The sequence below is a fragment of the Polypterus senegalus genome, chromosome 5 (assembly GCF_016835505.1).
Source record: "Polypterus senegalus isolate Bchr_013 chromosome 5, ASM1683550v1, whole genome shotgun sequence".
Lineage (NCBI taxonomy): Eukaryota > Metazoa > Chordata > Cladistia > Polypteriformes > Polypteridae > Polypterus > Polypterus senegalus.
Genome location: NC_053158.1, coordinates 87,466,434 through 87,538,522, shown reverse-complemented (window position 1 = coordinate 87,538,522; position 72,089 = coordinate 87,466,434).

Below are 72,089 nucleotides of genomic sequence, written 5' to 3'. Positions count from 1 at the left end.
CTGAGGAACTTTGCCCAGAAAAGTCGAAACAATTTAAAAATGTAGTTTTGGGTGCAAATACCATTGCCCGCCATGTTGCAGACATGGGTGAAAACATTGTGACTCAAATTGCAAGCAAGTTTCGCCATTTTTCAATTGCAATGGATGAATCGCTGGACAGCTGTTCCACCTTTCAACTGCTTGTGTTCATTAGAGGTGTGGATGAAGACATGAACATAACACAGGAGCTGGTTACCCTACATAGCATGTATGGCACTGTTACCGGAGAGGATATATTCAATGAATTGAAAAAAACATTTGCTGATTATAACTTGGACTGGACTAACCTCAGTTGCCTGACTGTTGATGGAGGAAAGAACATGAGTGGCATAAAGAAAGGCTTGGTTGGACAAGTGAAGCAGATGTGTAATGAGAAAAACATTCCACAACCAATGTTCCTGCACTGTATTACTCACCAGCAAGCTTTGTGTGCTAAATATGTAAACATTAGCAGTGTACTGAATCCTGTGGTGAATATGGTGAATTTAATAAGGTCACATGGGTTCAACCATAGACAGTTCAGAGACATGTTGAAAGATACTGACACAGAATCGCAAGATTTACCATATTACACAGCAGTAAGATGGCTAAGTTGTGTGAAAGTTATGAGCAGAGTATTTGAATTAAGAAAGGAAATAGGTGACTTCCTGGAAAGTAAAGGCAAGCCACAGCCATTACTATCTGATGAAGAGTGGGTATGGAAATTGGCCTTTGTTGCAGACATAACTAGTCATTTAAATTTTCTGAACCTAAAACTACAAGGAGAGAAAAATCTAGTTTCTGATCTACACACCCACCTAAAGGCCTTCAGATCTAAACTTTTCTTGTTTTTGGAACAAGTACAGGCCAACAACTTGACGCACTTTCAGCAGTGAAAGGTCTTCATGGCTGAAGCAACAGCTGAGTTCCCCACGTCACTTGCATGCGAGATCATCAGAGACCTCCAGCTGCAGTTTCAGGACCGGTTTTCTGACTTGGAGAGAAGTGAGACTGTTTCAAAACCCATTTGAAGCAGATGTGGCCAGTTGCCCAGATGAACTGCAGCTGGAGGTCATTGAGTTGCAAGTAAATGACTTCCTTAGGGACAAGTTCAAAGAAGGACTGGTGGGTTTTTACCAGTTTTTGGCCAAGGAAGACTTTCCTAATGTCAAAACTTTTGCATCAAGGTACCTTTCAATCTTTGGAACAACATAGTTGTGTGAACAAACATTTTCAAGAATGAAATATGTGAAGAACAATTTGAGAACAAACTTGTCTGATGATAATCTCAGGTCACTGTTGATGTTAGGGACATCAAATCTAAAGCCAGAAATGTCTGCTATTTTGGCATCCAGGAAACAATTTCACCATTCCCACTAATACAGGTGTTCATGTGTAAGGTATCAAAGTGTTATTAAATAATAACTGAATAAAATAATATTAAATAAATAATTAAAAACAACATCTATGTTTTGATTCTTTTTTATTTGGACCTCGAGTGTGTAGTCGCCCCCCAAACTGCTGTTTGATAGTTAATGCGGCCCTCGGGCTGAAAAGTTTGTAGACCCCTGTTTTAGAAGAATACCAGTCTGTAGAAAGTGGAGCTGAAGCAGAGAAGTCTAATCAGGTAATTATGAATGTATGCCTTTTATAAATGTTCTTGGCTTTCAGAGTCGTATTGCTTTTTTTTTTCTTGGTTTTCACAGGTGTATTGCCTTTTCTTGACTTTCACACCTATTTAACTTTTTTCTTTAAAGGAGGTGCCAAAAAGAGAAACTCGCCAATTCTCAACTGAATCACCTGCTGGATGCAGCACGACTTTTGACAAGAAAAAGACGGACACACCTGATGTAGCTGGCACGACCTTGGACATGGTGAGTCTGGACTTTAAGAAAATTTCTGTTAAGTCTATTTGCATGGCGGTACAAAATAGGTTCCGATTTTATTTTATTTTAACTTGACAGATTGCATGCGGGGAGCCCAAGTATTATGTAAAAGAAGTGCTTTCAGCAACTTTGAAAGGTCTTATCGACAAAAAGAAAGATGATTTAAAACCAGATGTTAAAGATTTAATTTGTGACATTGAAAGCCTTGCTGAAAGAATGCCTGGCTTAGTGAAGTGTTTCCTTTTTTCGGACAAAAGGGCCGATTTAAAAATCCTAATGGCTATTTCACGTGTGACTAGATGTATCTATAGATCAATAGGGAATACTGTTCCTATAATGACACGTGGTACATTTTTGTGTCTTTTAAGATGTGTGGCTTATATCTGCTCCAACAGTACTGACGATTCTGTTGAGAAAGCTATCCAGTTGGCTTCTGAAATAATGTCCAGAATTCTATGTTGTACTTATACCCCGTCAGGAATATGTATGTTTCGTGTGGGAATATAACTTTTCTTTTTTTTCCCATATTAGACTGACTTTAAGATGGCCGGTGAGATCTTTAAACACATTGTAAAAGCTTGTTCAACTTCAAATCTGAAGTCTCAAAACCTGTGTGTAATTTCCCAAACACTTGTCAGCCATCACAGTCACAGAGCTGGATTGATTTTAATAAAGCATTGTGTAAAGTCTGTTGTAGCTTACGTGGTCAGGAGCTGTGTAAGAGATGTATTAACGGGGTCTTGTTTAGCATGCCGTTTGGGTGACAAATCTCAGGATGGGCACAGTTGTCTTTTACTAGAATCTGAATCTGAGGAAATGCACCCTTGTGTTTCCAGCATCTGTCAACAGATCAGTATTAAAAGATTATTACAAACAGTGTTTTCTATGGTTAAACCCTTGTTTAATTAATTAAGAATTGTGAAACCAACAAAAATTCATATTCTCAACTGTCTGAAGCAGTTTGTTGCTGAAGTAAACACTTTTCAGCTTATACAAGAGATGCACCGTGCAACAAAACCCAAGATTCAGACAGCAGCTTTTGAACTTGTCTCTAATCACCATTACAGTTATTTTTTAAAGCCAAAATCGATTTACAGAAATCTAAGCAAATTGCATTATCCATGCTAAACAAGACCTGTTTGTGTTATATTTTCTGTCGACTGTGTATTTTGTTTTTTTTTTGTTGTCAGAGGAACCAAGACTCAGCAACTAGAACAAAGAAAACCAGGTCCCTGCCCAGCGTGACACGTAATACATCCTAAAGAAGGTTTTCTCCTTATATTATATCTGCCAAAAAAACATTCATTATGACTATAATTGGTCGCTCAGTCGTCTGGGCTTATACAGTATGTTTAGCTCTGTTGAACATTTAGGGGAAAAATGTGCTGAATGTCAAGAGAACAAATGGATACCAGATGGACACATTTGTAGTATTTGGTTCTCTAAACCATTTATTGCATATAAACATAGTTTTTTTATGCTCAAAAGGGCTTGAAGAGATAGATTTGTGTCCTATGTGCATGTTTTGTTAAAATGTATAATCTCCCTTGTTTTCGTAAAGCTATCAAGAATAATGTGGATGATATTATAGCTGATATTTGAGCAGGGAGTGATACCCATTGATGTATACGCACAACTGATTCAGCCTGTGAAGACCAGCTTTATGTGGTCGGCTCTGTTCCAAACAGAGAAAATAGGCTTGCATAATTTAGTGAAATACAGATATATAAATTATGTGCTGGCTTAAACATTTTATTTTAGGTGTATTACCGACTCACTGATGAGTTTGGACCTGGTTTGCATTTTCATTTGCATACTCATATATGTATACATTTTCTTGTGTTTTTGTTTCTTTTCAAGTGAATTGCTAATATGTATACAAATAAGCTTGTGTGATTATTTTACGGCTGTTTCTCCTGCTTTTATTTATACTTTAAACAATTTTAATGTAAAGCAAACAATTTGTAACTCAAAGTGAAGATCAGATCTTATTTTGCTATGTTTGGAGTTTTGCTTCAATAAAACTTGTTGTTTTTAAGACACTTTTGGCATTTTTTTGAATCTATACTAATAAAAGGCAAAGCCCTCACTGACTGACTGACTGACTGACTAACTGACTGACTGACTCACTCACTCACTCACTCACTGACTCATCACTAATTCTCCAACTTCCCGTGTAGATAGAAGGCTGAAATTGGGCAGGCTCATTCCTAACAGCTTACTTACAAAAGTTGGGCAGGTTTCATTTCGAAATTCTACACGTAATGGTCATAACTGGAAGTTATTTTTCTACATATACTGTAATGGAGTTGAGCTCGAAAGCCGCGGGGGGCGGAGTTTTGTGTGACATCATCACGCCTCCCGCGTAATCACGTGAACTGACTGTCAACGCAGTACGTAGAAAACCAGGAAGAGCTCCAAAAAGCGCTGAAGAAAACATGCATTATATAATTCAGAAGGCAGTGAAACAATAAGAAGCAAGCGAGTGACATATACAACCATATTCATGAGTGCTGCTACTTCGGAAACAAAGCACGGTGTAAACCTAAAGTTTAAATTAAGTTCATAGACAGGCTGCCGCTGGCGTTTGTTATGCCCACGGGTAATGCGGGATACAAGTTTAATGAGAGGACGCAGGATATAAACGAGAGTTTTGATCACTTTGTAACTAAGTTAAAATTGCACGTGAAGGGCTGTGCTTATACAAATTCCGAGAGACTGTGTTTGTGGAGGATTGACAGTTAAGGCGGTTGGGAGAGTCACGTCATCATCTCCCCTCCCATTCACCTCATTTCGCTCTGAGCTGCGTTCCGCAGCTAACGCAGTGTTACGACTTTGTGACGCTGCCACCAAATACTCACAGAAAAATCCACAAGTTAATACACACGCTGTGTGTAGAGTTTCTCCACACTGAATCCTCCAGGCACTACTTACAAAGGGTTACATTGACAATCGTGTTATTTTTAAAATGTTTCCTTTTCTTAGCACAAGCACAGCTGAGAAGCTTCAATGCATGTGCTCCATAACGCATTAAAAAATCACGCATTTAATCACAAGCAAAGGGGAACTTCTGTCAATGCATGATTTCCTGGTACACTGATTACATTGATCAGCGCTTCCCGATTCATTTTACCCTCGCACCCCATTGGTTTGAGAAGAAGTATGAAAAAATATGAGGTTAACACAGAAAAACAGATCACCAATTGAAGCTTTATGAATAATCGATTCACCATCAATAATTGTTTTGGTAAAGCCATACTCAGTGTATTCATTAGATGAACAGTAAAAAAGTAAGAGCGAGGGGAGGGTGACTTATTGAGGCACGCAGGCAAAACCACAATAGCACGCGGGCTCGATGTAGTGCGCGTCAACTCGATCTGAATTGCGAGATCACATTCGAAAAAATATATCTTTTCAAGTTCTATTTAGTCCATATGTGTCAAACTCAAGGCCCTCGGGCCACATCCGGCCCGGCGTGTAATTATATCCGGCCTGCGAGATCATTTTATATATTATTGTTATTAATGGCCTGGGGATATGAAGCGCTGGTAACACAATAAACTACAGATCCCATAATGCAGCGCTTCAGCTGCCTTGCTGAACACTTACCGCGTTAATCAAGTCTAGCTTATGATGCTGCAAGTTATTGCGAAGCTAGCCCATACGATGCCAAAGACAAAATTGATTCTGAAAATAGAGCCTTTAAAAACCGATGGGAGGCTGAGTATATGTTTACTGACATTGCCGGTAAACCCGTGTGTCTCATTTGTGGAGCTAATGTGGCTGTAATTACAGAATTTAATCTAAGACGGCACTATGAGACAAAACATCAGGATAACCTGAAAGACCTGAATGCAATGCAGAAGATACAGAAAGCAGAAGAGTTAAAGAAGAATCTGACACTTCAGCAGATGTTTTTACCCGTGCACAATCGCAAAGTGATTTCAAGTGAAGCTGCTTTTATGGGAGACACAAATGCACCAGTGCCACTTGCCCCACTTTCCCTGTTGCCAAGTAATGTTGAACCAAGTCAGCACAACGGTGTTCCCAAATACACACTTTGCTGATAAACTGAGCGCACTGCGCACTGAGTTCACACGGCACTTTGGTGACTTTGAAGAACAAAAAAAGAATTTTACGTTGTTTCGCAGCCAATTTGCCGTCGATGTGGAAACTGCACCTGTGCAGATTCAGATGGAGGTGATGGAGCTGCAGTGTAATGGCACACTGAAGGCAAAGTACGATACTGCAGGGCCCTCACAGTTTATTCACTCCATTCCCGCAGAAATGCTCCAGCTCCGTCTACATGCGGCTCGAACCTTGTGCATGTTTGGTAGCACATATCTGTGTGAGAAGCTCTTCTCAGTGATGAAGACTAACAAAACAGCACACAGGAGTCGCCTCACACCAAACATAAACGAACTTGTTGCCAAAAAAAGATGCCAGGCGTCCAGCTCTGATAAAATGACATAAGAGCAAAGACAACTGAATGATTTGATTTGTTATTGCTGAAAAGAACACATTTTATTTATATTTCCAGGTTTTGTTATGCAGCATGTTCATATTTGAATTTGTATAATTTTGACAGGATATATTTTTATGGAGAGCAAAATCTTTTGGGATATTTAAAATTTAAGTTTATTTTTTATATAAAATTACATAAGAGTAAAGAAATTTGAATGTTTGTTCTTTTAACGTTTACTTTATTTCTAACTTGTATAATTTAGACAGGATATATTTTTATGGAGAGCAAAATATTATAAGTTATTTAAGGTTTGAGTTGATTTATTCTGGAATAATATTCCTGTCTGTTTTTATTCATATTTATGTTCAAAAAAGTTAAGTTTTAAAAGTTTAGTTTTAGTGTGTTCAATAAATGTTTATCCTGTTCGGCCTGCGACCTAAAGTGTGTTTTGGATTTTGGCCCCCTGTGCAATTGATTTTGACACCCCTGATTTAGTCGACACAAACATCTTTGGTTGGAATGTAAGGCGAATTTACTCTTTACATTTGTATGGTGAAGAAAAATTTATGCAATGATGCCTACATTTAACTTCCATTCCTACCAAAGATATTTCTGTCGACTAAATAAAAATTCCTTCTATTTAAAATTTAAATAGAACTTGAACAGATACGATAGTTCATAATATCCAGGCAGACTTGTACGTAAAGGCGGGAGTCATCCGTTTTAACAAACAGCGTATTGCACTGATATGAAATAGCCTGCCCATTTAATTATTTAGGAATGGATAAATAAATTAAGATTTTGTACAAATAATGTTTTTAATTTTTCTTCCTTGATGGATTCTGCCACCCCCAGCAACAGTTGCTCGCACCCCAAAGAGTGTATATATATATATATATACTGTATATATATATTTGTGTGTATATATGTGTGTGTATGTATATATGTGTGTATGTATATATATGTACAATATATATATGTGGATGTATGTGTATATATGTATATATATATATGTATGTATATATGTGTGTGTGTATATATACAGTATATGTGTATATGTATATATATGTGTATATATATATGCTTATATGTGTGTGTGTATATATATATATATATATGACAGCAACACTCATCACTCACAACAGTGACAAAACAATTACATTGACAATCATGTTACTTTATTATTAAAATGTTTCCTTTTCTTTTTCATTACTTCTTTAACACACTTCTTCTCCGCTGCGAAGCGCGGGTATTTTGCTAGTCTACCATAAACATCCTATATTTATTTTGTTGATTCAATGGCTCTCTTTGTGATTTTTGTTTATTCATTAATGAACTAAATGTCATTTGTTTCACAACATCGTAGCTAACGTGTTACAATTTTTTTGTAAAAAAGAAATAGCAGTTTTTTTTAATACGTTCATAAACTAAGTTAATTAACTTATCATAATCGAAGGTAAAGTATAAACCAAATATAGCTATGCTGTGTAACTTAATATATTTATTTATATAGGTAAAATATTTAACGTTTAATTGATTGTAAAACAATTTAAACTGGAAGAGGCTAATTGGAGATTCGGTCTTGTATGTCTGTTATCATCCACTTGATGCTCGGAATGTTTGGACAATCATTGAAAATTGCTGGAATCAATTTGGACACAGCCTGTTTATCACATGGACAACTTTATGTGGCATGTTCAAGGGTGAAAACGGAAAGACTAAAAATGCTGTTTATAACAAGGTATTTCAGTACACAGCATAAGCACATTAGTAAGCCTTCATTGTTTGTTAATTTATTTAGATTTTTAAAGATGTGTTTTTTTAATTATATTTTTCTCAAACAATTAAAAAAAAAACTTTATCTTCTTCCCGGGCAATGTTGGGTACTTCAGCTAGTCTACTATATAATAAAACACTAAGATCTGTGTTCCCAGTCCCTCAGATCAATCTGATCAGTCACTTAGGCTTTGGTGTGATTTGTCGGTTTGGCTTTTTTAGACGTAGCTGAAGAGGAAGTGCGAATGTGACATGCATTAGATGGAATAAAGGCATATAAACAATGCTGAGAGAGTCGGCTTCAAAGATGGTAAGTATAAAACTGGACAGAAGGTGCAAAACGTGTCTCGAAAATAAGAAGCGGGCTTGACTGGAACATGCTCGACAGAGGAAGAAATGGTGAAGAGACATTCATACACATGCAGATGTGGAGGAAATAAGCTGAAAGTACACAAAGAGCAAGAGGTAGCAAATATTTTTACATTATTCTGTTATCTGTCTTCGATATGTACCTTGGCTAGTTAAAAATAAAACACATGGAATTTAAGGGGCCTTCTGCCATGAACAGAATGATGGAGGGATGGTCTAAACAAACTGCATAATCATAAAAAGTAAAACTTCATTTAAGCTCACATCCAGTAAAAGAGGAGAAGAGAATTGTAATGAAGAAGACCCAAAGAGGAAAAGTTTTAAGATTATTAAGATGTGAATCAAAAAAAATGAAACATATACTAAACTTTGGTTCCTTTTAGTTTCCCATGCTCTTAGATAATCTTCACCATGCCCTCTTCTAAAGGTTGTCTCTAATCTACTTATTTAAAAAAATGAAGGAGGAAAATTACGCACAGTGCATGGTCCTTACATGATTTTAATGCTCATGTACTTTAAAGATTAAGGTTAACCTTCTTTTACAGCATCACGCTTTCTGACAGCAACCCACTTGACAGAATCAAGTGTGATGAATTAAATTTTAATCGGTTCTACACAAATCATTTAACTATCTCCCTTGAGACTTTCAAACATTAGTGCTTCATTTTTTATGCTTTTACTAGAACAATTGGCTGTTTTTGGTCAAGGGGCTCTTGAATGTTCTCCAGCTGTTACTACTAGCATGTGGAATGTTAGCATTATTATAATGCTTGGGTAAAGCTTTCTGCCCATATTTTAAACTTTCAGCAGTATTCAAATATGCAAAGGATAGTATGAACTAACAATTTGTTACATATATTCTTCGTTATTATTTTCTAATAATATGTTAAAAACAATATTCACAATAACTAATTAAATAAACAGAGAAGGTAATCTGCATTCACACAGAAAAATAAGCAACACATTTCACCACAAATGTGAAAAGTAATTTGACTAAATTGAAGAAACTGTCATTTTCAAAGGATTAATTAATTTTTTGATGCCACTTATTCTAATACTGGGTCACAAGAAGTCAATGCCTATCTACGCAACATGAGGAGTAATGAATTTGGATTTGGAGGATCTTATAAATGATTTTGCACTGGCTTGACTTTCTATTTTGCTTTCTTCTATATCTTTAATTTTTAGTTCTGACATTGCATGTTTTCAGTCTGGAAGTCAGATCACCCTCTATGCCATGGTTGCTTTAAATTCTTTGGTTTGACCTGGTCTGAATTCTATCATTTTTTCTGAGTGAAAAGGCTACTTTATTCTCCATTATTCATTTATATGATCATATGAGTTTTTATATCTGGATAGGACCTCAGTCCCTTCTTGGGAATAGAAATGATTGGGTGCCCTAGACCCTTCAACTGACTCACCAAGGAGTCCCCATATGGCAAAATGTATTATCATTATTTAAGCACAAAGTTTAAATTATAAGATCAAAAGGTGAAAATTAATAAACACAAATCCTTTATTTCCATTTTATGAAAACACATTATATAAATAAATACATTTGGATTGAAAGTAATATATATATTTAGAGAAAGAGAGACTTCAGAGGGCACTACCAAACCTCCAAACCCCAGACACAAGCACAACAAGACAGTCCTGGGTGCAAATAAACATTTTTATTCACGAAATACTTCTTTCACAGTCCACCATAATCTCTCTATGCCTCCCAACTATGACTTGACTGGAGGAGTCTGGATGGCTTCCTTGTATGTTGGAGACCGGGATTACTTATGGTGCCAGGGAAAAGCCCGATGGAAGCACTTCTGGGTCAAGTGGAAGCTCCCCCAAAAAAGGGAGTGCTTCTCCCTGCATTGCCCAAGACCCACAACAGGGTTGTCCCACCTTCAGGACTACAAATCCCATGGACCCCTGCGGGTGTCCATATTGGGCTTATGCCAGCAAAGCATTGCCATCTCTTACGCTGGGGGTGGACCTGCTCCTAACAAACAACCTTTCCCATGTCAATCCCCTGTCACTCTTTTACCCCAACTGGAATAATAATCTCAGCCTGGTTACTCCCCCTCTCAGTTTGTCCTTCCTTTATGGCCTCCTGGTTGAGCAAGGATCCACCTTCCATCCCAGTTGGGCTGCTAGTCCATCCACCATGGCACTATATACAGTATAATAGAATCAATTTTAAAATTAAAAGCTTATTAAAATGCAAAATAACTGTAAGATGTACATAATAAAAATAAATACAAATTGCACATTATGGTATTTAAAAAATAAATAACTGCATATAAAAGAAATAAAAATGCAAAAAAATAGCTAGTAAAGGTGTTACTGTAACTTTTTAAAATTGCAGTTTGTGAGACTTAAGAACTGCGTTTCTGATAAAAATGAGAGAAACACTGGAGGACCACAAGGAATGCTTTACTTAGCATTGTCCTAATTCTTCTGTTCCTCCTGTTCTTGTTTTTTTTTCTGCTTTCTCTGTCAAGACATGTTAATCTTCTATATAAGGGGTCGCCAACTCGGTTCTGGAGGACCACCGTGGCTGCAGGTTTTCATTCTAACCCTTTTCATAATAAGTGACCTGGTTTTGCTGCTAATTAATTAAAAAAATCATGTTTTGCTGCTAATTAACTAACAAAGTGGAAAATCCCCCAAAACAATACCTAAGCCAGAATTTGAAAATTAGACATTTTAATTATATTTGTTTATATGCTTATATAAAATTAACCATTGAATAACATCGCTGTAGCATAACATTTGATAACTTTTAACCTTTGATAACTTTTATAATTAGAAATCCTGTTAATTTCTACTTTAATCATAATTAATTACAGTGGCACAATGGTTAACATTCCTATTTCACAGATTCAGTAGCCTGGGTTCAAATGCCACACTCACTCTTCAGGTAAAATTTGTATTTTCACATGGATTTAGGTAGACAGATAGAATATTATTCGATTTGGGGATTCATCCCACATCCCCAAAGACATGCACTGCTGCCTAAATGTTGTGCCAGCATGGGGCTATTTATGTATAGACCCTACAATGGACTTGGCCCCTTCACTGGGTTGGTTCCTGTCTTGTACCCAATACTGCCTGGATAGGCTCTAACCACCAGTGACCCTAAATTGAAGAATCCTTTGTTATTTTGAAATCTCTTTATGAAGAGCTAATTTAGCTTAGGCTTATCTGTTTCCTCCTTGTCATTTTGATACTTTGATAGATCATTCATAGCGTATGTTTATATTACAAAAAAAAATTGATTCATGTGAGTAAATTGTAGTGAATTCTGTTCCTAGAGATGAATTGTTTTATTCTGTAGGGGTCTGTTCTTTGTAATTGCATGAAGGTCCACTTAAGAAAGTGCTACCATACTTCACCCTTAGGCCATATTTCTCTTTATTTTGCTACTGCCTCAGGAAGCTAAAAATGAATGCTATAAAAAAAAAACCTACACCTATCCAACTAATGAAGCACTCTGAATAACACTGCTAGTAAGTTAAATGGGATTTCACGAGTGCTATTTAAACCATAAGCACATGGCTGTCAGGAACGCATTGGGGTTTACCTCTGCATTCTGACTCAGGCACTTGTGATGTAGCAGTCATGTGACTGAGGGGCTGGGGACATAAAAAGGGGAGACTAAGATGAGTGGGTGCTCTACTATTTGTAGTTATGCTTTGCTATAACATTCAAGATCTCCACTTGTTCCAGTGATCTCATTTAGATTGCTGATGTTTTGACCTTTTCTTTGTTCTTTGTAATTTCAGGTTTACCTTGCTTGGACTTCTGATAGTGACCTTTTTTGCTCATTTTTGTAGTTTGCCTTTTAGTTTATGATTTTGGAAAACATTTGCTTTTGTATTTGTTATTTTAGTGTATCAACTCCTGCTTAAATTCTGGACTTAGTTTAATGGATTACCACCTGAATGAAGTAAATTACAGTATTTACCTTAACACATCTGCTTCTTGAAGTGCTTGCCAAAATCTGCATTCTTATTAGTGTGCAAGTATTCTCTTTTGTTTGTGATGTAAAGTGGCATACCCGACCATGGCGAGGAGTGTTTTGTTGGCAAAACTTTGCACTGTCAAGATAAATGGAGACTCTGTATGTGAGTGCCAAAAGTAGGGCTTGGAAAAGAAACATAAAAGAAGAAAATGACAAGAACAAATGATTGCAGCTGCCAAGGTCACTGACTGTCAGGCTATGCTAAGTAAGCAAGATGTGGCCAATCAGACTTGGCCACAGGGCATTAAACTACATAGGGAAGGTGAAGGTGAAATGCAATATGTGGGGTCTTGGTGTTTTTATTGCCATTTCAGACGCTCACAGAGATAATAATAAACCACGGCACAATAAATCTATTACAGACTTGCTAAAACCGTGAATTTAAAACAAGGTGACATGTCAAATCTAGACATAAGGTCTTGGTCACATGCCTTTTTTTATGAGAATTGAGAAAGTGACCCTCCTGATGAGCTGAACAAGCATGTTTTTTAATCTTTCTATCCAGGCATCCCTATTTGTATGTGCTACAAAAGAAAATAGTTAAGAATAGTCAGCAGGATCTTATTCTTCAGCTTTAATAAATATTTATTTCTATATACTGTGAGCACAAGGACAGTAACTAGGTGCTTTATAGTGCAAGTAACATTTTAAAATATGCTGTATTTACATGCTACATGCACACTTAACATTTCGCCAACACAGGGAGCTCAAATATCCTAATGATATATGGAATATATGCAAACTTTATACAATCACCAAGCTGTCTGGAAATCAAACTATAGCACAAACACACAGTGCTCTTCAACCTTTGGCAAAATGTGGAAAGATTTGTACTACACCTATCAAAAAATAGCAAAGGAGAAAACATTAAACAAAAGCATGTTTTTATAAACAGTCCTTTGTTCAGGAATTGTTCAGGAATTCAGCTTTTCTTCCATAGTGCAAAGATGTGTAGTCACCAGTGAAGGACTGGTAACACTTACAGTATCTAACCATATGTGTTACTATTGTAATAAAATTAGCATCAACAATTGGTCATAGCTTTGCATTTGATGTTATAGGGACTTTCCAAGTTCCAAAACATTACAAAAGAGTGTGGATGATGTTCATTTTTATTCATTAAGTAGCTGTTTAAGCCCGTGCTGTAAAAACCCCGGGCCATCTAGAAACTATTGAAATCGTCAGGAAAACAAATTGAAGCTGAGTTGGCGGTTTCATTTTTGGGACGTGCTCGCCCCCTTGTCTATCAGCGGCTAAGTGAGTTTCTGTTTCCTCAGAGGTTTCATTTTGCCGATGTGATTGCCTTGCTTGTGTATTAACGGCTAAGCGAGTTTGTCTTTCCTCTGTGGTTTCACTTTGGAGACAGGGTTGCCTTCTTTCAGCTTCATGCTGTAGCCTAGTACTTCTTTCTTCTTCTGACTTGTTAACTTGGGGCCGCCTTGCTGGCTCTTTGAGCTTAATGCTGTAGCCTTGTACTTCTGGGCCGGATAGACAGACACACACACTTCCACGCGTAGACGTTTATATATAAGATATGGTTTTGTTGTTTGTTTGATTTAATAAAGTCCATGTCAGTTGCCTTTTGTTTTCTAAATAAATAGTAATTCTTTAAAGCTTTCTTTTTTGGAAGAGTTACATAATTATTAATTTATAGTAAGTGGCTGCTTCAGAAAATACAGAGCAGATTCTGATGTCACAGACTTCTAAAGCAGTGATGCAGCAACATTTATTTATTATGTGTTCTGCCATTTCTAAAATTCCTATAATGCATTATTAAAAAAAAAATTTAGCTATGAAGAATCCCAAACTAAATAGCAGAGTAACATAGGGTTTTATATTAAGTCCATGCAAATGGAAATAAATAGAATAGCAATGGTCCCTTAAAAATAAATACTTGCTAAGAAACCTGTTAATCAAGTAATTAAATGCTGTCTTGGTTTCTCCCAATCCCCCGCAATGAATTAAACCCATTTTACTAGTTTTTCTTATAGCTTATCATGAAACCCGTGTTAAAAAAGAAACAAAATGAAATCTTTGGTATAGTGTTTCACATAACAACAAACTAAATTAATGGATTCAAATTCATTAAAAGATGTAAAGTACAGTCTCCCTTCTTGCTTGAAAATTTGATCTGAAGGTAAACAGTTAGTCACTGGATATAACTTTTAATTTTAGTTTAAAGTCAAAACATCAAAAGTGCTATTAATTTGCTTAAAGTTTAAAAATGGTCATAAAGTAAGTGTCTACGAATAAATAATACACTAATTCACTACTTCAGAAAAAGATTAAAGAGATAATTTGTTTTTAGAAATGAAGTAGCACATATAAAAGACACATTTACCTGTTATAGTTGAATAAATAAGTATCCTTTTACATTCTAAAAGATAAGAATCAGAACAAAGCACAGGATAATACAGAATGTGTTAAGAATTATTTGATAACCCAGTTTCAGGCTGATGGATGCTCTAATCAACAGCTATTTTATATAATAAATTGGCATTAAGGTTATCATTACTGCCAAAAATGCAAAGGCAATGAGTCATCTGGATTTTAGTAGTGACAGGGATTAAATGTATCAACAGTCCATATAGCTAAAAAAAAAACCCTAGCAGGACATAACACAAACGTTTACTGTAAAGTATGCTAAGTGAATATGCCTTATAAGAGGGAGAGTTTGCAAAGTTTTGCTTCCATCACCTGATTGTATGGACTACGTACCGTTGTAAAAATGATTAACTCAAAATCAGCATAAACACCACAATGCTGAAAATATATATTAAAAAAAAATAAGCACAGTGTCCAAAAGCGTAAGTCATTGGCAAAAGCACAACTAATAAGTAACTCTAATTTACATAGCCACACCTATCTTTCATTAAATGTCAGAATATTGCAGATATGTAGTCAGGACTACCAAGGGAAAACTACAGTGAACTGAAATGGTTTGGATGCAGATTAAACTTGTGCTCATTCTTAAGCCCAACAGCAGCAAAGTACACTAATTATAAACTCAGATGAACACATTGGTTGACACTTGAGGTGACAAAACTAGTGAACTTACTTAAACATCCTCTTCCTGTGTTAAAACAACATAACATCTGTTAACGTTAAATTATAGATAAAATTGCATTAAAGTTATACCAAACTTACTAACAATGAACTTTATCAATACATCTATACTAATAAAAGGCAAAGCCCTCACTGACTGACTCACTCACTGACTCACTCCTCACTAATTCTACAACTTCCCATGTAGGTAGAAGGCTGAAATTTGGCAGGCTCATTCCTTACAGCTTACTTACAAAAGTTATGCAGGTTTAATTTCAAAATTCTATGTGTAACGGTCATAACTGGAACCTACTTATGTACATATATACGGCAATATCCTGCAGCTCGGTTGCCGTGTGAGGCGGAGTTGCGTCCCTAATTGTCACGCCTCCATTGTAATTGAGTGCCTGCACATATAAGGCCGTCAGTCAACAGCAATCCAATAGACACACTGCCGCTAAATATTCGCGGGTGAAGGGCTGTGCTTATGCAAACGAAGATGAGATGGTCAGGGATAGACTAGTGTTTGGCACAAACTCAGCGAAAGTGAGAGAGAAACGTTTAAGTGCCGGGTCTAAGCTAACATTTAATAATGCCGTGGACATTGCAAGATCGCACAAGATAGCACAAGCACAGCTGAGAACCTTTGATGCATGTACTCCGAGCGGCTCACGTGAACTGACTGTGAACGCAGTACGCAGAGAACAAGCGAGACCTCCAAAGAGCGCTTCTGCCTTAAGTGAAAGTAAGCACTCTTAATTTTTTCCTCCTTTCCCTGAGCTATAGCCCAGACAACTGCAAACACGGGATCCCTTTTTTAGACCGTGGTAAACTAATATTAAGGCGTTTCGCACTTTCTTTTGCACGTATACGATTATGAGGTTGTGGAAGACACGCACAGGAGTGGAGGACCGACAGTGCCATCACGCCCGGTTAATGGCAGGGCCATCTCTCCAGTCTACACGAGACCCACCGTGACGGTCCCCAAAAGGTGCTCATATCGTCAGTGAAGACGTCTCTCTACACTATACAAAAGAAAAAGGCAAGTTTCCTTTCTTTACACCTTTTTTCCTTTTATCCCAAACCAAAGCCTTTCTTTCTTAACACTGCAGAGGACACAAAACTAATTTTCTTTAATTGTTGGTGTGACAGATAGGGGGCGCTATCGCTCCCTTGAACCCCTGTCCACGACTCCAGACACCAGGTAAAAGTCCAATACTTGACTTTATTTAATCACCACAGTGCACAAAGCACCCTCTCCTCCACTATTCTCATAAACAAACCAATAATACACAATAATAACAATCCTCCTACTCCTAGACGCATTGCCACCCTTCCACCCAGCTCAGCTCGCCATCTGGGAGCTCCCATAGTCCTTTTAAATACCCTGACCTGGTTCTTTTCTTCACCCCAGAAGCCCGTCGCTCTTCCTTTGACGAACTTCCGGGTTAAAGGGCACAAAGAAGCCTTCGGTCCTCCCTGCAGCTCCCTCTTGCGGCCCCTGTGGTAACCAACAACAACATTTATTTATATAGCACATTTTCATACAAAAAAAGGTAGCTCAAAGTGCTTTACAAAATGAAGAATAGAAAAATATAAGACACAGTAAGAAAATAAAATAAGTCAACATTAATTAACATAGAATAAGTAAGGTCCGATGGCCAGGGTGGACAGAAAAAACAAAAAAAAAACTCCAGACGGCTGGAGAAAAAAAATAAAATCTGCAGGGATTCCAGACCATGAGACCGCCCAGTCCACTCTGCAGGGGTCCAGCAGGGTCTTGTATAAAAACTACATGTCCCATGACTCCCTGCTGGTCTTCGGGGCACCTCCATACTGCCGGGAGGGCTCTATCTGGTGGCCTGGGGGTATTGGCCGGGATGACAAGCCGGCCACATCTCACACTGGTAATGCCAGTAAGGCACATTACCAGAGGCAGAAATTTGGACGTTCACATAGAAAATGTAATTTCTATACCACAGCGCCTTTCAAAAGGGATCTACTACCGAGAGATGATCCATATACATTTTAGCTGCTGTTAGTACTACTTACTTGTTGTGTTATACCATCTTTCAAATGTAGATTACCCAAAACCACTCCAATAGTGCTCAATGTATCTTTACTTCTTAAAATGTTAATGTTTTACTGTTTAATAACTTAGACTACATTTTATTTTTTTCCCTTGCACTCAGTGAGCGAAGCCAATGGGTAATTAGCTATATACACAGTGGTGTGAAAAACTATTTGCCCCCTTCCTGATTTCTTATTCTTTTGCATGTTTGTCACACAAAATGTTTCTGATCATCAAACTTATTTAACCATTAGTCAAATATAACGCAAGTAAACACAAAATGCAGTTTTTAAATGATGGTTTTTATTATTTAGGGAGAAAAAAAATCCAAACCTACATGTCCCTGTGTGAAAAAGTAATTTCCCCCTACACCTAATAACTGGTTGGGCCACCCTTAGCAGCAATAACTGCAATCAAGCGTTTGCGATAACTTGCAATGAGTCTTTTACAGCGCTCTGGAGGAATTTTGGCCCATTCATCTTTGCAGAATTGTTTTAATTCAGATTTATTTGAGGGTTTTCTAGCATGAACCACCTTTTTAAGGTCATGCCATAGCATCTCAATTGGATTCAGGTCAGGACTTTGACTAGGCCACTCCAAAGTCTTCATTTTGTTTTTCTTCAGCCATTCAGAGGTGGATTTGCTGGTGTGTTTTGGGTCATTGTCCTGTTGCAGCACCCAAGATCGCTTCAGCTTGAGTTGACGAACAGATGGCCAGACATTCTCCTTCAGGATATTTTGGTAGACAGTAGAATTCATGGTTCCATCTATCACAGCAAGCGTTCCAGGTCCTAAAGCAGCAAAACAACCCCAGACCATCACACTACCACCACCATATTTTACTTTGGCATGATGTTCTTTTTCTGAAATGCTGTGTTCCTTTTACGCCAGATGTAACGGGACATTTTCCTTCCAAAAAGTTCAACTTTTATTTCATCAGTCCACACGGTATTTTTCCAAAAGTCTTGGCAGTCATTGAGATGTTTCTTAGCAAAATTGAGACGAGCCCTAATGTTCTTTTTGTTTAACAGTGGTTTGCGTCTTGGAAATCTGCCATGCAGCCCGTTTTTGCCCAGTGTCTTTCTTATGGTGGAATCATGAACACTGACCTTAATTGAGGCAAGTGAGGCCTGCAGTTCTTTAGACGTTGTCCTGGGGTCTTTTGTGACCTCTCGGATGAGTCGTCTCTGCGCTCTTGGGGTAATTTTGGTCGGCCGGCCACTCCTGGGAAGGTTCACCACTGTTCCATGTTTTTGCCATTTATGGATAATGGCTCTCACTGTGGTTCGCTGGAGTCCCAAAGCTTTAGAAATGGCTTTATAACCTTTACCAGACTGATAGATCTCAATTACTTCTGTTCTCATTTGTTCCTGAATTTCTTTGGATCTTGGCATGATGTCTAGCTTTTGAGGTGCTTTTGGTCTACTTCTCTGTGTCAGGCAGCTCCTATTTAAGTGATTTCTTGATTGAAACAGGTGTGGCAGTAATCAGGCCTGGGGGTGGCTACGGAAATTGAACTCAGGTGTTATACACCACAGTTAGGTTATTTTTTAACAAGGGGGCAATTACTTTTTCACACAGGGCCATGTAGGTTTGGATTTTTTCTCCCTAAATAATAAAAACCATCATTTAAAAACTGCATTTTGTGTTTACTTGTGTTATATTTGACTAACGGTTAAATGTGTTTGATGATCAGAAACATTTTGTGTGACAAACATGCAAAAAAATAAGAAATCAGGAAGGGGGCAAATAGTTTTTCACACCACTGTATATATATATATATATATATATACACACACACACACATATATAGACACATACATATATATATATACTAGCAAAATACGGCAAAGTACTGCCTTAAACTATTTATTAAGAAGAAAATTAAACCTTTTTAAACTGAGGGAAAATGTACCAATAATTATTTGTTAAGGATCTCCTTGTAAACCACATTGTCAGTTCGGCCCTCCGATTGTAATATGACCAAGCTATGCGCTGAGCTTACTCTTGAGCATGTAACTTACAGTTGGCCACGTGGACAGTAATCTTGTCTTAAATCTCACAGCTTGGATTGCTGCTGTCATAATCGGTTTGAGTTTCATGGTTTGTTCCAATTACGACAGTATTTGCAGGACTTGTGTTGAAGTGACATTCGGCATCTGTCAAGCGTTGTAAGCATACAACCGGTTTCATCTATAACTTCACATCCAGCTTTTGAGAGTTTAAACATTCATAAACATCAAAGTGTCCACTACTGAAATCGTCACCTGTCAATCTAAGATGTTTAAGAGGCATTGGTGGTTGTTGAAAGGTGTAAAATATTTGGTCATTTTGGTACACTTGAAAGCAACAACCAAACAATTCAGCGGCAGTCATCAACTCACATGCAGATGCATAGGTGAAGGGCTTAAGTATTTCACTCTTCTAGTGCTCCTGTGTGGTATAATTATCTCCTGTACCGTCATCAGTCCACACCTTGAACCTGTCACAGTCATTCAATACATAAGACACAATGTTCCTCCGGATATAAAGAGTAAGCCTGATATGCAATATGTAACAAAGAGAATGGAAAAGGTAGGTGCCATCTCTGGGAATGGAAACCACTCGGTAAATGACAGTTCTTTGATCGATGGTGATCACCTCGATAGACATGTTAATGGGGGTACGGTTGGAATAATAAAGGAAATGGGTACCTGAACAATGTAAAGTAAGTCTAAAATACCTACACAATAACTATAATCGTAATAAATGAACAATAAAACAGCGGAGAAGCCGTGGATTAAATAAAAAGGCTGTAGTTATCAGCAGGGAGACGTGAATCCCGTGGCGAAGCAAGGAAGGGAATGTAAAAACTGGAGCGACGGACGGCCTTATATAGGCAGGCAGCCAACAACGTGGGAGGCGTTGAGATGGGGGACCCAACGGCGCCTCACACGGTGACCGAGCTGCAGGCTATGGACGTATATATGTACGTAAGTAGGATTCAGTTAGCGTTGGGAACCCGCGTACCAAATTTCTTGAAGATGGGCCCATAAGTAACAAAGACCGTTGAAAACTTCAATATGGCGGCCGACAGTGGCATCATACTACCAAAATAAGTACCAAATTTCAGCCTTCTACCTACACGGGAAGTTGGAGAATTAGTGACGTTGGAAAGTTCAATATGGTGGGTGGCAGTGGCATCATACCACCGAAATAAGTACGTACATTGGTTTCGGTTAGCGCAGAGAGGCCGCCTACCAAATTTCGTGAAGATGGGGCCATAAATAAGAAAGTTCAACATGGCGGACGTTGTTGACCGTTATGACCGTTACGTGTAGAATTTCGAAATGAAACCTGCCCAACTTTTGTAAGTAAGCTGTAAGGAATGAGCCTGCCAAATTTCAGCCTTCTACCTACACGGGAAGTTGGAGAATTAGTGATGAGTCAGTGAGTCAGTCAGTGAGTCAGTCAGTGAGGGCTTTGCCTTTTATTAGTATAGATATATATATATATATATATACTATATATATATAATGTAGATAGGTATATACTGTATATATGTAGATATGCATGTAGATATATGTAGATATATATGTAGATATGTATATATATGTGTGTATATATATATATATATATATATATATATATATATATAGATATGTATGTATATATATGTATATATATGTAGATATGTATATATATGTATATATGTGTGTGTGTATGTATGTTGTAACAGATTCAGAGCCAAACAGAAAAAAGGTTTGGGGTTTTCCGGCCCCGTATATTTGTCTACAATCCACAGCTCAAGTCAAAAAAAACGGGTCAAACAGAAAGAACAATACATTCATCTGCGCGACGCCATACTAGGCATCGGCAGCCATTTTATATGGGAGGAGCCGGAAGTGGAGGAATGCTGGGAAGGAGGCGTGAGGGATGACGGGACTGCTGATGTCAGGGAAGATGGCGGAGGAAGGGCGAAAGTGGACGTACTGCGGTACAGTGCCATATGGCGGAGCGTCTTTACTTCTGGAAAACAAAGGAGAAAGGTTAGTACCCCGCCATTCCCCTCCGGCGAACGTCTTTCGATGTGTTTTAAGGTCCATCCGCGGCCTCCTACTCGTGCATGCGTGACAATGTGTATATGTATATATACATATATGTAGATATGTATGTATATGTATATATGTATATGTACAGTATATGTGTATATGTATATATATGTTTATGTGTGTGTGTGTATATATATATATATATATATATATATATATATATATATATATATGACAGCAACACTCATAACAGTGACAAAAAACAATTACATTGACAATCATGTTATGTTATTTTTAAAATGTTTCCTTTTCTTTTTCATAACTTCTTTAACACACTACTTCTCTGCTGCGAAGCGCGGGTATTTTGCTAGTATATTATAAAAGTACAATTGTAATAGTTTATTAGTAGATGTCAATTTTAGAGATATTCTGTGGAGTAAAGAGAACAGAATTTTAGGAAAGTCACATAAATTTAGTGTGAGCTTTTAATGTGTTCTAGAATATCTGAATGTCACCTGAAAAGAATTGTTACATATTTAATTGTAATGGGTCTCCATATTTGTAGTTATCAGGGAAAAGCAAGAATGACAAAATTAGGGTGCAAAGAATAATATTTGTAGGCAAAATCAAATATACATTGTGAGGTTTCTAAACTCATTTGGGACTCCCCCCAATGGAATGACATTCCGAAGAGTGTCCCAAAGTATGATTGCCGCATCTGTGGAAGACAGCTTATCCGTCGTCGGGGTAACCTGCAGTGACTCATCGCGAAAGCAAAACCGAGCTGACTGCAGTCACGCTATAAGTGCCTGTTATCGATGGGTGATGCAAGGAACATTATAAATGCAGGGAACAATATTACTTGGTCACTAACCTGGCCCCAACAATACCTGACGGCTGAGTCTGTGTATACTACAAGGAATATCCATGCTGTTCCTGTTTCAAGCTGAATAAAGCTGGTTTTGCAAAAGTACTGAGAGTCAGCCTTGTGTTTTGTGGTGAAACAGAATCTTAAAGGTAATTCATTTTAAGTAACAGTTCTTCGAAACACTGTCCCTCCTCTGGCGTTTGACTTTTGACTAATTATAATTGTGTTGAAACACAGAGCACAGTTGAGTGAAGAAGCAATGGCTGGAGCCTCAGAAGAATTTTGAAGTAGTCTTTGTCTCCCTTTAACCCACTCAAACAACAATTTCTCTTCACATCTCAGACAAGCCGAAGGAACAATTGAAATGTACAGGTCGACACTTTAAGATTCAAGAGTAGCAGACAATGCTGTAGTGCCTGCTACTTACATGGACTGCAAATTCCAGTAACCCCAGGAATACTGTGTCATTGTGCAGCTTCAGCGGTTGCCGTGAGGGCTGCTGGATGAAAAATGAGGGCTGTATTTTTAAAAGTGAGTCATAACAAGCTGACATTACGCTGAACTGCTGTTTTGTCTAAAGGGAAGTATTAGAAAAAAATTTCAGCGCATTGGCACACAATAAACTGTATTTTGTATCATGAAAGTGCACCTGCACACACCAAATTATTGGTCAAAATGTATTTGCCAAATTTTTTCTCCCAGTGACTTATTTTGGTTCCCAAAATTAAAATTGAGATTGATGGGAAGAAGATTTCATGTTTGAATGCAGGGAAGAAAACACCAGAGGCTCTAGACATGGTAATAATAGATGAGTACAGAAAACATTAACAGGAATAGGAGAAACACTGGAACGTTGTATTAAATCTCAAATAGACTATTGCGAAGGTGACTTAAAGTGAATTTCTGTATGTTTAATAATGAAGGTTTTTATTTAATTGTGTTTTAAATAAGTCTGGAAAATGTTGTTTCTTCTTAAAAATAAAAATATTGTCCTGAAATGATTTTACCTTTTGATACGATTCCAGCTTTTTGCCTTCTGTGAGGTATTCTTTTCTATTATGTTGAAGGTGCATTTTTAATTCTCCAAGATTGAACCTAATCAAATACTATCTTAGAATATTAAAAGCATTCTTCCTCTAAAGTACCCTTTAATTAATTGTTCCTACTCTAGTCTGAGGAACTTTATACCTGATGCTGTTGAACAAACTATAAAATGTTACAAAAAACATTCACTCTTAAGATTTCACAATTTAAAGAGGCAAATGCTCATAACATTTTTAGTTTGTTTACCTTTTTCATTCATTTTCATGTTGCTTGAATTTTGGGAACATGCTCTGGTTACAACGCACTACTGCACCCATGATACGATGAATACCCTGGGACCTGAGTGCAGCGGGTGATACCTCAGCACCACACTGGAACAGTGTGAGGTTTATTTATGGTGGCTGGAGTGCCAATCCTGCCACCAACCTCTGAGTTTTCCCTGCAAGTTGGAGGACCTGCTTGCAGGACTGAATGCAGATTAACATCATACCAAGAACAAATCAATTGCATCTTAAGAGCCTTGCTTAAGGGCCCAATGGAGTAGAGTCACTTCTGGTGTTTATGGGATTTGTGCCGCTGCAGATCCCTAGCGTCAGAGCCACCACGCCACCTTATCTTTATACTAAAATGGTTCAATAATAGATATAAATTCTCTTGCCTGTGGTTTAATACTTATTCAGTACCTTGCATGTCTTTTACAAAAATCTGGAATAAAAAAAGTTTGTACTGAATTTTTAGGAGGGTAATTAAAGTAAATTAACAGGGGCACCCTGCACAGTGTATTCCATAGAGATTAAACAATTATCAGCTTGTCAGTGTTATTGTACTATAGAACAAAGAACAATAGTTTAATTCAGCTATCCCTTAAGTGTTGAAAAGAAACCAAGCACTAAGCAAGCCTGCGTTTGAGCAGGTAATTGTACACAAGCAATTGCAGAAAATGTTGATATGTGTACATTAAAGTTTCAATGCAAAGGTGATAGGCTTTTTGGAGCAGAGATACATATTTCAGAAATAAAGTGCATAATAAAATGTAGCAAGTCCTTATAAACATAGCTGACAAAGTTCTCAATTCATCCTGCTTGAGATTACTTTCTGTTTTTATTGTTGACTTTGACACTGTTTTTATTTTGTCTGTTTCCAGGACAATCAGAGGTAATATTTCTAATAAATGATCTAAAGAGACAGATTTCTGTAAATCATAAAATACACTTTGCTTTGATATAAGAAAAAAAAGGTGTACAGGTTCCACTGGCAGAATCATTTTAAGCACAGAATGATGCTGTATTTCTAGAAGATGCACATTGCAAAAAGGGACACAAAAATAAAAAAAATAATTTTACTCTTTGATCAGTGTGGCAACTTATATTTCGACAAGTGAATAATCCAATAAAACGTAATTCTTTTACTAGTGCAAATATGTTAATGTTATCATATTGCATGCAGTAGGTGAAGTATGATCTAGCATAAATGTACTTATAGGCTCTTTAGTAAATCAAGGAGGATGTGTTTCAAAACATTAATATAAATGCAAAATGAACTTGGCTTGCAAAAATTTTATTATGCGTAAAGAACGAGAAGCAGGTGGGTCATTGGATTGGAGCAAATTTTTTCTCTTTCACCTTGTAACAATTCATCTCGCACGGTAACATGAGTCGAATGCTACCGTTAATCTGTCCTAGGTAATGGCAGATGATAAAAGGATTGGCCAATATCACACCCCAGTCAATTTCCCGCATACCCTTTATTCTACAAGGTTCAGTCCCTTAATGCCGATACATTTATAGCCCACAAAAAACCAATAGTCAATATTTATCATCACATAACGAATATATTACATAAAATGAAAAAAGAATACAATCCCTTACACATGCAAACCCCTCCACCCTAAATAACCCTTATATTGTAGTGCCACAAATATATACATATATATATATATATATATATATATATATATATATATATATATATATATATACACATTAACAATATTCCTTCCCCTAATTCCCCTTCCAAAGATGGTAAATAAATTCACAGTTGTCCACAATTCTGCCCCGCTGATGCCAGCAGGCAAAACGAGGAGTTCTGACAATTGAGGACATACAGTCAGTCTTGCGCCATGATACAATATTATAAGTCCTTTGAAATAGCTCACCCGAGTCCGTAGGAATTAGCGGAACATTCGATTCCCCGAACAAAATAATCACTTCCACCTTCTGACAGGACTGTAGGAGCTCCTGTACTTCTTACATGGCCCGTGCAGTAGCTGATCTGTTTTTTTACTCACCGATTCTCCTTTTTTCCTTTTTCCTCCTCTTCTCCATTCTCTCTTTAAAACGGCACGCTTTATGCAAATGAATCCCCAAAAGAAAACAGTAAAACCTCTGGGGCACTGCTGTCAATCTCCGGATGTAAGAATCATCCCCACAACACCCGATTGACAGCAGAAAACACATTATATTTATGTGGCAACGCTACAACCTAGTATTCACTTACTGGGAAAATGAGGTTGGAGCACGTAAAAGGAATAACATTTGAAAATGAAGTGAGACGTGGAGTCGGGGTAAGGGCTCCACCTCCGAGGAAACAGAAAACTCGCTTAGCCACTAATAACACAAGCGAGGCCAGCACGTCAGCAAAATGAAACCTCAGAAGAAAGACAAAGTCGCTTAGTCACTAACATCTGCAAAACAGTATCCCTTTTACTTATCCTCCCACCACTAATGCACAAGCGATGCGAGCACGTCAGCAAATTAAAGCCTCCTAGGAGAGAGACTTCCTTTCAATTGCCTGCTATCTCTAAATTTCAGTCTTTGTACTGACGATTTCAATAGTTTCTAGGACCTTGGGCTTTTTACAGCACTGGCGTACACAGCTAGTATATGTATATATTGTATATATTATATATTATAAGCAGCCCGGACACATACAGATGGACATTGTTGGTTCACCCACAACACGTTTATTTACAAAGTCCATTATTTACTGTACAGTGAAGCACACGACCTCAAAAACTCCCCCAAAAGTCCAGGCCTTACAAATGCCTCACTCTTCAGGCCGCCTCCTTTTCTCCTCCAAGACCTTGTCTTCCTTCGCTCCCGACTCCAGCCCCCGAATGGAGCGAGGCGGCCCCTTTTATTCCCACCTGGACGTGCTCCAGGTGCCTCCTGATTATCTTCCACCGGCACTCTCCAGTGTGGTAGAAATACCAGCTGCGCACCCGGAAGTGTCCCTGGTCTTCTTCCCCCCAGCACTTCCGGGTGTGGCAGAAGTGCTGAGGGCTAGGGCTCCAAAGGCATTGGGGCACCCCCTGGCAGTGACCACAGGCCCCTATAGGGTTGAGCTTCCAAGCTCAGTTTGAGTGGTCCCCAAAGCCACCAAGGTGGTCGCCCACACGTGGTCTGGGGGAGGCATAAGCCCTCCTCCGGTCCTCTGGGGCGTCCCGGCTGGATACCACCCCCAGCCACCCGTGAAAATATATATATATATATATATATATATATATATATATATACTTTGCATTATTTGATAGTAAACTATGTAACATTCTATGATCTTCTCGCAACTGAAACGGCTTGTGGTGGTTGTTTGCAGACTGGCAGACCAACTACATGCGTTACCTGGTAGGTAACCACCCATACAATCAAATCAGGACTCAGACTACAAATGCTATGAATGTAATTACTCCGATCTCCAGGCTGTCGAATAAACGAACCACACGCCGTGACGCAGCGTAAGAGGCTTTCTCACTGACGCTGAAATCCGAGGTTTGATCCCTGTGAGGGGTGCAGTAGAGTATGTACGCCTGATGAGCCCAAAAAAGGGCAAAATATGTGTCACATACTTTTTGCATTATTTGACAGTAAACTATGTAATATATATATATATATATATATATATATATATATATATGTGGCAGGCGGCTGGCGTCTATGCCCAGCCAGGACGCCCTGCACACTATATTCAGGGGGAGCAGCCCTGGACATTGCAATACCTCCCCCAGGACGCTAGATGGCCGCCCCACCCCCTGGGCTGGAGTAGTACCTTGGTTTCCCACAGGGCTCCCTGGGAATTGCAGTTGGGAGCAGCCCTGTTGAGTCCCACAGGTACCGCCAGGGGGTGCTGTGTTTGGGACTCCTTAGCCTGTGTGGGCAACAGATTCATCACACCTGGAAGTGCCGCTGGAACTCGGTGATCAAACACCTGGAGCACTAGTGCTTGGGACTGTGTTGTGGCTGGGGGGATTACGTACCCTCCAGCTGAAGATAAATAAAAGTCTTTGTATTTTACACGTGCCTCCAGTGTCCAATCTGTGCGGGTCAGGCGCTATATAGCGTCTTCTTACTATATATATATATATATATATATATATAAAGTATATATAACTATTTTTGATGTCAGCATGTAAAGATCAGAAGTCTAACAAACTCACATCTTGGACCATTTGTGACTTATAAACTTAGATAGCTGTAGGTATTTTATTATCATTACAATAACATATTTAGCATGGTCTATTAGTACCATTAGTATATGTCATGGAGGAAGTCTAAAGTGAACCTTGTAGGATTGTCCTGTAACCACAGGGGTAGATCACATCAATAATAAGAAATAAGGGCAATTACTTGTCTGCAGAAACATACTATAAGTGAAATATTCCAAAGATCAGTGTTTCAGAATTAAAAAGATACACTTCTATGACTAACTTTTGTACTGGCCATTGTAATAAAATAAAATGCAAACAGATCATGAAGAGTTGTGGCACTGAGGTGATTCCCACATATTGTAGAAGGTCGACAAAAAAAGAAGCGTTCGTCTTTGCAGATGTGGAGTCAAAACTTGACTGATTCAAAATGGCGGAGGTGGTTGTTTTAAGGGTGCCTGAAGGAAAGAGGTGGACTTAGTAGTCAGGAAACTGGAATGTGATCAGAGACCAGTTCTTCAATTGTCTTTTATGCAGAGGGAGGAAGACAAGAGGCATTAGGTGACAGCACCAACTCCTGGTTGAGCGTGTTATTACAATTAAATAAACTCTCAGGTCATATCCCAAACGCACTTGTGTGACACAATTTACAGTACAATTCCAAGTTATTTGTCTTCAGAATTCTTATGTATTTGTATACATGTATTTAACACTAGAATTACCAGAGCCTACGAAAAAACTCGCTTTTTAAAATCGTTCACAGCTCTCCACCAGCGTTTTTTGTCATCTAAATGTGCTGATAAAAATCAGGCTGCAAGCAGCCGGCTATTCCATCTCCCCACCGACTTAGAACGTGCACATACTTCTCCCAGCTCATGCCTTGATTGATATTCTGGGAATGAAGTGGAGTTTTAGACTGGAAATAATAGATCATTGTTTGGAACACACACATTTCATGTCTGTTCCGTTTCTACAGTAATCTGTGTAAACACATTATTAAAACAGAAACGTTTTTTATATTCTACTAGTAGATGACAAAATGTAGGCATAAACTATATAATGTATAAAGCCTGAAGTATCAAACAAATACTTTCAAAAAGTTTGTTATGACTGCCTCTGTTGCACAATAGAATCAGTTGCCGACTAGGAATCAACAGGTCGTGAGTTCGATCCTGCACCACTTCATTTTGAGAAGTAAACTGCTCTTAGTCTTACTATTTTAGAATAAAAACATACATTTGATTTCAGTCTGTAAAAGCCGGTGTAATTTATGATACTTGTAAAGGTTAGTTTTGTTTTTTTTTTTTTAGTCAGTTTTATTATCTCAGCCGCGTTCACGAGCCCAAACACACCCCGCCCCTGCATCTGACACTGCTGTTTTCACATAGGCGCTGTAACAGAGGTAAACTCAGCTCCTTTCTACATCGGAGCAAGAATGTACATACCATTGCTTGCATACTAAAGTGTCAGCAGGCACTTTTCATGGCATTACACATGTATTTTTTGATCATGTCCGTGCCAAATAAATAACATTCGACGTTTTGAAGAAATCATTTTATGACACGATTTACCTTTATTTATTTACTTACTTCCTAAAGCCTAAAGTCACAAGTAGTGTGCAAAGGGCATGCTCAAAAAATACATGTGTAATGCCACGAAGTGCCTGCTGACACTTTACTATGCAAGCAATGGTATGTACATTCTTGCTCCGATGTAGAAGGGAGCTGAGTTTACCTCTGTTACAGTGTGTCTATGTGAAAAGATGCGGGGGTGTGGTGTGTTTGGGCTCGTGAAGCGATTTAAGGTGGGACGGATTTACAAGTTTTTTCGTAGGCTCTGGTAATTCTAGTGTTAAAAAGTAAAGTTTTATTTACAAGATGTCCAATTTAATGGTACTTTCATATCAATTCATCTATAGATATAAAATGCTAAGGTCTGTCTGTATGCCATAAGATTACTCGCAAACTACTGGGGCCAGAACCTTGATCTTGGTCTTAATCGAAATCTTATGACCTGATACACTCTAGAAATTCAAAAAATATCACACAGCAGCAACGGTGGTCATGGGTTCATAAAGTGATCATAAAAACAAGTGACTTTGTGGAAAGAGAAAGAAGACTAGAAACATATGCTGCGCATCAAGTGCTGGATACTGAATGTTAGAATGAGCAAGATATAGAAATGCATTGCAACAAATGTGTGGGGAGTTTACTGTTGTTTATTTTTGTTGGGTCACACAACCCTTTCAAAATAAGAGGACAAGACACTGAACCACGTTGACAAGCAAGAAGCATTAGATCAACTGAGATGCAGACAAACATGATGGCTCATATGCATGCAACGTAAATTCCAGGATACAGAATGCAGGAATATCCTGGAAACAGAAATGTGCAGCAACAATCGACAAGATCATCAATTAGTTGAAACTAAGTGGGTATGATTGTCGGGTCTAAGTGTTGCAGAGAACAATGGAAGGAGATCAGGACTAACTTTAACTATTTCATTCTGTTCTAAAAGTTTATTTATGATTAAATTTAAGGAATATTTTACAACACTATGATGATGCATGTTAGGTGTCTGTGGCGGTGCAAAGTTTTTAAATAAAAGCAATCTAGCTCTGTCTCGTGGGCGCGAGTGTGTTCTGCAGGAAAGCCGGGCACTAATGAAGGTGTACAATGCAGAAACCTGCTGATTGCTTGTTAGCATGCAGGTGCAATCAGCTCAGCTGTTCCTCATTGACACTAAACAGGTCATTAAGCAAAGCAACTGCACCCATACGTATATAAAGGAGTTGGATCAGGATAGGCCCCAGTTGTTGCTTCCAAGAGAGTGAACCTTCTTGACAGGAAGGAAGAATTTGTGTTCTTTTAAGCTGAAGGTTTGAACCAGAATGCGTCTTTTGCCAGTTGCTACCTGTGCACTCATATGCTGAAGATAAACTTCTGTTGAATAAACTCTTAATGCCTGTTTCTGCCTGTTAAATAAAGTTGATATTCCTGGAAACCCTGTCTCCTGTTCTACTCTACGACCCAAGCTTGACCATAAATTAAGGAGAGATATGGTTCTGTTTATGATCACTGTTTCTAGGACCAACTCTTTCTAACCTTGTTCACAAATGTTAGAAGATACAATCCAGTATTAGTAGATTAGTAGATCTGGGAATGATGTAATGGAAGGTAAAGCTAAATTTAAGAGGACCTGGTAATTTCAGCGAGAGGCAGAACATAAAACACTGATTGGTTTTAGAATAGTCTCATCAAGCAGTAATATAAATCCATCACTGACTATCTTAAGCTAGTAAGCATCAAACTGTGGGGAAGTGTAGGGCATCCAAACGTTTTAAGCAATGTGAGCCCTAGTGCTTGCATCAGTCTAATATCAAATCAAGCATAAGTTACCATTTCAAATTGGCTTTATAATAATTAGAGGCCAGATTGTTTCTTGCATGCATTTCAGTTTCCCATCGAGAATGGATGTACGAAGCTGGAATTTCAAGTTACTGTATGTGTCAAACAGGCATTCATTTGCAACAGTCATCTCTGTAATCTTTTTTTCAATTACCACTAATACTTTTTTTAATCTTTTAGAGACATGAGATCATTAAAATTGAAGATATTATATCCAATGGCAGTAATCATATGTTGGATTCAAAGATGAATATGATTAAAAATCAGAATCAAAAATAGAAAAGATAGGAAAATGTTTTATAATATGCTGTGAATTTGGCAGATAAAAGCTGTGTATTTTAATGACTTGCTCTAAAGCAGAGTACAAAGTTTTTCATCTTTTAGGAGTATCTTAAAGACAATGAACAGTCTCCTACATCTTTTGCAAATGTTCTACGTGTAGTACTTTCATGCTGAAGAACCATGTGTGCATTACAAGTTACAGAACAAATCTAGTACTATGTAAAATATGTTGTAATTACCTTTTAATTACATGATTTATAACGTGTCTACTTTGATAATTATTTTATTGGTAAAAGTGGAATGCCTGAAGGACTCCTGAAATATGTTGATGATTGATGATCATGCTCACCAGGCTACAGAAAATCATGTTGCACTTCTAAAAAATTAATGACTGAAATAGAATTACTTTTTACTAAATATAAAATTTCAATAGTTGGAAACTTTTTTTTGGTTTTTTTTGCATATTAAAGATACTTAAAAAATAATTTCTTTCCAAATGACACTATTCAGATCCACTCCTAATTACAAACTAATATCTTATAAACTACAAATGAAATGCTTGTCATCAATAATAAGTTACTTGGTAAAGTCACGTGTGTAATGCAAGACACTGTCTATCTCTACATGAATAGGTTTCTGCCTATAACAGTGAACTCTAGTTTCAGTTGAATTTCCACCATAAAGCTTGTACTCAACTTACTCTGCCAGTAAGGCGGAAGGCAACAAACAACAAGGACAGGCATAACTGGACTGAGATATGCACATATGTATAGGAAACTATAATAAGGGTCAAAAGTCAAACACACTGTAACCAAAACTGAAGCGTGTAAGAAGATGCTATATAGTGCCCAACCCGACACAGATTGACACGGGAGGCACGTATAAAATAAATCAAATATTTATTTTTCTTCACCTGTGGGGCACCTCTTCCCCGTGAACACCATAGGCATAACACAATCCCAAGTAACACAAATCACTCCTTTTCCTTGCACCACCACTCCTCCCAGGCAACCTTGTCTTCCTACACCCGACTGGCTCTGAGTGGTGGTTGCTGGCTCCTTTTATAGTCCACCCGGAAGTGCTCCAGGTGCTTGATCACCAAGTTCCGGCTGCACTTCCGGGTGTGATGAATATGTTGCCCACCCGGGCTCAGATGACCCAAACACAGCACCCCCTGGTGGTGCCTGCGGGACCGGGACAGGGCTGCACTCAACTCCAATTCCCATGGATCCCTGTGGGAAACAGAGGCACTGCTCCAACCCAGGGGACCGGCCATCTAGCGTCCAGGGTGAGCTATTGCAGTGTCCAGGGCTGCTCTCTCTGAATATAGTGTGCAGGGGCATTCCAGCTGGGCATTGACCCCAACAGCCTGCCACAAGCGTTAAACTATGAATGATATCAAAAGAAGAAATGTCAAGAAGTTGATAACCAAAAGATGCATAGTCATGCAAAGCCAATGGAAATTAATTGGAAGCACACACACCGAGGATGTTTAAGGTTTGAATCCGTAATCTCGGACTCTGTACCAAATGAGATGGAGAGTTATAAAGCACTAGCAAAATACCTGCGCTTCGCAGAGGAGAAGTAGTGTGTTAAAGAAGTAATGAAAAAGAAAAGGAAACATTTTGAAAATAACGTAACATGATTGTAAATGTAATTGTTTTGTCACTGTTGTGAGTGATGAGTGTTGCTGTCATATATATATATATATATACACACACACATATAAGCATATATATATATACATATCCATACATATCTACATATACACATATACTGTATATATACACACACACATATAAACATATAAAAACTGCTCAAAAAAATTAAAGGAACACTTTGAAAACACATCAGATCTCAATGGGAAAAAGAAATCCTCCTGGATATCTATACTGATATAGACTGGGTAATGTGTTAGGAACGAAAGGATGCCACATCGTTTGATGGAAATGAAAATGATCAACCTACAGAGCCCTGAATTCAAAGACGCCCCAAAAATCAGAGTGAAAAAATTATGTGGCAGGCTAGTCCATTTTGCCAAAATTTAATTGCAGCAACTCAAAATTGTACGCAGCACTTTGTATGGCCCTTGTGTTCTTGTATTCATGCCTGACAACATCGGTGCATGCTTCTAATGAGATGACAGATGGTGTTGTGGGGGATCTCCTCCAAGATCTGGACCAGGGCATCACTGAGCTCCTGGACAGTCTGAGGTGCAACCTGGTGGCATTGGATGGACCAAAACATAATGTCCCAGAGGTGTTCTATTGGATTTAGGTCAGGAAAGTGTGGTGGCCAGTCAATGGTATCAATTCCTTCATCCTCCAGGAACTGCCTGCATACTCTCACCACATGAGGCCAGGAATTGTCGTGCACCAGGAGCCATTGTACCAGCATAGGGTCTGACAATGGGTCCAAGGATTTCATCCTGATACCTAATGGCAGCCAAGGTGCCTTTGTCAAGCCTGTAGCGGTCTGTGTGACCCTCCATGGATATGCCTCCCCAGACAATCATTAACCCACCACAAAACTGCTCATGCTGAATGATGTTACAGGTAGCATAATGTTCTCCATGGCTTCTCCAGACCCTTTCACTTCTGTCACGTGCTCAGGGTGAACCTGCTCTCATCTGTAAAAAGCACAGGGCACCAGTGGTACATCTGCCAATTCTGGTATTCTATGGTGAATGCCAATCGAGCTGCATGCTGCTTGGCAGTGAGCTCAGGGCCCATTAGAGGACATGGAGCCCTTGGGTCACCCTCATGAAGTCTTTCTGGTTGTTTGGTCAGAGACATTCACACTAGTGGCCTGCTGGAGGTCATTTTGTAGGGCTCTGGCAGTGCTCATCCTGTTCCTCCTTGCCCAAAGGAGCAGATACTGGTCCTGGTGATGGGTTATGGACCTTCTATGGCCCTCTCCAGCTCTCCTAGAGTAACTGCTTGTCTCCTGGAATCTCCTCCATGCCCTTGAGACTGTGCAGGGAGACACAGCAAACCTTCTGGCAATGACACGTATTGTTGTGCCTGGAGAAGTTGGACTACCTGTGCAACCTCTGTAGGGTCCAGGTATCGCCTTATGCTACTAGTAGTGACACTGACTGTAGCCAAATGCAAAACTAGTGAAGAAACAGTCAGAAAAGATGAGGAGGGAAAAATGTCAGTGGCCTCCACCTGTTAAACCATTCCTGTTTTGGGGGTCATCTCATTGTTGCCCCTCTAGTGCATCTGTTGTTAATTTCATTAACACCACAGCAGCTGAAACTGATTAACAACCCCCTCTGCTACTTAACTGACCAGATTAATATCCCATAAATTTCATTGACTTTATGCTTTACTCTGATTAAAAAGTCTTCCTTTAATTCTTTTGAGCAGTATATATACATATCCATACATATATACATATACACATATATATACATACACACATATATACATACATATATATACATTGTGAAACCTGGCCCCGGCACAGACAGACGGACAACATTTTTGCACCCAACACACTTTTATTTACACTATTTACAAGTTCTCACGTGCACCCCCAGTGCCTTCTTGCACCGATTTCCCCAAGTCCAGGCCCACAGTCTCTTGTGCCTTCCTGGCCGCCTCCCGTCCTCTCTCTCTCCAGTTCCGTCTACTTCCTCCCGACTTCCACCAATGACTGGAGGGAGGCGGCCCCTTAAATAAGGCTCCCGGATGAGCCCCAGGTGTTCCGTCTTTGGCCACGCCCAAGCGTGGCGGAAGTGTCGGCTGTCTTCCTGGCAGCTCTCCGGGTGCCACACAAAGTCTTCCCCCCGGCACTTCCTGGTGTGGCGGAAGTGTCGGGCTCCCGGGATAATTAGGCACTGGGGCGCCGCCTGGCGGTGGCCACGGGTCCCTGCAGGGCTGGGCTTCCATGCCCTGTACCCGAGGCCCCTGAACCAGGGCGGGCGCCCCACTCTGTCTGGAGGAGGCACTCGCCCTCCTCCGTCCTCAAAGCGTCCCGGCGGGCTCCTGCCCGACCGGCAACGCGCAGGATAAACCGGCATCGGCGCCGCCTGGCGGTGACCACGGGCCCCTACAGGAAGGGCTTCCATGCCCTCAACCCGTGGCCCCAACAGAACCAGGACGGACGCCCCTCGCGGTGGAGGAGGCACAAGCCCTCCTCTCGTCCTCGAAGCGTCCGGCGGGCTCCAGCTCCGGCCGGCGACTGCATGGGATCAACCGGCATCGGCGCCGCCTGGCGGTAACCACGGGCCCCTACAGGGTAGGGCTTCCATGCCCTCAACCCGTGGCTCCCAACAAAACCAGGGCGGGCGCCCCTCGCGGTCCGGAGGCACAAGCCCTCCTCACGTCCTCCTGCGTCCCGGCGGCTCCAGCCCGGCGGGGCCTAACATACATATATACACATACATCCACATATATATACATATATATATACATATCTACATATACATGCACACACATATATACACACAAATACATATATATATATATATATACATACATATCTACATATATACATATACACACACACACACACACATATATATATATATATATATATATATATATATATATATATATATATATATATATATATATATAGTCTTTGGGGTGCGAGCAACTGTTGCTGGGGGTGCCAGAATCCATGAAGGAAGAAAAATGAAAAACATTATTTGTACAAAATCTTAATTTATTTATCCATTCCTAAATAATTAAATGGGCAGGATATTTCGTATCAGTGCAATACACTGTTTGTTAAAACAGATGACTCCCGCTCTTACGTGCAAGTCTGCCATATTATGAACTATCGTATCTGTTCAAGTTCTATTTAAATTTTAAATAGAAGGAATTTTTATTTAGTCGACAGAATATTATTCCGGAATATATCAATTCAAACCTTAAATAACTTAAAATATTTTGCTCTCCATAAAATATATCCTGTCTAAATTATACAAGTTAGAAATAAAGTAAACATTAAAAGAACAAACATTCAAATTTCTTTACTCTTATGTAATTTTATATAAAAAATAAACTTAAATTTTAAATATCCCAAAAGATTTTGTTTCCATAAAAATATATCCTGTCAAAATTATACAAATTCAAATATGAACATGGTGCATAACAAAACCTGGAAATATAAATAAAATTTGTTCTTTTCAGCAATAACAAATCAAATCATTCAGTTGTCTTTGCTCATATGTCATTTTAGAGCTGGACGCCTGGCATCTTTTTGGCAACAAGTTCGTTTATGTTTGGTGTGAGGTTCTGTGTTGTGGAGATTCTCAGGATGGACTGCAGGTGCTCATCAGTGAGGCGACTCCTGTGTGCTGTTTTGTTAGTCTTCATGACTGAGAAGAGCTTCTCACACAGATATGTGGTACCAAACATACACAAGGTTCGAGTCGCATGTAGACGGAGCTGGAGCATTTGTGCGGGAATGGAGTGAATGAACTGTGTGGGCCGTGCAGTATCGTACCTTCAGTGTGCCATTACACTGCAGCTCAATCACCTCCATCTGAATCTGCACAGGTGCAGTTTCCACATCGACGGCAAATGGGTTGCGAAACAACTCAAAATTCTTTTTTTGTTCTTCAAAGTCACCAAAGCTGCGTGCGAACTCAGTGCGCAGTGCGCTCAGTTTATCAGCAAAGTGCGTATTTGGGAACACCGTAGTGCCGACTTGGTTCAACATTACTTGGCAACAGGGAAAGTGGGGCAAGTTGCACTGGTGCATTTGTGTCTCCCATAAAAGTAGCTTCACTTGAAATCACTTTGTGATTTTGCACGGTAAAACGTCTGCTGAAGTGTCAGATTCTTCTTTAACTCTTCTGCTTTCTGTATCTTGTGCATTGCATTCAGGTCTTTCAGGTTATCTTGATGTTTTGTCTCATAGTGCCGTCTTAGATTAAATTCTGTAATTACAGCCACATTAGCTCCACAAATGAGACACACGGGTTTACCGGCAATGTCAGTAAACATATACTCAGCCTCCCATCGGTTTTAAAGGCTCTATGTTCAGAATCACCTTTTCTCTTGGCATCGTGTGGGCTAGCTTCGCAATAACTTGCAGCATCATAAGCTAGACTTGATTAACGCGTAAGTGTTACGCAAGGCAGCTGAAGCGCTGCATTATGGGATCTGTAATTTATTGTGTTACCAGCGCTTCATATCCCCCGGCCATTAATAACAATAATATATAAAATGATCTTGCGGCCCGGATTTAATTACACGCCGGGCCGGATATGGCCCGTGGGCCTTGAGTTTGACACATATGGACTAAATAGAACTTGAAAAGATATATTTTTTAAAATGTGATCGCGCAATTCAGATCGAGTTGACGCGCACTACAGTACATCGAGCCCGCGTGCTATTGTGGTTTTGCCTGCGTGCCTCAATAAGTTACCCTCCCCTCGCTCTTACTTTTTTACCGTTCATCTAATGAATACACTGAGTATGGCTTTACCAAAACAATCATTGATCGCAAATAAAGTATCCATTATTCATAAAGCTTCAATTGGTGATCTGTCTTTCTGCGTTAACCGCATATTTTTTCATATGTATCAAACCAAGGGGATGCGAGGCTAAAATGAATCGGCAAGCGCGCGTACATACTCAGTGTGTCCCCTCTCGGGAATCAAACCTCGGACGATGGCGCTAGAGGCGAAGCCTCTACTATTGCGCCACGGCGTGTGGTTTGTCTATTTGAGCATAGCAGTGTAATTCGGTTTTTGTTCAGCACTCTTTGGAACTGTTGCTTTTTGTCTGCGCACTGCTTCAGTTCACGTGAGCCGCTGAATATGGTTTTATATGTCACTCGCTCGCTTCTAATTGTTTCGCTGCCTTCTTAATTATATAATGTATGTTTTCTTCAGCGGTTTTTGGAGCTCTTCCTGGTTTTCTACGTACTGCATGATTACGTGGGAGGCGTGATGATGTCACACGAAACTCCGCCCCCCACGGCTTTCAAGCTCAACTCCATTACAGTAAATGGAGAAAAATAGCTTCTAGTTATGACCATTATGCGTAGAATTTCGAAATGAAACCTGCCCAACTTTTGTAAGGAAGCTGTAAGGAATGAACCTGCCAAATTTCAGCCTTCTACCTACATGGCAAGTTGGAGAATTAGTGATGAGTCAGTGAGTCAGTCAGTGAGTGAGTGAGTGAGTGAGGGCTTTGCCTTTTATTAGTATAGATAATATCAGTCTCAGTGGCATATTATTTCTTCTCAGAATCCTAGCAGCAGTGCACTGCATCCTAAAAACACATCCACTACATGTCTATGTTTAAAAAAAAAAAGCAAAAATGGTGACGAAGAAAACTAAAGAATACCACTTAGAATACTCTGTTTTCCTGCAGCTGAATAGTTAATACAAAACACACATATAACAACATTCTATCAGTTTTAAAGCCTCTAAGAAAACACAATGGGGCAGCAGAAAAAAAATATGTTAAGCAAAAGAACAAAATTAGCAAACTGTCCAAATTTGTAACAGTGCTGCAGCTGTGCATGATGGAACGTGAACAATGGGACACATTATTTGGTTTGGCATTGTTTGCTTCTTCTGTTAATTGAAACTTCTGCAGTGGTGGCAAAGATTACTATGTGTTTACATCCACAAAGTAATTACAGAGTCATTTCTTCCTGATGTATTTGCCTTGTGAATATGTGAATTCTATTTGTACACCTAAATTACAGAGTTCAAGCGCTACCATTGAAGCCTACAAAAGTATTTCATGTGGTAAAACCTTATTTTCTACAGTTTTTTGCTTTTAGTGTTTCTTACATGTCATAAAAGGTTTTCTCCAAAATTTTATTTAGTTGATATCTTTTTTTCACTGTTTTTGTTTTTGAATCAATATATTATATCAGTAACTATGTGCTTTAATATAAGAGCTATAACAGTATTTAATTGCACACATTCTAATATTTGCAATCTGGCATCTTTTTCAGTTATTTTGTAATGTTCCTGTTATTAGTAACTAGCAAAATACCCACGCTTCGCAGCGGCGAACTACTGCCTTAAAATTTTTATTAAGAAGAAAAGTAAACCTTTTTAAACTGAGGGAAAATATACCAACAATTAGTTGTTAAGGATCTCTTTGTATACCACGTTGTCAGTTCGGCCCTCCGGTTGTAATATGACCAAGCTCTGCACTGAGCTTACTCTTGAGCATGCAATGTACAGTTGGCCATGTGAAAAGCAATCTTGTCTCAAATCAATGCCAACCTTTTGTAGGGTCTGTCCCTGAGACTTATTAATTGTCATTGCGAAGCACAGCCTTACTGGAAATTGGAGGCGTTTGAATTGAAACGGGAGATCAGAGGGTATAACAGGGATGCGAGGAATAAAAACTCTCTCCCCTGAGCCACTGCCTGTAAAAATAGTTGCCTAAATTAGGTTCTTTTGCAGACACTCTACCGGATAGTGCACCGCGTCTTCCACTTCTACAACTGAATCCACAGACTGATATGTTTTCAGTTGTGAAGGTAGTTCTTGAAGTAAAATGTGGTTTATAGTCGTAGTCGTGTCATTTTTTGGTGTCAGGATAGCTTTCTCCCTCAACCATGACACGTCGTTTTCATTTAAAAGTTCAATATGGCGGCCGACAGTGGCGTCATACCATCAAAATAAGTACGTACATCGGTTTTGGTTAGCACAGGGAAGCCGCCAACCAAATTTCGTGATGATGGGGCCATAAATAAGACATGGCAGACGTTGTCGACCGTTATGACCATTACGCGTAGAATTTCGAAATGAAACCTGCTTAACTTTTGTAAGTAAGCTGTAAGGAATGAGCCTGCCAAATTTCAGCCTTCTACCTACACGGGAAGTTGGAGAATTAGTGATGAGTGAGTCAGTGAGGGCTTTGCCTTTTATTAGTATAGATACTAAAAATATGGTTGTCACTTTCACCCCTTGGGACAATGACTTTTGATCTAGTTGCTTTGGCATGCCTTCAGCAGCTGCTCTCTCCTTCCACTGTTCAGTGTGGATCTGTAGCATTATTTCTGTGTTATACAACCTGGACCTTAACAGTTCCTCACCATGAATCTATCATACTTCCTATTCATTCTTTAAATAATATACTCTCTTGTTCGTATAACATCATAGGCCCAGGTTTTCTCTTGATTCGTTACAATAGTACTTTTGAATTAACTGTATCTTTGTTTCATCTTGCCTGGATAGATCTCTCCCTTTTTTGTTTTGCTTTTGGATATTTAATGTCTTATCATTATTGTCTTTCCATGCAGATGAGTCAAGTACTCTTTTTCTTTAATATCAGCTGCTACATCCCCTGCTTTGTTTTTATGTTTTTTGCTTTGGGGCTCGTGTGTTGTTCATCTATCTTTTTGTCTTAGTCTAGAGTTATTGCATCTGTCTACACTCTGACAGTTTCTTCCTTTTGCATGTACATCTTCATCTGCTTTTTTGATTTTTTTGAGAAGCTCAATGCATAAATAGCATTCACTCCAGCAACAAGATGTTTTGCACTGTCAAATTAAGTTATACAAGATTTTAAACTGAAGAATGTAATTTATCCAGTTTCTCATACTAATTTTATTGCACATGCTTCATTTCTTGCTGTTCTATATATTGAATAAATGTTCAACTTTTTATTTAAAACTAGGGTTAGTTGGGTTTTTACCCAGGACCCACACCGTCCCAGTTTCCTTAGTAGATTTTTATGTTTATTTTCATTTGATGAAGTCTGTAAATCATTTACTATTTAATCACTTGTTCAGGTTGAAGTACTAATTTCCTAATACATGTTCTTGTTTTTTTATTTCTAGCGTTACTTTAATGATCCGATGCATTTGTCAATTGTAATTTTATTTACAAGTATTGGGGTGTAATTGGTAAGAAATTGAGCTTTAAACGACAAGGTTTATACTTTACTTTCAACATCTAATGCGACTCGGACAAATCATGTAACCCAAATGATAAAAAAAATGTAAACAATTGTACTGTGTCATGATCTTGTAATCTGCTTTGGATAAGAGCATCAGCTACTGTACATTTTAAAAAATAATTGTGCTTTACATCCCCAGCACTAGATATTTCAGACTACTACTGTATGTGCACTGAGAGGGTGAGCTTCACCAAGTAATGTTTTTTGATTGGTGAATCACGCACCAATCGGACATGCCTGCTTTACTTGACTTGGGAACCCTGTGGCTCATGTGCATGCTCAGAGTTCTGACTGTGTAAGATGACTATGGTTGGAAGAAAAAGTTGCCCAGGACTTACAGTGCTAAGTGACTATATCAATTCTATAAACTCCAAATTCATCATTAGGAGCCTGCATCTAAAGTTTCTGCTGCAAATGTAGCATTTGATGGCCCAAGATTTAAATCCAGAGTACCAGCGATTCACCAATTAAAAGATAACATAGCATTTGCTATGGCTTACCCTCTCAGTTTTGGTGAATAAAAGTGAGCTTTAAATTCAAGCCTTATTTCATGTTGCATTTGGAGGAATATTACAGATAGGATTAAGTAAATAAGAAACAAAAAACATTCTGTAACACATTTATTTATTTATGCTCAAATTTCATCCTCTATAAATATCAGCTAATTAACAACTCCTAATTGGCCCTTGGTGATTAAGAGAGTGTATTAGTGGTCCTATTGATGGACTGGTGTCCTGTCTAGGGTGGGTTATGACTTGCATCAAGTGTTAGATAAGCTGTTGCCCCCAGGACTCTGAATTGGACTTAACAAGTTTGAGAATTACACAATATAACATTGCAGCATATGTTTTTAGTATGTATAGGCTTTTTCATGTATTATTCAATTTGAAACAAGATTTTTTTACATTTCTACTTTGACTATTCAGAAATACATTTCAATTATGAAAATGTGTTTTTGCCTACTTTAGTAAATGAAAATGAAAATATTGAAAAATGATTATTTATTATGTACATTATCCCAGTTCACACCCAAAATTTGGATACGCTATGTAAACAACACATTCGTCATACTAAAAAATGACCAGCTGAACGAGTTCTACAACCACATCAACACAATATTCCCTGCAATCCAATTCACTATGGAAAAAGAAATGAACTGACACATCAGCTTCCTGGACATCTACATTGAAAGAAATAATGATACCACCCTGACCACAAGTGTTTACTGTAAGGAATGCTATGCAGACAAGATATTACATTTCGCCAGCAACCACCCAGTATCTCATAAACAGAGGTGTGTTAAAACTATATTCAGAAGAGTCCACACCCATTGTAATACGAAGGAGACAAAAATGAATGAAAGACGCTATCTCTTCCGTCTTTTCACTTCAAGCAGATTCTCAAAAACATTCATTAGTCGATGCTTACACAGAAGACGCCAAAAACTCAGCAAGCAATCGACTTGAACCAGAACCCCTCACTTCCTTATCACCACAAGGTGTCTGAAGGTGCAGCACGCATCCTGGTCAAGTCAGGCATCAGAATAGCACACAAACCCTCTTTAATGCTAAAAACAAGAAATCGACAGCAGAAACACGAAATGCAGTTTATAGCATTCCATGCAGTTCTTGCCCAGCGGTATACATAGGACAAACATCAAAAAGAATCGCAACATGTATGCATGAACATCGCAACGCCGTCAGAAGAAAGGACTCACGATCAGTGATCTAGGACATCTAGAACAGGACATACATTTAACTGGGACAATGTACAAGTAAGATTTAAGGCCAGTCATAAAAGTGCCAGAGAGATGGCTGAATCTTGGCTATCAAATGAGAACACCAACAGACATTTGGACATAAACCCAGTGTGGTAGATAGGGGGCGCTCTCGCTCCCTTGAACCCCTGTCCACGACTCCAGACACCAGGTGAAAGTCCTCAAATCGACTTTATTTAAATGCCACAGTGCACAAAGCACCCTCTCCTCCACAATACTCATAAACATTCACCAATAAACAAAATAATACAATCCTCCAGCTTTCACAGTCCTTTTATATTCCCTGACCCGGAAGTGTTCCTAATCCCCAGTCCATGTGACTCTCAATCACTTCCGGGTCAGGTATACATTCTTTTCTTCATCCCGGAAGCCCGTCACTTTTCCTATGACGAAGGAAGGACAGTTTCTCCAAATATGGCCCAACCTTCGGCATCCGTAACACTGCCTCTGTCCTCCTGGTATTCTCCCCCTGCGGGACTGAAAACAATTAGGAAATGTTAGGTCCGCCCCTTATCTTGCTGGGAGTGAAACCCCTGCCGCCTCTAACTGTGTTCTCTCTTCTATCCCTTTCTTGTCAGGAGACCCCCATTTTATTTTCGGGATCTCCTGCTTGATCTGGGGCTTGTCCACAGTCTGAGTCTCTCTATTAAGTAAAGAGAGACCCTTTACTGTCTGCAACCCTTTTGATTTACAACTTACCAGTGGCGGCGTCTTTAGGGCCGCCTCGCTCCGGGAGTCAGCACTGTCTAGCTGCCACGGATCAATTAGCCCTTCCACCGACCACTCGGTTAATGTACCGGCCTCTCTTGTAGGGCACGTAGTGTACTGGCACCCACTATTTATTAAAAGCGGGGCCGGATTACACTGCGTCCCTCTTGCTTTATATACGGTACGGGTTTCACATACCTGTACCACCACATCATGACATACGGGAGGCTCCCCCCCAAATCGCCGCACGTAGTCCCTCACCTTCACCAACGGCTCTTTGGCTGCAGCTCCCAACTCCCCGACGATCTTCTCTATGCTCGTCAGGACCTGTAAGAAACTTACTACGGGGTCGAGAAGTTTCTCGAGTTCCCGCAAGTCCATATTAATGTTTACTTTGGTCGGCAGGAGACTTACTTCCTTGTTCATCATACCTGCCGACTGGGAGCCAATGGGCACATCTGCTTCTGGCACGTGCTCTGGTGTGTCTCGCGGAGGCTTCTGGGACTTGGAGATCTTGGAGGATCGGGTTGCCTCTTTCAGCAGGCTGTGGTCTGTCTTACTTAAATTTATAACATCCCAACTGGCCATTTCCCGACCCTCCTTACCTTTTTGTGGGGTGAGCGGTGCCTCGCTCACCTCCCCCTTCCCCTTCGGAATGTCCAAGTCCTTTTCTTTGTGTACGAAGGCGCAAACAGTGGGACGCGGACCTCCTCCTTCCCAGAAAGCACGGGATAGTTATAAAAAAAAGGGTTGTTAATGACATTCCCGGCACGTACCTCAGAGTGATCGTTGCCTCCTGGAGGTTTCTCCGGACTTGAAAGGCAGCTCCTTGACTCCTCCCGAGCGTCGGCCATTGCACACAGGTCACTCCCGCTGGTGATATTGCTCTGCTTGCCCTTCCTCTTCCCCATTTTGGACTTATATTTTTCGGGGTTTGACGATGTTGTGGCGAGTCCTGATGCCGTTGTCTTTTCAGGGTTCTCTGCCCACAGAAATTTTTTGTACAGGTCCTCTGCAATAGACGCTGGAGAATCCTGCTGACTATGCCACTGTGGTAGATAAGGGGCGCTGTTGCTCTCTTGAACCCCTGTCCACGACTCCAGACACCAGGTAAAAGTCCTCAAATCGACTTTATCTAAATGCCACAGTGCACAAAGCACCCCCTCCTCCACAATACTCATAAACAATTACCAATAAACACAATAATACAATCCTCCAGCTCCCAGACGCGTTGCCACCCTTCCACCCAGCTCAGCTCGCCGTCTGGGAGCTCTCACAGTCCTTTTATATTCCCTGACCTGGAAGTGTTCCTAATCCCCAGTCCATGTGACTCTCAATCACTTCCGGGTCAGGTATAAGTTCTTTTCTTCATCCCGGAAGCCCGTCGCTCTTCCTATGACGAACTTCCGGGTCGTAGGGAAAATAGCCATTGTTCCTCCCTGCAGCATCCCATAGTGGCCCCCACGGCATCCAGAAGGGCATAAAAACTACATTGTCCATGATGCCCTGCTGGTCTTTTGGGGACCTCCATACTGCAAGGTGGGCTCCACTTGGCGGCTTGGGGGTATTGGCCGGGATAAACGGCCGGCCATTCTCCACAGTATTCCCCTTCCAGTGACGAATTATAATGATTCGGAGCGGCCTGCCCCGAAAGGGAAGTCTTCCTCCAAGAGGACGTTCTGGTTGAGCCTTGATTAATTTGTACATCTTGGTCCCTGGAGAACCTAGGGGGGATATTAGTCCATATTGACAGCTTGTCCCCCTCTCTCCAAGGACAGTTTCTCCAAATATGGCCCAACCTTCGGCATCCGTAACACTGCCTCTGTCCTCCTGGTATTCTCCCCCTGCGGGACTGAAAACAATTAGGAAATGTTAGGTCCGCCCCTTGTCTTGCTGGGAGTGAAACCCCTGCCGCCTCTAACTGTGTTCTCTCTTCTATCCCTTTCTCCACCTGGCGGCTTGGGGGTATTGGCCGGGATAAATGGCCGGCCATTCTCCACACCACCATATGCAAACTTAAGAAGAACATACTCATAATAAATAAAACTTCCTTTTGATCACACTGACTTAGCCATCCCCACCTCCGTCGTACTTTTTGCTATATACTGTATTGCCTTTGATTCTTGTAAGTCTAAGCATTATCCTTTGATGAAGGCCCCTGGCAGGGGCTGAAAGCTCAGGAATAAAAACTACTTTATGATCCATGATCCATTTTCTCCCTTTGTGGATCTCCAGCTGCAAATATGCAAACCGTATCACAGACCTTCTCTTCCATATACATATATATATATATATATATACCATTACAAATTACATCTTATAAACTGAACCGTTTAATAAACACTTGCACATTTCTGCTGCAGCAGCAATCCAGTTCAGCTTAACATGCACTTTTCATCGTCATCTCTAATGTCAGCACTTGTTAGAATTGTGTATTTATTAATACAGCTAGCTGATAACAAAAGAAAATGGTTAAGTTTCTGGGCACGGGCTATGAAAACACTTATTATATATTCCAATAACAAAAACTGAGTTTAGCAAATAATACAGTTGACTTTCCTTTGTGGACACTTTGCTAGAAATCAAACAAGGGGAAAAATGCAAAAGACAGTAGAAAGGCAGTTTGTTCAGATTCTACAATGAAACATATTCTGTATGGGGTGCACTATTTATCTTATTTATGTCTGACATTCTGCCCAGCATACTGGTATGCTGCCCGCACAGGCCCTTGGCTTAGCTTGATGCACCATTTGTTACAACCTTCTGTGAAATTTATATGCAACTTCAGCTTTACATACTGTACTCTTTCCTAAAACCTTTAATAGCTATGTGGATAATAAAAGGTTCAGCAGAAAGCAGCCTCACAATTCTCATATGAAAGGTTTGTTCTAATTACTCTACAAAGTGAGGCATACTAATTAGCATGCTCATCTGCTCCATCATGCAAGTGGTTTTGCAGAGTTCTAGCATTTTTAAATTATTACTGCTGACCTCTGGTCTTTGAACTAACAAACTTCATTCTTAATTTTATTTCTCATTAGCAAAATCAAAAAATAAGTGATTCATCTCTTTATCAGCTTTTCCTATGGTATTACATTATGTGTAGTTATTGCTCTGAGTAGCACGGCTAAAAAGCATTGTAAATGCTGAGAATAACTGTTTTTTCTCATTCACAGTCCAAATTCTTTTGACTTATAATATATTAAATTAAAAACATTGGCAGAGTATGAGCCTTTTATGCTCAGAGTATTACAGAAAATAGAATAAAAGGGTAATAAGGATGGACAGATATCAGCACAGTAATTAGCCCTGCTGCCTTACAGCTCCAGGGACTGATTCAAAAATTGACTTGCTCATTCTACAAATGTGGAGTTTGCAGGTTCCCCTTTGTCTACAGGAGTAATCTCAGAGCTGTCTAAATTCTGTCACATATCCCAGAGGTGTTGGTGTTAACTGTTAACATTAAATTCAGCATGAGTGAGTGAGTGTATTAACGTGGACAATAGACTGGTGCACAATTTATGTCTGGCTTTTATCTCGATGTCATTGGGGTAAGTTTGCTGCTCCCAGTAACACCGAAATTGGATTAACAGGATTTAGTAAATGAATAGAGAGACACAATGTATCTGTTGTAACATTTTAATACTGAGGATAACACTTGTCATTATTTGACTGAAGCGAAGAAAAGAAAAAGTTCTCAGAGTTCATGGATGAAATGGTGTCAAAATGCAGCAAAAAACTTAATTACTTATTACAAATTAAACTAAATAAAAATAAAAATACAGTTCTGATGCATGCTGGTTGGTAAGTGGTGACACTCTTTTGGCTCAATGGCTTTTGGTTATTGGATATGTGAGGCGTAATTTGCTCAGAGCAATGCACCCCCTCACAGATGCTATCCCCCATAAGATGTCAGTGGTGGTTCATAAACTCAGGATTACGTGACAGCCTTCTCAGTCAGCTACACTATAAGAGAACACTTTTGTCGCAGTGCTAAAGAAAGCTGACGTGTGATCCAAAACGTCCTGAGTACATGTCCTGCTACTACCTTCTCATGGAGGATGAGTAGCTCAAAAGAGTAGGGGTGAGGGAATGGACAAGCACAGTAGAATCTGAGAAACAGCCTTCTGCTACGTAAGCAGCAGTCTAACAGTTAGGAACTCAGTTAGCCATTGGGCCAGTGGAGTTCTCCTTAAGAGACCAGCAAGGCTGCTATAAATCACAGTGACTTGAACTCACATACCAATACTACCATTTCAGTAAGGATGAGGAGATAAGAGAGAGGTGTTGCCATGTGCAAACTCCTCAGCAGGTGGATCTTGGGTTATAGTGGTCTTAACTTAAGGCTTTTCCACAGATACAAACGAGTGCAGAAATCCCTTTTTTGTTCAACTGAATTTCAATTAATCTTTTTTATCCAATGGCTTTCACTTTGTACTTGTGAATGAAACCAACTAATTCTGAAGCAGATGAATTTGTAGCAGGGATCAGTAATGCTGAGCCATAGCATATACAGGAGACACTTTTCACTATTTTAATTTATTTTGTGTTCTCTTTCAGGCATCACCAAATGTAACTGGTGGCAAGCAGCTGCACAATTAGCTTTATCACAGGTAACTGAGCAGTACGAACCACTGCTTTTAATTCCCTGAATCCTAAGTACAGGCACCAGCTGTGCCATGCCAGGGAGTAAATCCACTATGCAGAGTTAATGAGCAGAGACAGTGACTCATAATCTTTAGTTAGTGGTGTGTTTTCATGCCATCGTTATGACTTTATTACATAGTGCCCCCTCATGTCTCGGTGGTAAATTAAACTCACACAAGCATTTAGGTTGCTCCCCAGGCACACGCGTGTGACAATATATTTCTGAAGCTTGAATGTTTGGATGTTTCATATTATATGGCTTAAAATGATGTTTTATGGCAAATTTCCAACATACTTGTAATCATGAAATACAGTTTGACACTGTCTGTGTGATGTCTCCATGTTCTTGCTTTGTCTTTGTGGGTTTTCTTCCCAAAGATGAGTGATAGGGTGATGAGTGATTCTTAACATGACATAATAGGTATACATGTGAGTAATTCTATAGTGGCCTGGTTCACCATTCTGAGATTGTTTTCTTCCTTGTGCTTACTGCAGGTAGGAGACTCTGCAACTCCAGCTCCTGATTAGTAAGTATTAAATGGGTTTTTGCAATGTTATGTTACATTACAAATATGTTTGACCCAGATATACTGATAAAAGGTAGCATTTCTTGTTAAAATATAATTGAAATATTAACCTATCATGAAATGCTTAAACAACAGGGCAGAATGCTTGTCATTTGGTTAGTTTCCCTGAATTGGCTGGATTTTAGGAAATGGTGGGAACCATTTGGCATTATTTGTTCCCTTTTATGGCATTTTTCCCACTTGTGTCATGGTTTGTTATTTTTCTAGTTTTTATTTTGATTGTGTGTTGGTACGTGTAACATAGTGATTTGATGACATCAACTGCATACTGTCCCAATCCAATTGGGCAACAATAAAAGAAACATAAATTTAATAAGTAATCGTTAAGTTAATGCCTTCAAGACCTCTCATTTTGTATTTGTGAGTGGGAAAGTTTAACTACCCAAGCATGATGTTTTAGAAAAAATAAAGAATGACTCATAACTAGAGCATCTTTCATATGTTACTGTAAAGGAGATAAGTGATTCTCATTGTTTTGAGTGTTATGCATGTGCACTGTGTCATAACTGAATAATAGGGTTCGAATATGTAGCCTTGTAGGTCTGCATTTGTGAGATTGGAGTTTGATTTCTTTTTTCTTTGGAGTTTTTGAAAAAAAAAATAAAAAAGGAGTTTTCATTTATGGGATGACTGTGCCTTTCTTTCAAACAAAAAAGGAGCAAGTCAAAACCAGAATGTCTTTCTCAAGGGGGAAAAAACACTGTAAATCAAGGAAGCCGCTAGGGTAATAACCAGAAAAACTATCATTTAACAATGCTGTCACTGCAAGACAAACTGACTCAGCAAGCACACAGCTGTCATCTTCAGTGAGAAGCAAGCAAATCAGAAAAGACCCAGGAGGCAACTGATATCTAGGTGGGCTGGCAAGGTTTTCAGATGAAAGGGAACAGACAGCTGCTGACTAGTGGGGAAACAGCCAGCTGTGGGGACACGACAAGAACAAAGACTTCAGCGGCCTAGGATGAGGTTTCACCCAAAAGATGCAGAAAAATCTGGTTCATGGAAGTACGGAAGACTGCAAATACAAGATGTGTTGTTGGAAAATGGCTACAAAGCTTCCTTTCTTCAGCAGCTCCCAGACTGTTAAATGGAAAAGAGACTAACTGAGCAGTACTGAGTACAAGTAATGTACTGTCATTAATGGAATACCGGAAGTTTTGCTCTCACACATCCCTACACTATCTCATAGTGTGTACATTAGTCTATCTTTTTTAATATCCCACATAAGCAGGTGAGAAGTTGCAGGTTGTGTGTTTTGCTTATTTGATTTTTGTGATGACAAGATTGTGAGCTAAAGATTCAAAGAAACTACAAATGTGAAAAACTGAAGTGCTACAATACTTAAATGTAAAACAATACAATTTAATTAGGTATGGCTAAAGATATACATTTTCTCATTTCTTTAATAGTGATAAGAGGTAAGGAATCACTTAGGGTCTCCTCCTTCTCCCTCTTCCTTCCTCCTACATCCTCACACAGAGGCTGGTCACAATCCCAGGTCTCAAGTCAGAAACAAATACCCAGCTATGTTAAAGGGAATTTAATTAACTCAACTAAGAAATCAAGCCCTTTACCTCTATTACAAATGAAAGAGTATCACATTACAGCACAACAGGCTCTCCCAGCCTCAGACTTGCTGCCCACAAGTAGTTATTTTAATCTATAATTTTCTTATATTTTTTTCCTCTTCAAAAAATTGAGTAGCAAATTAAATGCATCAAGTGCAAATCAAATGCAATTCATTCGTTGTTATGTACTTGATGAAAATAATTTACAGGTAGGCAATCAGTCCCATCAGTCATAATCTGACTAAATACTCTAGTCAAGGTAAGATGAAGGTTTACCATCTTTGGTAACATACCAGGCAAATTATCTTCACTCACTTGTGCTCGCCACCACAGCATGTGTGATGTTTCAGCCTGAATCTACCTTTCTCAATCAAAAGGAATTGTTAACAAAAATCTATTTTATATTACATATCTATGGAATTGAATATTTTAATGATTTACTAAAGCTGTCTAGAAAGGATGTTGGTGGGAGATGAAGGACTGTTATTGAGAAAGAAAAAATTAGAAACATTTTTTGGCTGCAAACTTCAAAAGGAAAGCATGATGATAAAGTTGTAAAATTATCCTTACTGTCATCTAAATGTTCTGATTTAATACACACACTTTAATGCAGGTGAATATGAGAGTTGAAGGCGTCTTTTATATCTTTGTTGAATTTCTGGGTTGAGATTTGACACGTTCTTATGAAATGTTAATTTGTTGGAATCCGGCGGGAATCACTTCACTTATTGTGTTGTATGGGCCTGTGAGACTTGCAGTATTCTGAAAGAACCTGTGTATATGTCAGCTCATATAATTCATAAGATGGAAAATTAAATGAAACATTATCAGGTCTGAGGTAAGCCACTTATGAGCCTACTTTATACAAGTATATAGTTCTTTATGTTTAGCTAGATAGAAAATATTTCAGAGGAGCACAACGCATAAAAATCCTAATGGGTAATACCCATTTTACCCCAATGCTGAATTTAATTAAATAAATGACTAAATATTTTACATTGATTAACAATCTAAAAATCTTCTGTCGTAGCAGCAGATTTTTAACTCTGAAAGCTAAGATACCTTTTGCAGAAAGTTACTATTTTGATTTCCAATATCCACTATGACTTTAAATATAAATGATGACATGCATAGAAAAAACAGGTCTGAAGCTCAGATTAAAAAAATAAAAAATACATTAGAGGTGGGAGTTAAAGAACTAAATAGAGTTCATAACCAGAAATATTTTAACAATAATAACTGAGTTAATAACTGAGTTTGTTTTAAATCATCCACAAGCTTGAACAGTCTGAAAATGTATAAAGTTGACCTTTATATTGTTACAGTAAAGATGTCATATGTCACACATTTTTCGTCATCCTACCTAGCAATAACCTGGCAACCCCAAACCACAGAGCGCAGACAATGATGGTTCCCATAATAATAATAATAAAAAACACTGTGAGAAGAAATATTTACAAAATAACATCTAAAAAAACAGTCTGACTGTTTATTTCCTTGACCTCTAAAACCCCTGGAATGATATATCTATTATTTATAGAACCCAAGGAAAAAGAGGAAAAAATATAAAACAAAGTCCAGATGATGATGATGCCCATGGCCAATCATGTGACACAGATGTAACATATTCTGTCAGTATTTTTGGCTTGGTGATGACTTCTACTGGTTTTTCTGCATGTATGACACAGAAAGACCCCCATACACCAGAGTTACTTAGATGCTATTCATATCTGCAATAATTGATAAACAACAAGGGTACCGAATAGCAGTTTTTGGTAGCACTGGCAGATTCACCCTTTTAGCTAGTTGCTGGGACAGAACATGCAGCTCTCTGGTCTGTACATTATTCATTTAATTCTGTGTGATATTTAAAATGTCCTTTTAGTGTTTACTGTATATACTTGCGGATACCTTCTCCTGCAGATAAGTTGGGACTTGATTTTACTGTATAATTTCTGGTATTTTGTAATGTTGGTCGTATAAGTCGATTGCAGAAAGCTCACTCTATTGGTGCAAGAGATTATGATATGCTAACACCCAACTGAGAGAGTAACCACAGAGCACACTGCCTTTTTTTTATGTACAGTGGTGTGAAAAACTATTTGCCCCCTTCCTAATTTCTTATTCTTTTGCATGTTTGTCACACAAAATGTTTCTGATCATCAAACACATTTAACCATTAGTCAAATATAACACAAGTAAACACAAAATGCAGTTTTTAAATGATGGTTTTTATTATTTAGGAGAAAAAATCCAAACCTACATGGCCCTATGTGAAAAAGTAATTTCCCCCTGAACCTAATAACTGGTTGGGCCACCCTTAGCAGCAATAACTGCAATCAAGCGTTTGTGATGACTTGCAATGAGTCTTTTACAGCGCTCTGGAGGAATTTTAGCCCACTCATCTTTGCAGAATTGTTTTAACTCAGATTTATTTGAGGATTTTTTGGCATGAACCGCCTTTTTAAGGTCATGCCATAGCATCTCAATTGGATTCAGGTCAGGACTTTGACTAGGCCACTCCAAAGTCTTCATTTTGTTTTTCTTCAGCCATTCAGAGGTGGATTTGCTGGTGTGTTTTGGGTCATTGTCCTGTTGCAGCACCCAAGATTGCTTCAGCTTGAGTTGACGAACAGATGGCCGGACATTCTCCTTCAGGATTTTTTGGTAGACAGTAGAATTCATGGTTCCATCTATCACAGCAGGCCTTCCAGGTCCTGAAACAGCAAAACAACCCCAGACCATCACACTACCACCACCATATTTTACTGTTGGTATGATGTTCTTTTTCTGAAATGCTGTGTTCCTTTTACGCCAGATGTAACGGGACATTTGCCTTCCAAAAAGTTCAACTTTTGTCTCATCAGTCCACAAGGTATTTTCCCAAAAGTCTTGGCAATCATTGAGATGTTTCTTAGTAAAATTGAGACGAGCCCTAATGTTCTTTTTGCTTAACAGTGGTTTGCGTCTTGGAAATCTGCCATGCAGGCCGTTTTTGCCCAGTCTCTTTCTTATGGTGGAGTCATGAACACTGACCTTAATTGAGGCAAGTGAGGCCTGCAGTTCTTTAGACCTTGTCCTGGGGTCTTTTGTGACCTCTCGGATGAGTCGTCTCTGCGCTCTTGGGGTAATTTTGGTCAGCCGGCCACTCCTGGGAAGGTTCACCACTGTTCCTTGTTTTTGCAATTTGTGGATAATGGCTCTCACTGTGGATCGCTGGAGTCCCAAAGCTTTAGAAATGGCTTTATAACCTTTACCAGACTGATAGATCTCAATTACTTCTGTTCTCATTTGTTCTTGAATTTCTTTTGATCTTGGCATGATGTCTAGCTTTTGAGGTGCTTTTAGGTTTGGATTTTTTTTTCCCTAAATAATAAAAACCATCATTTAAAAACTGCATTTTGTGTTTACTTGTGTTATATTTGACTAATGGTTAAATGTGTTTGATGATCAGAAACATTTTGTGCGACAAACATGCAAAAGAATAACCACTGTATTATGCCTACGTGACCACACGGTAATACCCAAACTATTCTGAAGCATTGTTTGCATTGATTTGTGTTTTTTGTATCTCACACCCTCATACACTTTTTTTGTATCTTACGATGGAGCATTCGATCAGAAGAAAATATGAAGCTTGTTTTAAATTAAATGTCATTGAAGTAGCAAAAGAAATTGGTGACTGCGCTGTTGTAACAAAATTCGATGCATCTGAGAAACTGGTGCGCGATTGGTGGAGGCAAGAAGATGTAAAAAAAAAAATGTAAGTGTTCCTTTTTTGAACTGGCATATAAGTCAGGGTCTGATTTTATGATTGATTTTTCGGGTTTTAAGACCTGACTTATACGTGAGTATATATGGTATTTAGAATTATTTTCTTTATGTAGAGTGCTCTCAGTATCGACATTCTTTCATGGTTTGCTTGTCAGAAACCAAATATCTGTTAAATTACTGTTTCGTCATGGACGTTTTTTGGGGTGAACCTATTCAAAAAAATTAGATACTTTTATTTCCTCACCCAGATTCTTTGTTATGTACATCCACACAAATGTCCTTCACCTGAGCTTTTGTTCTCTTTTCCTTGCATTCACCTGACTTGAAAAGATAGCAGATGCAATACACTTGCAGCTGAGCCTATGGATGTGATCTGCACGCAGACCTGACTGCTACTCTGCTTCACTTCTCCTATCAGAGGATGTCTCTTCTGTATTCATTTATACCCCACGTGACAGAATATATCAAATACTAAATGCACCCAGTTGGAGCAGGCAATAAACTATTATTTAGTCATTATAGATTTAACATTTTTATGGATTTTCAATGTGCCAAAAAAGTGGAAGCAAAATGAGAAGATATGGCAAATAAATTAATACAACTTGAAATACAGTATCTCAGGAGCTATAATAGGTGATGCTGGCTGACACAACCATACAGTATGTGTGTGGCTTTTGGTTCTTTCAAGGTCACATTGCTGCATGGCTCTGTTCTTTCTGCTTCTCCTGTTCTCTTCCGTTCTATAGCTGATAGAATGAAAGAAAGTATAATTTCACTTTAAGCCTATGGCTTTTTAAATCTTGTCAGGGCCAAGGTGAACACTCCTAGTCCCTTTCTGTACAATGTAATTTTGAACTACCATATCAGCATATGGACTTGAGGTGTGCATGCATGAAGAAAACCAATGGCTCAAGAGCTTTACTTTTATACAAGTGGAAAGTCCAGTAAATAATCAGTTTACCATTTAAGGTTAACCTTTCATATTGCTTACAGTGATGAGTTTCATTGTTCTAGCTTAGCATACTGTTTGCTGTCTCTGCTAGAACTATCTCATTCTATGGTTTATACAAGCAACTCTTCTAAGAACTCTTCAAATGAAGATGACAATAGTAAATGGCACAGTTCTTGAAGAAAGAAAGAAAGAAAGAAAGAAAGAAAGAAAGAAAGAAAGAAAGAAAGAAAGAAAGAAAGAAAAATTAAAACACATTTCAACATTAAAAAAACAATATTTCCTAAAACGGACTTCTTTCTCTTCAGAGTACTTGCTAGTGTTGTGGTTATAATTGCTAGATATGAATGTCACAGTGACCATTCTATAAAAGGTAAACCCTATAAAGGCAGTGTGGTTGAAAATTAGAAAAAGACAAATTAGAAATTAAAAAAGGGAAGGCTGAATATAGTAAAACTATAATTTTCTCAAGTAAATTAAGAATTTTAGATATTGCACTTTAGAATTCTCCAATAGAGGTTTCCATTGTGATTTTTCTGATGATTGATATTTAATTCTCTTTTTTTTTCATCTGCACATACAGACACCAGGAGCTTTACTTCGGCTGATAGTAATGCAACCCTCTTGGATTTTGGGCCACTTAAATTACACTGTAGTACAGGTAAATAGAATATTAAGGCAGGTTGCTAAGAGGCTGAAGTCCCATTATTCTTCCTCTTGTGCACATTGCATAATGGCCTGCAGTATTTGTACAGCAGACAAACAAGATGTAATTAGGATGCAAAAGAAAAATAGAAGAGTGTAGGGGGCACAGCTCTGACACTTATTGTGTTTATCTGGGTGGGTGGGTAACAGCCAATTTGTTTTTGAAGGGTGACATTGAACTTCCCATTATCAGCATCACTATTACATAAAATAATAAACACTCATTTTCAAATTCACCAATTTACAATCCAGTTAAGGATTGAAGAGATTGTAGCCAATGCAGCAGGAGCAGCCACCAGGTAGGAAACACTCTAGAATTTGATGTCCGCATATTGTAAGGCATGCTCATGCACATATCCAAACACAATCATACATGCCATACATGTTATAGATAAACTTAGACAAATATATACAAAAATTTTAAATTCCACACAGGCAGTGAAAGTATTTCAAACCCAGACCTCTGCCGCTATAAGAGAGTACCATAATAATACAACCACTTTGCTGCACATTAAACTAATAAACATCATAAAAAAAATTAGATATGTTCCAAAAGTCAATTCAGAGCATGAAGGGAAACACTCAGCTTTTAACCAAATATAAACCACATACTTTTCCTATTCATTATGTTTTTTTCCAAAGTACTTTTAAGATGCAGGATTGACAGTCAGGTACAGTACACTTAATCTGCTTAATAAATTACTTTGCACGGGTGGCTAAAAGTATTTAAAATAATTAATTTGTGCCAACAATTATCAATTAACGTTGTGTGAAGTAGCTCACTAGAGACTTTTAAATCATGTCTTAGAATCACTTGGTAAGTTGGAAACTGATGGCCTGTGATGAACTGAAACGGATATTCACAAAGATCTTTTTTTTGTATGTTATAAAGCAATAAAATAGATGTGGTATGTCCACAAAATTTGAATGATCAAAATATTACTTTTGTAATGGCCTTTTTTAGGGACTTCTGCCATACAGTACCTTTGTAATTATCAATTAATGTTTTATAATTGTTCATTATTGTTGGAATTCCACAAAACATTTTTAAAAACTACTTAAAAGTAGCTCTCCATCCATCATTTTTGCGACAATATTATCTAGTTTATGGTCTTGAAGAGATGGTGCCTATCCTGGCATAGCTGCAATGAGCCAAAGTCTACTCCGACAACAAAACTTAACAAAAGGCCTGAGTCATCTATGGGTTGAATGCAATTTTGTTGACTGACACATTTACATATGCAAAATCTAACAGCATGGCTTTGCAAAATGGGAAAACTGAAGTACCTGAAGGAGAGCCATATTAACACAAACCAATTATCAGGGTAAAATGGATATAAGGGGGTACAAGGGCTTTGAGAGCACCTCTACACACAGATCCCCCCCTGTATGCAGTAATAATAGCTGTGGCTCATATTAAAATGTATATACTTCAAAATGCTGAATCTCTGATAAATAGGTTTTCTGTACCTAGAGAATGTGACATGCATGTTTTGGCTTACATCATCATATGCAGCACTAAGGTCCATCTATCTGTCTAACCTTTATCTTTTTCCATTACAGGATTATGTAATCCTGGGTGAGACACCAGTCCATTGAAATGAACAGCCATGGCCATGTTTTAGTCTGCCTGTGCCTAAGAAGAGTCACCAAATCATATAAAATTTAGTCTCTAAATCTGTGCAGCAGTGTATCACTATGCCATCTAAAAATGGTGCAGAATAAGAACATTGAGGATGGAACAATGGAAAGCAATAAAATTGTAAATCTAATATATTTTGGATTTGGTTGTGTTGTTGGAAGTTTGATAATGAAAACAACACTTTTACCTCACCAAGCATTCTGTCTTGTACACTTTTTTGGCTTCTACTGAACCATGGATGTTGAGCAAATAAGTCCTAGGAAGTGCCTCAATATGAATTTTCTTCCCACTTACAGAAATGATATGCTTGCTCATGAAAAGCTGGAGAATGGAAACATTTTCTTTTTTCTCTGTAAAAATATTTTCAGCTTTGAGTAGAACAAAAACAAACACGGAAGCTAGTTCCAGCCACCCAAGAAAAAGTTATTTCCCAAAAGTATTTCCTTATTTTGTAGTAATTATTGTATTTTTTGCAAATATGTTGCATTATCATGCAAAAGAGGTTGCCTAGTATGGTCAGTATCACTGTGCATACACATGTATAGAAATAAAAACACTCAGTTTAACAATCATGATTCCCAGACATTACCACTATGGCCTGACCAATAATGGTAACAAAATATTTCATAAACATGACTTTATCATTCTCTTACTGACTTTGAATTGTTTTTCCTTACTTAGTCACTGTATTGAAAATTCTGGAATGAGATGATCTGCTGTGGCAACCCTTAATGGGAGTAGCTGAAAGAAGAAGTCACTGTATTGGAAATGTAAGGCAACAATTAGGAAAGTCTAATCCTGAGAAATTCTATAACACAATGATTTTCATGTACAAAATATCAAAAGTAATCACCATATAGTAAATGTCTTTTTAATGAAAAGGCTCAAACATGATACACAAACAGTGACTGCCCTAAGTATTGAATTCAGGTCCTTGTAGCGGTGAAGCAGCAGTGCTAACTACAGTGCCACTCACACTAAGAACAAACTAAAGCCCCAATGGCATCTGCCCATAAAATATTATAAGAGATTTCTGCAAGGTTCCATTTGAGATGTTTTTCCATTTCAAAATAACCTATTCTCTTTCTTTGTAAATATTGTTTAAATATCAGACCATCAAGAAGTAGCACGGCTTATATCTAAATAAAATCCTGGCATTTGCTTTTGACTGATGAGATAAAGTTATTTGGTCATAACAAAAAGTGCTTTGCATTTCGGAAGAAAAACACCTGCTACCTACTGCCCAATGTGGTGGAGGTTCCATCATGCCGTGGGGCTGTGTGGCTAGTTCAGGGACTGGGGCCTTTGTTAAAGTCAAGGGTCAGATGAATTTAACCCAGTATCAACAACTTCTTCAGGATAATGTTCAAGCATCAGTCACAAAGTTGAAGTTACACAGGAGTTGGATATTCCAACAAGACAATGACCTAAAACACAGTTGGAAATTTACAAAGGCATTCATGCAGAGGGAGAAGTACAATGTTCTGGAATGGCCGTCATAACACCCCTGACTTGAATATCATCGAAAATCTATGGGATGATTTGAAGCAGACTGTCCATGCTTGGCAGCCATCAAATTTAACTGAAATGGAGAGATTTTGTATGCAAGAATGGTTAAAAATACCTTCATCCAGAATCCAGACACTCTTCAAAGGCTATAGGAGGCGTCTAGAGGCTGTTATATATTTGCAAAAGGAGGCTCAACTAAGTATTGATGTAATATCTCTGCTGGGGTGCCAAATCTATGCACCTGTCTAATTTTGTTATGATGCATATTGCATATTTTCTGCTAATCCAATAAACTTAATGTTACTGCTGAAATACTATTGTTTCCATAAGGCATGTCACATATTAAAAGGAAGTTGCTACTTTGAAAGCTCAGCCAATGATAAACAAAAATCCAAAGAATTAAGAGGGGTTCCCAAACTTTTTCATATGATTGTATTTATGTGTTTTTTTTAAATATGGACCCTTTTGTGATTGCTGGTTGAAATGAAAGTGCCCCATTCACCTATGCTACCACTTCTGCTCTCATGAGCTGAGAATTTGTTCTTTTTGTTTATGATAGGATTCCATAACTTGCTGGGTTAGAACCATGAACACTACGTCTTGCTATTACCTGGCTTACTGTGGTTTAACACTAGAATTACCAGAGCCTACGAAAAAACTTGTAGATCCGGCCCACCTTAAATCGCTTCTTAAATCCGTTCATACCTGTCTGCCAGCGTCTTTTGTCATCTAAATGTGCTGATAAAGACAAGCTGCAAACAGCTGGCTATTCCATCCCCCCACCGACTTAGAACGTGCACAAACTTCTCCCAGCTCATGCCTTGATTGATTATCTGGGAGTGAAGTGGAGTTTTGGAGTGGAAATAATAGATTGTTATTTGGAACACACGCATTTCATGTGTGTTCCGTTTCTACAGTAATAAACACTAGTGTAAACACATTGTTAAAACAGAAACCTTTTCATATTTCAGTAATAAATGTTACAAAATGTAGGCATAAACAATAAAATATATGTGAAGCCTGAAGTCCAAACATCAAATAAACACTTTCACAAAAGGTTCAAGAGTGATACAACAGCTTCTGTTGTGTACTGGTAAGATTTAGTGACTAAGAGCACAGCAGGCTTGCTGTGCCTCAGAGACCTGAGTTCGATTCCACACTGGGGAAAAAATTATATATATTTTTTTTTCTTTTTAACCTTCGCCGCTCTGCCTGCATGCCTTAACTCCCTGTCTTATCTATATACTAAGAACAGTAATTTTATTATTGTGTAGCAGCTTCCCTGTCTGCCTATCATATAGTGCCTTTCCTTCCTATCTATCTATATATCTATCCCCTTAGCTCTTTTTTATATATCTATTATACAGTGCCTATGGGGTGCCAAACAGGCAATTACAATGATTTTCGGAATATATAACCTCACTCCTGAATATACTGTATAAATTTAAAGTCAGATTATATTGATATTGATTGAAACGACTCAGGCACATTTTTAGTAAACTCAATGAGTTTCTAATACAATGTAATGAACTAAGTTAACAAAAACATCTTCAGAAAAATATATAAAAAAGACTGTTCTGTTAATTCATTCAAAATGATATACTCAGCAAAAAAAGAAACGTCCCTTTTTCAGGACTGTGTATTTCAACAATAATGTTTTAAAAATCCAAATAACTTTACAGATCTTCATTGTAAAGGGTTTAAACAATGTTTTGCATGCATGTTCAATTAACCATAATCAATTAACATGCACCTGTGGAATGGTCGTTAAGACCTTAACAGCTTACAGAAAATAGGCATTTAAGGTCACAGTTCTAAAAACGCAGGACACTAAACAGACTTGTCTACCGACTGTGAAAAACACCCAAAGAAAGATGCCCAGGGTCCCTGCTCATCTGCGTGAACGTGCATTAGGCATGCTGCAGGGAGGCATGAGGACTGCTGATGTGGCTAGGGCAATAAATTGCCATGTCTGCACTGTGAGATGCCTAAGACAGCGCTACAGGGAGACAGGAAGGACAGCTGATCATCCTCGCAGTGGAAGAGCCCGGATCTCAATCCCATTGAGCACGTCTGGGACCTGTTGGATCGCAGGGTGAGGGCTAGGGCCATTCCCCCCAGAAATGTCCAGAAACTTGCAGGTGCCTTGGTGGAAGAGTGGGGTAACATCTCACAGCAAGAACTGACAAATCTGGTCCAGTCCATGAGGAGGAGATGCACTGCAGTACTTCAAGCAGCTGGTGGCCACACCACATACTGACTGGTACTTTTGATTTTGAGCCTCCCTTCATTCAGGGACACATTGTGAAACATTTTTAGTTTATGTCTTATGGTGTTGACTCTTTTAGTGTTCATACAAATATTTACACATTAAGTTTACTGAAAGTAAAAACAGTTGAAAGTCAGAGGACGTTTCTTTTTTTGCTGAGTATATATGTGCCCGGCGTTTTGAACACTATATTTATTTATTCTTTTCGTATGGGCGCATTTTTGGATGAACCTCACAAGCCTGATCAACTCTGAGAGCTTCTGTCGAAGTTTACCTTTCACTAGTACGAGTGAAATGAGAAGCACATGTTGATCTTTTTTTTCTTTCAGTACATGTGCCTTTCCTGTTTATTTATATATCTAGTGACTTCTCTACCTGCCTGTCTCTCTATTAGGCAGTGCTCTGTCTGCCTGTAAGGTATGGAAAAATAAGTTATAAGGACACTTGTTCATGTTAATTGCAGTCTGAATTGTTAAAAATATTTTAAAAGGAGCATCCCACATGAAAATATAACAATCTCATTAACTGATAGTCCATACCAATTTATAAATTTTATGTCTGTTTGAGGTTAAAAAGAAAATTACACTTCCTCCCAAACAGGGAATTGAATTCAGGTCTCTGAGGCATGGCAAGCTTACTGCCCTATGAATCAGGGAATCTTACCACTAAGCCACAGAAGCTTTTGCATTGCTTTTGAACCTTTTGTGAAAGTGTTTATTTGATGTTTGCACTTCATGGTTCACACATTCTGTAGTTTATGCCTACATTTTGTAACATTTATTACCAAAATATGAAAAAGTTTCTTTTTTAACAATGTGTTTACACAGATTACTGTAAAAACGGAACACACGCAAATAACGATCTATTATTTCCACTCTAAAACTCCACTTAACTCCCAGATAATCAATCAAGGCATGAGCTGGAAGAAGTTCGTGCATGTTCTAAGTCGGTGGGGGGATGGAACAGCCGGCTGTTTGCAGCTTGTCTTTATTTGCAAATTTACAGGACAAAGGACGCTGGCGGAGAGGTGTGATGGGATTTAAGGTGGGCCAGATCTACAAGTTTTTTCGTAGGCTCTGGTAATTCTAGTGTTAATGAATAAATATTTAATCCTACATTGATAAACTAAATAGCATGTTTAATAATTGAACTCTTGATACAGCATGTAAATTTGTGTTGTGTTGTTCCTCCTAATAAACCCCTATTCATGATTAAACTTTTGAAACTCCATAAACTCTGTATGTTAAGCAGGGTTAAATATAATAATATACATGGTGAGACGAAAAATAACCAGATTGGTAAACAAAAAAAATGTATTGATGAATTACAGCATTCTATATACACCTTCTATATATTCCCCCTCCTGATCTCTACACTACTCCATACGTATCTTCCATTGATTGAAACAGTGCTGGGATGTCTTCTTGCTTTTCGGCTCTTCAACAGGCTTACGGTTTCTGTCTTCACTATATCCATTGAGGAAAAATATGTTCCCTTCATGTCAATTTAGATTTTCGGGAAAAAATAAAAATCACAGCGAACTAAATCGGGCGAATATGGAGGATGAGCGAGGACAAGAATGTTTTTGTCAGTCAAAAACTGCTTTACAGAAAAAGCATTTTGCGCAGGAGTGTTGTCTTGTCTCGCTGTTTGCTTTTTTCACCTGACGTCGCAGCTACTCGTGTAGCGATTGTTGTGCAAATACTGACTGGGCTACTCACAGGATATACCTAGCCGGTTGGCAATTGTAGAGAGCGTGTAGGAGGAGATATAGTTCTATGTTTCACGTCCGGCCAACCTCCAGATGGTTTTCCAGGAAAGCCCCAAGCCCAGTGTGGTTATTTTTGTGTCTTACCTCGTATATGCAAAATTTCATGAATATCCACTCCGCTATTTTGGAGTAATGTGTGATTTTTGGGGTCTTGACCTTTCCCAGTAAAAAATTTAAAACTCCATGAAGCTTATACTTTAAACTTCATAAACAATAACATAAACACTAAAATTCATGAAAGTAGACACAGCCATTTTTTTAGTGATGCACAAGTTTGTGTTGATCCCCCATTTTTATGCATTAATGTGTGTTTGTGTTTGTTTCTGAATTATTATTTTTTACATTTTTACGTAATTTATGTTATGTTAGGTTTTGATTTAGTAATTGTGTTCTGTAACTTTATATGATCTGATATACCTTGTTCTTTGTGGGAGAGGTCCATGAAGCTGGGCCACCCTGATGTCACCATTCCTAAGGTCATTGCATTTGTGAGGAGCGTTTATAAGTGTTGCTATTTTGGTTGGATTCTCTTTTTTTGACTTCTTTCTGATCTTGTTCTTGGATTTGGACTTTTAAGCAACTCCTTTTTAGCTCCTTTGCTTTCTTAAATAAATCCTTTATAATGATTCTTTGCACTGTTTGTGTACAGCTCAGGGGTTTACTGCCATCCTCCTGCTTGCGGAGCTTTTTGCTACATTTTAGAACATTTCTTCATATTTTGATCTATTAAGCCACTTTTCCCCACTTTGAGCAGGGCCAAGTTGAAGCCTGTAGGTAGATTTCTGGGACAACTGGTCTGGAGTGAATTTCTTTAGGGATGACCAATGAAGATGCTGGCCTGCTTCATTGTTATTTTTGGAGGCCACACACCGTTTTTGTTATGTATGTGACTCCTAATCATGACATCCATCACACCACACTCACCCATTCACATAAAGAATAAGCCAAATTTTGTATTATTGGTTTAAATGTTTTGCTACAATAACATAATTTTGGTTTTGCACCCAACCCTATTACTTACCTCGAAGGAACTTTTACAAGGTCTTAAAGTCTAGATTGCAAGATGTATCAAAAGTAATATGATGCAAAATATCATGAACCATACCATTTATAGCGATGTATTGATTACATTCTTAAAATGTTATTTAGTCTGGATTTAAAGTTGGTGCATCTTTATTATACATGAAAAAATTTAGTTTGACTCGCCTTATTAGGAAAACTAGTGTCTGAGTTGTCCAACATAACAACCCATCTTTCCTAAATTTTTAAAACGCTGTAATGGCCGACTCCTTACCCAGCCAGGAGCCACACTACTAAGACCTGTGGCCTAGATGAATTACTGAGGCGAACCTAAATATACTAAGCCGTACCTCACACAATAATATTTTCCCCTCAATCGACGGTTTATACAAAAGCACACAAAATCAGATATGTAAAATAGGTGTATAAATATATTAAATGAAACATGATAACAAAAAATGCAAATTCCACACATAGAAAATATATATACAGATATGTATATCCTTCCACCAAAGCAGCAACGTGAAAACACCATATATACAATAATAAACCCTCCCTTGCCCCTGTAATGTATAACAAACACAGAACACAAATAACAATAATGAATGAATACTGAAATGAAAATGAACGTGAACTTGAGTCCGGGTATATTACTGTCCTGAATATGGATGACTGATGATGAAAAAGTGGATGCGTTTGAATCTCCTGAATAAATGGAACAATCTCACCATGTTTCCTCGGCGTATGGTGGATAATGAAGTCCAACCCTGGGGTTTCTGGCGTTGACTGAGCTGTAGTGAATCCAGCGGAATGAGAAACAAACTGGTTACAATGTGTGATGTGAAAAATAGCAAGAACTGATGATCTGTTGTTGTTAAATTAAATCTCCGTCTTTCTCCTTCCTCCTCCCTCTTTCTCTTTCCCTCCTGATCATTTAAATTGTAAAGAGCCGGATGTAATTGAATGTGAACAGGTGCTTTCCATCCTGAGGCTGCGGTCTATCTCCCTCATTCGTCCCCTCTGCAATTACGGGGACAACATTCTCTGATGTACACATAACAAACTGTAAACGGGATGATGGAAATAACACGCACTCAGCACACACATCGAATACATTATTACTATGTAGCCCTGCTACAACGCTGTACAGTCTTTTAAGAAGGAACAACTGCAAACTATATGGAAAATTTCATGAAAGCTATTTCAAATGTTTTTGTGTGATTGGCGAACACAAACAGACAGACAAAACAACTGAGGGTTAAAATGAGGCCATTAGTGTGCAAAATGGATAAATAACATCAAAGAAAGTATATCATTGTCAAAAGAACAGAAAGTACTGCAATTTTCATGTATGTAGATGATAAATTGGGTCTTTGGTAGTGCAGATGTAGCACTGAACATGAGATAGCCTTACAAAGGCCTAAAAGCCAGTCTAGAGCCAGTGCCTGTTTTGCTTCTATGTTACCAAGGCATTGATTTTAGGTTTTACTGGGGTCTGTGCATTGCCCTAGTGTGAGTTTCTCTATTATGTGACAAAACATCTACTACACTAGGCTATGCTGCTGACATAAGCTCACCATCGTCAAGTTTATCCCCAGACTGTAAACAGACTACATGAAGTTAGTGACATTAGAAAAAATAGTCCATTTATCCACATATTTTCATTCCAATTTAGGGCTGCAGAATGGAAAAAAACAGAAAAGTGCAGAACTGTCATTCATTTTTTTGTGTAACTTTTATTCAATAAATATGTGATTGATATTTCATAAATACACAAAAAACTAGAAATATTGTATGGTTATTTATGTGTGTTTTATGGCAATACAATCAGATTCAGTGGAATGTGCTATAGAATACAGTACTTTTTTCTAAATAGAAAGCTATGCTTATATTAGAAGGATGCAAAAATTTTATATGAAATATTATCTTTGACTTTCTCAACTTTAGTGTAGAATATGATATTGTAGAACATAAATGGAACAAATCAAAAACAGGCCTCACTTTTTGATATAGTTGATCAGATGATATACCAAGGTGATGCCTGATTTTCTGTACAAGAATTCTTGAATTGTAAGCAACCAATATCTCTCTCATGTTTGATCCACTGGCTTTGAACTTGCTATTTGAAAAGGGAAACACTTCTGACAGGTTTTACAGAAATCTTACATGTAAAACCAGAATTATTAAGAATATAAGGTAGAATAAAGTCTAAGCTCATTTCTCTGACTTCAGGCTTCTTGGAAATAGACACATTTTTATTACTCAAGAGTGCACAGCATCATGATCAAAGCAGATGAGACTTCAGATTCTGTCAAATCAACCTAGCCTGAGGAGGATTTTTTTGGATACCCACCAATAAATCATTGCCGCTAGGAGTTTTTGTATGTCTGTTTATTAGATGAGAAAATATTAAATATGAGTCTACTCCTTATTTAGATTGTGATATGTTCAACAGGAACACAGAAATGTACCTTTACTTACAAACCTAATGATAACTGCAAAATTCTGAATAATATTATAAAATAGACTGGGAAAAATAAATGGATTATAAAATAAAAATTAAACTGCACTTTAGGGGGCTTTAAGCAGTATACTGTATGCTTTGCTAGGATTTTTAATGTACATGTCCACCATTTATTACCTCATGCAGTCTGAATCCATTCATTGTCTGTACTTAAAAAGTCAAACACTTTGATCAGAGTCATTTGTCATCAGGACAAGATAGTCAATCCAATATGTGTAATGTTACATGTTCTGAAACTCCAGGTATGCATTTTAACATAACTATGGTTCATCTGATGGACCAAGAGGAAGAAGAAAAAACAACAACAGAGATCAGAAGACGTGAGATCATCTGATTTGGGCGATAGAAAATGTAACTGTGAACAACACTGACTGCTAAATCAAAAGCTGTCCAGGACATTGACTCCTTGACAATTCTGATTTTCAGTAAGTGTTCTGCCCCAGATCTTGTTAGTTGAGACTGTTATTTGTTGAACTGTGCTCCCCCTTCATCTTGTCATTTATTAACACACCAGTCAGTCACGTCCCACACTCACAGTGGTACTATAAAAGTCTATAAAACTTGTATAATGCACGTAGGTCCCATAATAAACATTTGAATACAATACACCCCATGTCTCTCACGTAGGCACCCCTTTATCTCTTGTTTCAGTCACATCCAAAATGTATCCTTAGGGTATATAAACCCCTGTGTTTAGTTAGTTGTGGTATGCAGCAATTTGAACCTCTGTCTATGCGCTCCTCTTTGTCTTGATCCATCCGTGGAAATCACTTACCTTGTAAGTATCTTTTAAAGCTTTATTGTTTAATGTACACTGTCTGCTATGTATTGCTTTGTAAATCATTCTTTATTGTCTTTGATTGTACACATGTAAATGCCTGTATGTTTCTATTGTATATATTTCAGTTTACAACGAAGTACGTCCAGTAAAATCCTTCAAGAAAGCTCGCTCACCCCTTGTCGTTTTTTATGTGGATGTGCCGAGTTGTTTAAGCTCTCTGCGGCCACATTGCACGGACAATGCGGAGTGAGGCAGAAAAGTAAGCTTTTCTATTTCCTTTCATTTGGTAATATTATCCATCCATCCATTTTCCAACCTGCTGAATCAGAACACAGGGTCATGGGGGTCTGCTGGTATTATTATACTTTAATAAATACATAAATATTTATATTTTCTATACTTTATCTACAATAGAATGATTGCAAAAATTAAAGGGTACCAATTGTGAGTTATATGGCTACTATCCTGTTCACAGGGTTTATCAAAGCCACTGAGGTCACTCCTTAATAATTAGAAAGACTGTGGTCAAAACAAGACATTGCTTGGTTTTTGAGTAGCATATAGCTAAATGATTGGCACTTTTATGTGTGTTGTGATGGCACCCACATGTTTTGTTAGAGCTGGTGAGAATGAATTCCTATATAGAGAATCTTATGCAGAATATATTGGAGTGACTGGCAATTGGCACCACTCAAGGCTTTGTCTGGATAGGATCGCTATGTGTGTGTCCGGTGTGTATGTCAGTCTTCAAGGGCAAGAGCAGATGAACCCAATAAATGTTCCTGACAAATGTCACAAATTTCAAAATAATACAGGCCAAGTGTAAGAAAAGAATAAAACATACTACGTATATACATAGCTGTATAACTCATCTTTATTTTATGTTAAAAATACCTGTGGATGTAATAGGCTTTCAGTGAAAATGTTCTTTTCCCTGTGTTCTATTAATGGGACAGTTTACTTAGAAATTATGATAATTTTTCCTTTGGATTTTCTTGCTGTGTGTTCTTGCTTGAAAGGTCAACACAATTTGTAAACGTTTCATGTTCTGTAAAACTGAACACTTTTAACTGGGGCTAGTGCTGAGGTTGGAAATACTGGGTTTCAATCCCGCTAGTTTAATTTTAATCAAAATAGTCACAGTTTAAATTTGGAGGTGTCAATACTGGATACAAGCATGTGAATATCTTCAACGTGTCTGAAAAAAAGAATCATTTAAATGTTTTAAAATAAAAGCTTAAAATAATCTATTACCAAATATGACTGTTGTTTCAAAATTCTAGATGTGCGAAACAGAGCTGTTTGGTAATTCTTGTGTCAAAAAGCTAGAAGGTCTTTTGAGTATAGTTTAAATTCAGTCTGTGAAAACATGTGGGCTATTCAAAGGTATGTTGTGTTATCGGGTATTAAAAAATGTTAAATCAATGTAACCTGAATTACAATTTCCATTTTTGAAAGGTAAGGTTCACATAATACAAAATACATGGACTAAGCAAAAAAGGAATGTAGTATTATCAGCTAATAATGACATCTTGTTAGCTTTTTTTATCTCTTTCTTTGGCCTCCTTACAGTAATTATAAGTCGATTAAAATTTTTCCACTTGTTTCACTTATATCAGCCTGAAAGTTAATTGTCTGTAGGTTATTCATTTATATTTTAATTCTGTACATTGCCAAATAGAGTTCCATTATGCCAAGTTTGATATCTGCAGTATATTTAACTAATTTAGGTTGTATACCCAAATTCAGGTCATTTACATATAAGAAAAAGTAAAAGGCTTAAAACTGATCCCTGAGGAACGTCTTCATAAACACTCCCCATGAAGATGATGAGCTTCTAATTAGTACATGCTGTTTTCTTCCCTTTAGGAAACTGTAAATCCATTCTAATATATTGTCCTGCATTTCTGCAGGATTTAATTTAATCATTATACTCCTGTGTGCAATTTATTGAATGCTTCCCTTTTCTTAGGGATCTGAGTTATTGGGAGATTTATACCTCCCTCTTGTCAAGGCTACTAATAACATTGATTACACAGAAGTCATTTGAGAGAAGAAACTCTTTATCTGCACTCTGTAGCAGTATTTGTTTTAAAAGAATTTTACTTTCTATTACCCAGTCATCTTTTAATATACTGAAAGCGAAAGGACTTTTTTTAATATAAGGACATTATATTTAGTAAGCCTATCCTTTATGCTACAATACAAGGGGCATTCAATTACAAACAGGAATTTTCATGCTCTGTTCTTATAAAGAGTGCAAGGTAAACCTGACTGATTGGACAAACACATGCATGTTTGAACTTGCGATTAGTAGTGCTAGCTGCACTTTCGCCCCTTCCTGTCAGTTGTAATCAACATGTCAGAGCAGGAGGTATACAGTAATGTTGCGCAGCAAACTATTATTACATTTTTGAAAATTGAAGGAGTCATTCCATCTCAGATTTATTCAAGACTTAAAAATCAGATTGGGGATGAGTTTCTCTCTCCATCTAGAGTGTATGATTGGTGCATGTCATTCAAAAGGAGGACTATCATGTCTTCGGTCCACTGAAGGAATTTTTAGGAGGGAAGAAATTCAAGTCAAATGCAGATGTTATTGACGCTGTGCAATATTGGGTCAACATGCAGTTAAAAAACTGCTACTCTTCCGGGATTAAGAAGCTTCCTGAACGCTGAAATAAGTGTATTGCAGTGGCAGAAGACTACATAGGAAAATAGTGCGCAACTTATTTCATCGTATTCAATAAATAAAGTTTAGCTCATAATACACTGAAAAAAGTATAACCTCCATTCAACTTAAAATAATTAAGGTAATGCTTCACACTTAATATTTTCAATCTGAACCAATATAATTCTTTTTTTATGGAACCCACAATTTTTATGTTGATGCAAATTATTTAGAGTGATTGGGTGCAATTCACTTGTTTTATACTGAAGTAAATCTATTTTTTAAGTTGAGGCAAATCCTTTAGAGTGATTGGGTGTAATTTACTTATTTTATTCTGAAATAAATCTATTTTTTTAAATTGAGGCTAATCATTTAGAGTGCTTGGGTGTAATTCACTTGTTTTATACTGAAGTAAATCTATTTCTTAAGTTGTTACAATTTAAAATGGTTTATTGGTCATAACCTGCTTTTATTCTATTAGGAATATTATGAACATAACACATTCCAAAGCTGTACTTTTTACATTTATATAAAAATCTATTGCAAATACACAAGCATTTTGCAGTGTAAATCTTAAATATACAACAAAAAATTATTAAACGCTTCTACAGCTTTCTTGAAAGTATGTTTTATTACGAGTTCTTATACTTAAAATGAACAGTTGAGAAACAGGGTTACTTACCAGAAATCCTCCATTATAAAAGTCTGCTGCTAAAAATGACCAGGGGCCTCATGCATAAAACTGTGCAAAGAATTCACACTATAACATGCCGTACGGACAAAAGTGGAAATTTGCTTATGCAAAAAAAAATTCAGATGCATAAATCTGTGCGAACGGCAACTTCCATGTTCTTCCGGTACATAAATCCTGGTCAGCTTGAAAAGTAATGCATGTGCACGCACCTGCTGTGCCACCCCGTCTCAAATTTAGGTTTTATATATATCGCGATTTGAAAGTGGACACGTTTGTACGCAACATTTTTGTGTGTACATACTGTTTATACATGAGGCCCCTGACTTGTATAGCCACGTCCACTCCACTCGAAAATTGTTCTTCTTTTTTGGCACTTGGAAAGCCAGAATGCTGGAAAGTTCGACTGGAACAATATACAAACGGCCCCTCCCACACAGTACACGAGCAACCTAAAATATTAGGTTAAGTGTAACAGGATTTTTATGTTTATTCCCTTCACCTTAATTTACTTTGGTACAAACAAAATTTTTTACTTTGAGATCTGAAACCAAATATTTCAAGCTAAAACACTAAATGACTAATCTTAAGTTGCTTGAAAGAGAAAATATATGTTGAATGAACAACATCAATGTTATTTCTGTGCATCTTACTTTCTAAATATATTTAAAAAATACAAAAGTGATCCTAGGATTTCAATTTTTATTTAGAAACAATTTAGAAAGATTGTGTCAAATGTGCCAATACAACTGCTGTCTGCTGGTAAGATTACAATTCTAGCATTATTATAAGAAAACATTCTTAAACCTGCTTAAACCCATTCAAAATAATTGTGTGTGTGGGGGGGTTAAAGCCTATCTCTGCCGTAACACTGTAACACTGACAACATACAGTAGT